The 72089-nt window shown below is 40.6% G+C and overlaps 2 protein-coding genes across 2 annotated transcripts; one reads left to right on the plus strand and one right to left on the minus strand.

Moving 5' to 3' along the window:
• The first annotated feature begins 3899 nt into the window (after positions 1-3899).
• LOC119796951 (collagen alpha-1(I) chain-like) lies at positions 3900-4702 on the plus strand. The gene is made up of 2 exons (XM_038305738.1): positions 3900-4030; positions 4222-4702. The coding sequence occupies exons 1-2, from the start codon at positions 3900-3902 to the stop codon at positions 4700-4702; spliced, it is 612 nt and encodes a 203-aa protein (XP_038161666.1).
• Positions 4703-19204: 14502 nt separating this feature from the next.
• On the minus strand, positions 19205-49737 carry LOC119796962 (ethanolamine kinase 1-like). The gene is made up of 7 exons (XM_038305756.1): positions 49357-49737; positions 38720-38982; positions 33775-33927; positions 22621-22769; positions 22272-22355; positions 19839-19999; positions 19205-19533 (listed from the first exon to the last, which is right to left on the minus strand). Exons 1-7 carry the CDS (start codon positions 49495-49497, stop codon positions 19471-19473), a joined length of 1014 nt encoding a protein of 337 aa, XP_038161684.1. The 5' UTR covers positions 49498-49737; the 3' UTR covers positions 19205-19470.
• Between the last annotated feature and the right edge of the window lie 22352 nt (positions 49738-72089).

Here is a 72089-nt window from a genome sequence, read left to right on the forward strand (position 1 = left end):
TATGCCATGCTTGTTAAAAAAAAATTTAGGAGGTGGGTAGGAAAAAAGTTTAAAAACATTTATGAGGTACCTTTCGGGGAGGGGAACATAGGTTGGGAAAGTATTGGCTGCCTTTCAAAGTTTGCCTTTTCCCCTGCAGTTACTGTTGCTCCTCTGAGTTTCTTTTCAAATTTTAAAACCCCCCCCGGGTTTGAAAAAAAGGGTAACCCCAACCTTCTGCAGCATTTTAAAAAAACAAACTTAAAGCCGGTTTGGCTTAAAGTAACAGACGGTTTATGAAAGGGCCCTATAGAAAGGGGCGGGGTCGACAGTTTTAAAAACAATAGGGGCCCCTTTTGGCCCCCAGATCCCTCTGGACCCTTTTTTTCCCTTTCCCGGGGCCCCACATCGAAATATGTTGGGGGGGGCCCTTTTGCTGTCCGGGGGGGCAGAGAAAGGGCCACACATGGGGGGTGGGGTGCCGTGTGTAAATTTGTAAATTAGGATCCCCCTCACAAATGTTGTTGGTGTGGGGCCCCAAAGGGAAAAAGGGGAGACGTTATTTTTGGGGAAAAAAGGGTAGGGGGGAAGGAAGAAATTGTGCCTCTTGAACTTTACTGTTGCTTGCCGGTGATGAGGAAGGGTCCCCCTGGGGGTCTTTTTAAGAAAAAATGGGCCCAAATTTGCATGCTGTTGAAAAATTTAAAAAAAAAAGGAAATTAGGTTTGGCCCATCCTTTTAAAGTTTTTAATGATAGCTTTGGTTTTTCACCCCTTTTTGATGTGGGGCGCAACAGTGAGGAGAAGCAGAATTTTCCCCCAAAGAAAAACATTTTGTCTGCTGAGAGGGGGCGACAAAGAAAAGGGGATGCGGAAATCTTTCTGCACTTACAAAGACAGACAAAGGGGTTTAAGGGGGGGGGGGGAAGGGGGGGGAAGATCCTTCTAATTTAAAATAATTAAACAAGGGGATATCATTCACCCCCCCCCCAGTTGAAACCCCCCCCCCACTAAACCCACTGGTTTTAACCCCCCAAAAGGGAAAAAGGGAACCCCCCCTCCCCCCGGGAAAACCCTTCCCTTCCCCCAAAGGCCCCCTTTCCCAGGTTAAGAAAATTTGCAATGTGAAAAAACCCCTTTTTTGAAGAAAAAAAGGTTTTAAAATTTAGGATTAATTGGGAAGGGAAAAAGGAACAAGGGGTTTTGGCCTTCCCAGAAAACCCCAAAAGGAATTTGGGGAATGCCTGGTGGAAGGGGGGGGGGAAATAAATCGGCCCTGAAAAAAAACGAATATTTTCATTTAATTTGTCAATTTTGGAAAAAAGTCATCATTTATTGGTGTTTCTTTCCATTCAAAAAAAAAAAAAAATATCTGTTTTTTTTTTAAAGCCCCTTTAAGGCCACTGTCCCCCCAAATTTCCAGATTTTACTTCAAAGTAGGTTTCTTTAAAAAGTGATCTTTCTTTAATTTTGTTTTTTTTCTGTGGGGAAAGGGAAACGATCTAAAAATCGGGTTAGCATTTGGTGTAAAAACAATAAACCCAAAGGGGTAAATTGATTTTTAAAAAGGTAAATTTAAAAAAATCCCATAAGAACGGAACATTTTCCCCGGGGGGGTTTGCAAACACACAAAACTAAGATCATTTGTAGCCTTAGTTTTATAAATTTCCTAAAGGGTTTTGTGTAAAACCAAATTTCCCCCCAAATGTGAGACTTTTTAAAAAAGGGGTTTCGGTCGTTTTTTTTTTTTTTTTTTAAAAGCTCATTTTCCATCCTACAAACAGCTTTTTGGGGAAAAGTCATTTATGACTTTTTCCGGGCCCCTCAATAACTAATTTGAATTGGTCCCTTTGCCCCTGTTTGTTTTTAGTGTGGCTTTTGTTTACGTTGTTTGCATAGGAAAAGAAGCCCTTTTTTTATTTGGGGGGGCCCAAAAACCAAATGGGTTGGGTTTTTAAAAATTTATTTGTTGGCGGGTTTTTCGTTGGGTTCTTTAAGTGACCAAAAGGGTTTTTTCTGGGGGAAGGTACCCACGGGACCCAGTGCAAATTTTTCCCTTTTAATTTTAACTGCCCAAAGGGGCGGGAAATTTTTGAAATTCTTTATATCAGGAAGTCCACAAACTTTTTGGATAAATCCCTTTCGGAGTGCCCAAAAAGGCTGCAGCAAAGATTTTCCGGGGAATTGAAAAATTAAAAAACGAGGATCATATCTACCTATCCGGGGGCTTTCTTAAATTGGTTTCCCTGTTAAATAAAGGTTTAGTTTTTAAAATTTCCCCTTCCCTTTTCTCACTTTTTAAAACCCTTTTTAAAAGGGCCCCAAGGGCCCCAAATTTTATATTAGAGATATGAATTTCCTTATTTTCCCTTTAACAGGCACTTTGTTTCTCAATAGGGCAGGTTTAGGGGTTTTCCTAAAAATTTCTAAAAGTAAAATTTGGGAAAGGAAAGGATCTTTTAGTTTAACGGGTTTCCTTCCGGGGGAAAACGAAACTCCCAAGTTTTAGCCCCGTAGGAGGCGAACCCTGTCTTTTTTTTAAGGGTGGGGTTTTTAAAAAACTTTCCTTTATGTTTAAAGTTTATCCCCGGTATTTAGATTGGCTGGGGTTTATTCCTCACTTTATATATATGTTAGGGTTCTTAGGGCTCAAAACTGCGGGTGGGGAACTTTAAAAGAGCCCTTTTCTTTAAATTTTCCTGAAAGTACTTTGTTAGTTTTTCAATCTCTAATTTTTTTCTCTCTCTGCTTTTTCTCACCCGGTTTTGTTTTTCCCCTTCTGGTCTGTTCTTGTCTGGTTTCAGACATTTATCCCCGGAGAGAGATGCTTTGCTGCTGCAATCAACCCCTTTTTGTTTATAGTTTGTTGGAGCTTGGCTTGTTTTTTAGTTTTATTTCCATCTGCCTGTCCCTCTCTTTTCCCCTTTCCCTTACAGGGGAGCTGGTTTTGGGAGCTCTTTTCTCCCCAGCTTTGTTTTTCCCCTGGACAGGGTCCCCTGTGGAGCGGGGTTGCAGTTCCCCTTTTGTATCCCCTTGGAATCTTTTTGTATCTTGTTTGTCTCCTTAAACCCCTAGTCAGCCTCGGAGATGGTGGTCACACTGAGATTTGGTTCGGGGGAAAGGGGGTTTTTTTTCCTTTTTTAAAAGGGGTTTTCCTTTTCCATTTATCGCTAAAAGCTGCTTGGGGTGGGGATTGCTTTCAGGCCCCAATGAGCGTTTGCAATCAGCTTTTTTTTGGGAACCAATTTTGATTTTAGATCGGGTTTTAAATTGTCTCTGTAAAGTGCCTTGGGGATGAATGGTTGTGAATTTATCAGGTTTCCCTTTCCACCCTCCCCGACCCGGTTCAAAGGGCCCGGGGGGGGGGGGGGCCGGGTTCTCCTTTCGAGGGGGCCCCTCTCCCCTTTTTAAATTTTTTTGGGGGGGGCGCGGCTCCCGGTGGGCCCCTGTCTCCCCGTGCTGCCCGCCCCCGGCGTCCCGGGGCGGGGTTAGGTGTCTTTCTCGGGGGGAGGGGGGCCCAGTCCTAGGGGGGGAAAGCGCCGGGGTGGCCGGGGGGAGGACAAAGGGGCGCGGGGGGCCCGGGGCCCTCCGGGACGGCCTCCCCCGTCGCCGGGGGGGGGGGAAACCCCCGGTGGGCCTTTTTCCCCGGGGCTGCCGTGAGCCTCCGTGGGAGTGCCCCCCCCTACGGGCCAGCACATGGGGGGGGCCCCGGCGGGGCGTGGCGACCTCCGCAAGGGGGCCGGGGCCGGCGACGGACCCCCCGCCCATTCGACTGCGACCCCCGATCAGACGAGAAACCCGTGAATTTGAATTTACTAAGCGGGGGGGAAAAGAAACTAACCGGGGGTTTCCCCCTCGTAGCGGCGAGGGAAAGGGGGAAGACCCCAGGCCGAATCCCCGTCCAAACGGCGGGCGTGGGAAATGTGGCGTACAGGACCGCTTTGCCCGGTGTCGCTGGGGGGCCCTGAGCCCCTTGACCCGGGTCAGCCCGTGGACGGTGTGGGGGCCCGGGGGGTAACGGCCCCCTTCGCCCCGGGGCTCGGTCTTCTCGGGTGGGGGTTTTTTGGGAAATTTCACCCCAAAGGGGGGGTGGTAAAACCCCATCTAAGGCTAAATACCGGAAACGAAAACCGATAGTCGAAAAGTACCGAAAGGGGAAGTTGAAAAAAAATTTGAAGAGAGATTTTCCAAGAGGGGGGGGGAAAAACTTTAAAAGAGGAAAACCCGGGGTTGGGGTGCGCAGTCTCCCGGGGGGGGAATTAAACCCCGGCGGGCCAGGGTCGGCCGCACGGTGCGGGAGGACCCCCTCGGGGGGGACCTCTCCCCGGGCGCGCCGGGCCCCCGCCGGGGCTTTTTTTCCCCCCGAGGCGGTGGGGACGGGCGACCGGCTTGGATCGACCGGGAAGGGCTTGGGGGGAAGGTGGCTGGCGGCCCCCGGCCCCCGGGGCCCTTTTACAGGACCCATCGTGGAAAACCCCCCGTCGTTTTCCCGGGGGCCGTGGAACAATGTGCTCACTGCCCCCTTTCCTCCCCCGGGGGAGGGACGGGGCCCCCTCGCCCCCGGGCCGGGGCTGTCGGGGGGAGAAACGGGGCCCCCTTGTGCGCCCCGACCGCGCGGCCCCCAGGGGGGGGGACCGGACACCCTCCACGGCGAAAAGGGCAGCGGCGTTTGTCGGCTACCCCCCCGGACCCGCCCTTTAAAACCGGGGGACCAAGGAGTCTAACACGCACGCGAGTCAGAGGGCTGAACTAAACCGTGGCGAAATTGAAAGTGAGGGCCGGGGGCCCCCGGTGGGGGTGGGATCCGGGGGGCCCCCCCTTGGGCCCCGGGGGAAACCCCCGGGCCCCCTCTCGCCCGCTCCGTCGGGGAGGGTGGAGCATGAGCGTGTGTGATGGGAAACCGAAAGAGGGTGAACTATCCCTTGGGCAGCGCAAAAAGCCGGGGGAAATTTCCTGGGGGAAAACCCCAAAAGTTTTGGTTGCCTTTGCAAATCGGTGGGGTCCGACCCTTTGGGGGTTTAGGGGCAAAAGGAAAAATTTTCGAACCATCTGTAGCTGGTTTAAGCCCGAAGTTTCCCTCAGGATAGCTGGGGCTGTTTTCTCCCCAGTTTTATCTGGAAAAGCGAATGATTTGGAGGTTTTTGGGGGGCCAAAAACGATTAAAAACCTATTCCCCAAAACTTTAAATGGGTAAGAACCCCGGGTTGTTTGGGTTGGACCCGGGCGGTGGAGGGCGGGGCCGGGGCCCGGGTGGGATTTTTGGTAAGCAGAACGGCCCGCTGGCGGGATAAAACCGAACCCCGGGTTAAAGGGCCCGCCCGTTTGCCAAAGGGCTCATCGGGACCCCGAAAATTTTGTTGGTTGATATAGACGCAGGACGGGGGGCCGATGGAAGTGGGGAATCCTAAGGAGTGTGTAACAACTAAACCTGCCGAATCAACTACCCCTTAAATAAATTTGGGATGGCCCCTGGAGCGTCGGGCCCATACCCGGCCCCGGGCCGCCGGAACAAGACCCGCGGGGGCCCAGGCCGCGGTGAGTAGGACTGACACTGGGGTGGCACGGAAGCCCGGGGGCCCCGGGCCCGGGTGGAGCCGCCGCGGGTGCAGATTTGGTGGTAGTGGGCAAATATTCAAACGAGAATTTTGAAGGCCAAAGTGGAAAAGGGGTTTCCCAATGGGGAAACACCCCGTTGAACAGGGGTAAAGTCGGGCCCTAAGGGAGGGGGTGGCGGAAACCCCGGGTTGGGAAGGGGCGGGGCGGGGGGCCTACGTCCCCCCCGGGCCGTTTCAAAAGGGGGGGTTTGGGGTTCGGGATCCCCGAAACCTGGAGTGGGGGGAGATCGGCGCCCCCGGGAGGCCCCAAAAGTGCGGGGGTAACGCAAAAAAAACCTGGAGAAGCTGGCGGGAACCCGGGGGGATTTCCTTTTTTCTTTTTTTGAAAGGCGGGGGCCCCCGGGAAATGGGTTCGCCCGAGAGGGGGGGCCCGCCCCCGGGAAAGCGTCGGGGTTTTGGCGGCTTTTAGGTTGACCCTTCTCGGGGCCCCTTTGAAAACCCGGGGGAAAAGGTTTTGTAAATCTCGGCCGGGGTTTTCCCCCATATCCGCCAGGTTTTCCAAGGTGAAAGCCTCTGGCATGTTGGGAAAAAAGGGGGTTAAGGGGGGTCGGCAAAGTCAGTTCTGTAACTTGGGTAAAGTTTGGGGCTCTAAGGGCGGGTCGGTCGGGCTGGGGTGCGAAGCGGGGCTGGGCCGGGGGACGGGGGGGGGGGGGAGCGGGCGCCCCGTTCCCCTCTCTCTCCGCCCCCGGAACCCCGGTGGGGGGGGCCCAGCCTGGCGGGGGGTTTTTGTGCCGCTGCGCCCCCGGGGTGGGGGGGGGGCCCCGGGTTTTCGGGGGGCGGTGTCCGCCCCCCGGGTGGGAAGGCGGGCCGGTGGGGGGGTTTGCGGTGGGCGGTAGGCGGCGGGGGGCCCTCTGGACGCGGGGGGGCCCCCCCTTTTTCCGCGGATCTCCCAGCTCCGGTGCTCTCCGGGACCCGTTCGGCGCCGGGGGCCCCGGGCGGGTGGCCTCGGTGGCGCCTAGCAGCTGACTTGGAACGGGTTTCGGCCGGGGGAATGGGACTGTTTAATTAAAACAAAGATGGGAAAAAGGGCCCGGGGGGGTTTGTTGACGGGATGTGATTTTCCCCCGTGCTTGAATGTCAAAGTGAAAAAAATTCAATGAAGCGGGGGGTAAACGGCGGGAGTAACTATGCGGGAGGGGGCCCTTTGGCAAAAGATCCCGCCCCCGAGGGAGGGGGGAAAAGGGCAAGGAAAACCGAACTTTGGGGGGCCCGGGGCGAGGGCCCCCGGTTTCATAAAACAGGGGTAGACGGGGTGGGGGTGGGTCTCCCCCCAAAAAAAACCCCCGGGGAGCATTTGTTGAATGCAGCCCTCCAAGTGGTCCCGCTGGTAAGGGAAAAGTCCCCGGGCAAAGCCTGCTTCCCCAAAGGGGGGCCCCATTTTGGGACCGGCTATGCCCCGGACCCAGGTAAAAAATTTCCCAATTTTGATATTTTTTATGCGAATGTAAGGGGCCGGGGAAAACCCCTTTTGGGCTTTATCAAAAGGGGTTCCGGTGTCTAGAAAAAGGGGGTTGTTACTGGGGAGAGCGAATTGTTCTCCAGCGTGTTTGGGGTTGGCCCACTTTTGTAAAAAAAAAAATCCCAAACCCAAACCTCCCTATTGGGCGGTGGGTTCACCCCCACTGGGGTGAAAGGCTGGGATCCCAAAAACGCCGGTGGCGACGGCACGAGCCCTAATACGAGATTCTTTTTCAAAAACGAAAGTCCCTATCGTTGGAAAGCAAGTCCAGGAGGATGATGGTTTTAGCCGGAAAAGCCCGGGGGATCTCACCTAGTCAGTCTACTGGAAAGGGCCCCCAGTGGAGCTGAATTAAAGACTGTCTCTGACTCTTTAGGGAAAGGGGAGAGCCAGAGGGGAGTTGTGCTAGCGCCACAGCCCGAAGAGGTCGTCATAGCCCCGAACAATCTCCAAGGGTTTTTGTTGTTTTTGGCCCCTCCCCGGGAAACCCCCCTGGGGAACATTAAAGCCTCCAAATCCCACAGGGAAATAAGGATCCCCTTGCCCAGGGCCTGGCGCAGACTGCCCGTTGGTGGTGTGCTGGGGGGGTGGGGTGGTCGCGCTTGGTAAAACCCCCTTTTTTTCGAGGGCCCGGGGATTTTGGGGGGGTCAATTTCTATGTTCGTGTGGCCCTAAGGGGTGGGAGAAGCACACCAGCAAAACACTCCCTCTCATTTTCTTTTCCCTTTTTGGGGTGGGGGCATGGCGGGGGTGGGGGGGATAGGGCTCGGGAGTTCCCGGGTGATGGTTTTCCCAAGGGCCCCATTCCCCAAAGCCTGGGTTGGTTCCCCCCCAAAAAAGCGACATGCCCATGCAGCGGGGTGGAATGAGGTCAGGCGGGCAAGAGAAAAAGGGGCCCAAAGGGAGGAGAGATCAAGGCGACGAAAACTCTGGAGTGTTGACGAGGTGGGGGAGCTCATCCGTCTATCCAAGAAACACCCGGGGATTTTGGTTTACCAACCCTACCCAATTATAGCGGGGGAAATTGGGGGAAAGGTAAAAAGGACCCCGGGCCGAAACAGGTGAGGAGCAAAAAGAGGTCTTGGCGAAACCGAAAAAGTATGGCCCCCAAATAGGACCAAAAAGGAAATGATGATCAAGGGTAAACTGAGCCGGGAAACCGTTGGCTGCCCCGTCTTTGGGATATTCACCCCAAACCCTGGGGAGCTGCCAGGATCCGGGAAAACGTTGGGCCCGGGGGGGTGAAAGGGGAAATGGCAAGGGGGTGAGGGCCCTCCCTGCTTTGGTTAGGGGGCGTTGATAGGGAAACCTTTTACTGACCCAGACCCCTGCCGTTGGAAAAAAATTCTCCAAGTTGAGGGAAAGGGAAAATTGAAAAGGGCCCAGTGACCGCGTGGGGAAGGGGGGTCAACCCCCGGAATGGGTGGGTTTAAGGCGGCTTGCCAGCGGGAAAAGGGGATTAACCGAGGGGCCCCAATACTGGGGACTCGAAAGGGAAACAAGCTGCCCCGCGGGCCCCCATCCCCCCGATGGTCCCCAAAAGGGCAGGGAATGTACCCTGCCGGTTTAGACCCAAGGTTACGAAAAAGGGTTTTGGGGGAAATGGGAGGGGCGGTAGGGGAGTTCCCCGGGCTTTGGGGGGTTCCCTACTGGTTTTAGCCCCCGATTAATTTGGAGTTTATAATCCTTTTACTGGCGGGAGGGGGATGGGGAAAAAACCCAACCCAAAAAAGGATAATGGGGAAGGCCCCCCGGCCCCGATTGGATCGCAAGAAGGCACTGCTGGACTGGGACCCTGGGGTTGTGGCCCAAATAGGCCGGGGTGTACACGAGGGGGTTGATCCCGTGGGAGTCATTTTTTCCCCCGGGGGCCCTTTAAGGAGTGTCGAACGCCCTTTTTGCCCAAAGGGGCTACCGATGCGTCGCAGGACGTTTAACGACTGGCGCCCTGTCCTAAACGGATTCCCCGGTTTTGCGGCTGTTCGCTGAGGTTTATGGCCGATGAAGGGGTAAACCCAGCCTGTCCCTTGAATCCCCCGGGAACGCGGGTTTTTTGGCCGGTTCGAGGGGGTTTCGCGGGAGAACCTTTTTTGATCTTATCCCAGTTTCATCGGCACTCGAGGGGGGCCGGGCACCCCCCTGGCAGTTTTGGGTTTATTGACTTTGCGAAAAGGGTTTTTACCCTAGGCCATGAGCAAAATCCTGTGTGCTCTGGGTTTAAAAAGGGAGTAGACCAAACACGTTATTTACTTTTCAAAGGAAAAATCATATGTGGATGCGGGCAATAGGGTGAGGTGCGTAAGCGGCCTTTTCGTCCAATTCACATGAATGTTGGAGGGTTTAAGGGGAAAGGGGACCCAATGTCCCCCCTGCTCTTTTAAAATTTTTTATGGATCCCCTTATCCAAACTCTTTGAAACGGCCAGGTCCTTGGGGGTACGGGTGGGGGGATGGACGATCGCCCCGTGGCCTTTTTCTGGGTGAAATTTTGGGTTTTTTGGGGGTGAGTTTGACGGAGGGAATTTGGGGGGGTAACCCGGGAAAACCCTGGAGAGATTCTGCCCAGTGAATGGGCTTAGGGTTCAGCCCAAAGGGAAATGCCACGGGTTCTTAAAATGGAGAAGGGCCCTGGGGGAAAGGCCCGTGAAGAAAGGGGTTTGGGGTGGGGAACCCCGATCCCCATGATTACCCCCCCGGTGAATCAGTTCGTTTTTTTGGGGAGGGCCAGGAGGCCCTTGGGACCGGGAAATTTTAACTCCCGGAATTTAAATTCCCACGGTCCAGACTGGTTGAAAGAATTTCGAAGGCCCATTTGAAGCCCTCACAAAGGTTGAGGATTTTTAAATATTTTTCCATTCCGGGGCGCATTTACCAGGCCGATCTAGGTGGAGTGCAAGCAACCCGGGCTAGCCCAGCTTGATGGGGGTGATTGGAAAGCGGGGGGAAGCAATTTGGGTGAATTTGCCACCAAACCACAAGCAATGGGCCCCATTGAAATTACGGAGCCCCACGGGCGGACTGGGGGTGTTCAGGCTTTAAAAAAATCATTCCCTCGATCAGGGTTTCGGCGAAATTTCCGGAAAGTCCAAATCGCCCGGGCTATTTGGGCCCCGTAAACCCCCAACAAATTCGCCCCTGTTTTCCAAACAGTCGGATGGAAGGGGGTTTTGGGGCAAAGGGCCCGGGGGGGAGATCCCGGGCAGGGTGCCCCTAATGGGCACTGGGAACCCGTCCGGGGGGATGCAGGAAGTCCCCCAGTTTTTCCCCGTGGGGGGCGCGGTTGGGAGAGCTTGGCCGCGGGGCGGGCGTGCGGGGGCCAGGGGTTTTGGGTTTCAGACCAGTTCAGAGGTGACATGTTTTAGTAATCTCTGGCTTGTGGGCCCCCCGGGCTGTCGGGTTTAGGGAGAGACACTGGAAATTTCGGGATGGGCCCCCAAGAGGGCGGGGGGGTTTTTACCCCACCAGGGAGTTCCTGGCTGGGGAAAGGACAAAAGGGGGGGGGCAGCCTTTCAGCCCCTGCCAGGCCCGGGGTTTGGAAACGTGGGGTTTGCATATTTGGGACAGTGCGGCCTTTCGTAAAACGGAGCAAAGGGTTAAAGGGGGCATAACAAAGGTGTGTGATTTTTAACCAAAAGAGGAAAAGCGTTTCTGGGCTGGGCGGAGTAGGGAGTTTTCCCAAATGGAAGACGCTAGGGGCTCCTCCGAAATCCCCCCTGTCTGCAAAAAGGGGGAAAAATGGTTCTGGTTCTAGATGTGACTATTGTTATGAGGTTTGGGTGGCGGGCAGTTTAAATCGGGGGCTGCATCGGAAAAGTGGTCATACCCAAACCCGTGGCAGACAGATTGCACAGAAAGGGCGGGGGGGGGGTTGTGTGAAGGTCATGGGTTTTCCCCATTTGGGGTTTGGGGAAAGTGGGCCCCCACATTTCAACAACGCAATTTGTTGACAGAAAGGGGGGGAATACCCGGGGGGGGAGAAGGGGTTTGCTCGTTGGTGAGCCGGAGAGCCTGTTGTACTTTACTCGATGTGCCGGGACTTTTGGTAAGCCACACAGTAGGGTTGCGTGCATCCCCCCGGGGTGCGGTGGACCTGGAATTGCCCCGGGTCAGTGGGTTTTTTCGTGAAAGATTACAAACAAATATGCTAGCCTTCCCCATGGCCACTTTGGGACATATAATAAGGGGAAACGGGTCTTGAACCCGCCCCGTTTGCCAAAAAGCCCCGTTAAATTTTAAATTTGTGCCCCGCACCTGAAAAGGATGAAAAGAGATTTCCACTGTCCTAAACCCCCCTCCCGCGAAACACAAACCAAGGGAAGGGCTTGGGAGAAAAAATTTAGGGGGAAAAAAAGACCCTGTTGAGCTTGGGCTTTGTCTGGGGACCCGTGAAAAGACTGAGGGTGGTTTTGAAAAAAAATGGGGAGGCCCTCGGCCCGGGAAAATTTCCCCTTTCTCTTATGTTTTTTTTACTTACCGGGGTTTAGGGGGGGAAAGGGGGAGCCCCAGCGGGCTTCGGTTCTGGCGTCAAGCGCCCCCCGCCCGGGAAAGGGGGCGACCCCCTCCGGGGACAGTGGAGGGGGGGGGAGTTTGCTGGGGGGGGTTTAAACCCGTTTTCCCCGGTTTCGCGGGTTTAAGGGGAGGGTCAGGGAGGAAAAGAAACCTCCCGTGGAGCAGAAGGGGGGAAAAAGCTCGCTTGATCTTGTTTTTTCAGTATGAATACAGGGCCGTGAAAGCGGGGGGGGGCCCCACATCCCTTTTGACTTTTTGGGTTTTAAGCAGGAGGTTTCAGAAAAATTTCCACAGGGGGTAAATGGCTTGTGGCGGCCAAGCGTTTCATAGCGGGGCCCTCGCTTTTTTATCCTTTGATGTCGGTCTTTTCCCATTTATTGTTGAAGCCCGAAATTTTACCCAAACGTTTTTTATTGTTCACCCCTAATAGGGAACGGGGAGCTGGGTTTTTGGCCGTCGTGAGACAGGTTTTTGTTTTAACCCCACTGTAATGTGTTGTTGCAAAAAGTAATCCTGCTCAGGGACGGGAGGAACCGGAGGTTTAGAATTTTGGGGTATGTGCCTTTTGGGTGGGAGCCAATGGGGCGAAACTCCACCCTTTGGGGGATTATGATGAAAGGGCCCCTAAATCGAATCCCCCCTTTGAAGTTTTGTTTTCCGCCCCGCGCATCGCTTCGGTTTGGGCTCTGAAAATCCCGGCCCCCGGGCCCGGGGAGGGGGAGCGCTCGTCCCGGGGTGGGGGGCGTTTTGGGCCCGGGCGGGTGGTCACCCCTCCCCCATCTGCATCGATGTTTTTGGAGAACGTGGTGCTAAATTTACCCTTTCAGACACCTGGGGTTTCTGGGTTTGGGTTTCGTAAAGAGGAGCCGCCTTTAAACGCTTGGCCCATCGTATTGAAAGTCAAACCCTCGATCCCAAGGGTTTTTTTCGGCCCCAACCCACGGGGCCTCCCTCCCTTTCCCCGCTGGGGGGGGCCCTTTTCCCCTACCGGGGTTTCCCGAACTCTGGAATTTGACAAAAATCCAGAGCTCCCGGCCGGGGGGGGGGCCTGGGGCGTTCGGTCAGGCCGGGCCGGGCCTTTTCCCCGGGGCCCGGGCCGGGGGGGTTCTGTGGGCCCCCGAGGCCCCTGGAGCCGTTCCAGCCATATTTTTTTTTTTTTAAGTCCCCCGCTGTACAAAGGGGGCCCCCCAAAATCTTTTTAAAAAAATGACAAAGTTCCCGAGTCCAGGGGAGAGGGGGCCTTTGGGGCCCTTCGGTTAAAGGGGGCCAGGGCCCCTCCCCGGGGCCCGGGCCCTGGGCGGTTCTGTGGGCCCCGAGGCCCATGGAGCCGTCCAGCACATATTTTTTTTTTTCTAAGTCCCACCGCTGTACCAGGGGTCCAAAACTCTTAAAAAAATGACAAAGTCCAGAGCTCCAGGCCGAGAGGGGGCCTGGGGCTGTCGGTCAGGCCGGCCAGAGCCTCTCCCGGGCCGGCCAGGGGCGGTTCTGTGGGCTCCAAGGCCCATGGAGCTGCCCAGCACTGAAATTTTTCTAAGTCCCACTGCTGCACCAGGGGTCCATCACTGAAATTTTTCTAAGTCCCACCGCTGTACCAGAGGTCCATCACTAAAAATTTTCTAAGTCCACAGTTGTACCAGGGGTCCAAAACTCTTAAAAAATGACAAAGTCCAGAGCTCCAGGCCGAGAGGGGGCCTGGGGCTGTCGGTCAGGCCGGCCAGAGCCTCTCCCGGGCCGGCCAGGGGCGGTTCTGTGGGCTCCAAGGCCCATGGAGCTGCCCAGCACTGAAATTTTTCTAAGTCCCACTGCTGCACCAGGGGTCCATCACTGAAATTTTTCTAAGTCCACAGTTGTACCAGGGGTCCATCACTGAAATTTTTCTAAGTCCCACCGCTATACCAGAGGTCCATCACTAAAAATTTTCTAAGTCCACAGCCTCACCAGGGGTCCATCACTGAAATTTTTCTAAGTCCACAGTTGTACCAGGGGTCCATCACTGAAATTTTTCTAAGTCCCACCGCTATACCAGAGGTCCATCACTAAAAATTTTCTAAGTCCACAGCCTCACCAGGGGTCCATCACAGAAAATTTTCTAAGTCCACAGTTGGTGACACAGGCTGTCTTCTTTTAAGGGTAGGCTTTGAACTTTCCTTTATGATAAAGCTTATACCGGTACTTAGATTGGCTCAGGTTATCCTCACTTATATATATAGTTATGGTTCTATAGGCTCAGACTGCTGGAGGACATACAGAGCCCTTTTCATCATTCTGCAGTACTTTGTTAGTTCAATCTCTAATATTTTCTCTCTCTGCTTTTTCTCATCATAGTAGCTTCATCTGGTCTGTTCTTGTCTGGCTCAGACATTATCCTGGAGAGAGATAGCTTTGCTGCTGCAATCAACACCTTTGTTTATAGATGTTGGAGCTTGGCTTGTTTTTTAGTGTAGTCCATCTGCCTGTGCTCTCTTTCATCCTCTTACATGGGAGCTGGCTTGGAGCTCGTCTGCCCAGCTTTGTGTTTCCTGGACAGGGTCACCTGTGGAGCTGGTTGACAGTTGCCTTTTGTATCTCTGAATCTTTTTGTATCTCTGCTTCTGTCTCCTTGAACCCTAGTCAGCCTCGGCAGATGGCTGGTCACACTGAGACTGGTTCTGCTGGAAGTTTTTTCCTGTTAAAAGGAGTTTTCCTCTCCACTATCGCTACAAGCATGCTTGGGGTGAGGGATTGCTTTCAGGTCAATGAGTCGATGCAATCAGCTTTCTTTTGAACCAATCTGACTGTAGATCTGGTTGAATTGTCTCTGTAAAGTGCCTTGAGATGACATGGTTGTGAATTGCCGCTATATAAATACACTGAATTGAAAAGGTTTTTGAGCTATTATATTTGGACCGACCAAACAAACATTTTTTACTGATGAAGGAAGTGGAAAAAGGCCTTATATTCCTTTGAAGACATATCATACCAACTTTCTTATTTTCTCACCACCTTGACAGGCTCATCCAGTGCTCCAGTACTGGAGTTGAGGGGGGATGGCATCCCCCTTCTCAAAAAAATCTTAAAAATCATCCCCCTCCTTATATGACCATCCCCCCATACCATCCCCTGTGACATTTTATTACTGAATGTATACAATTTCTACTATATATTAACAGTAATAGCAATGATATTGCTCTTTCAACATTTGGTTGAAAGAGCAAAAAAAAAGTAGATGCTTTGGCTACATCTACAAGTAGCCTAAGCAAAATAAATCAAATCAAAGAAGTGGTCTACCATGGCTTTGAAGCTGATCCCAGTGGGAAATTTGTCCTCTGCATTTGTCCCTTACCCAGTCTAGAGAGTGATGGCAGTTATACTGAGAGGTGCCTTGGTCAATGACCGGCGTTCTTTGTTTTTTACAACTAGACTACAGCTTAAACCTATTTAAATTTTTTATTTTATTTTTTACCTTAGTTACCTTAAAATGGGGAAAATAATCTCTGCTTTTAATTTTTAACAACACCTGTCCAAATCCTGACTAAACCTTTTTTTTTAAAATGTACTTTTCATATTTTATGAGTTCCAATTTCATTTCTTTAAATTTCATTTTATGAAAAAGTGTTATTTTACAGATTTTATATAATAATTTATTCTTTTATTATTATTATTTTAGCAAATTTCAGATTTTTTATGTCTTTTTTCACACTCTTTCTTTTACAGATGGAGTTTTACAAATTGCATTCTTTTGAAATAGATCCTTTCAGTTCACCTTGTTATCATTCCTTTCTATTGGTCAGCTTGGATGTTAGACACAACCTTTTTAAATGAGCGCTTCCGGAGTAAGTGTTTGTATTGTGCATAAATTGAAGAAACAACAGGGACGCTGCTGGTGGCTCTTTTTCGACGTTCCAGAGAAAAAAAAAAAAGCCCTGCATCTGGCTTAGTAAAATCCAGGTCTGCCACGTTGAGGTGAAAGCAACAACCAGCAGACTTGATGCTTTTTACCTCTCATGCGAATTGCTGTCGCAGGCAAGCTTTTTGGCAAAATGTCAAGCGAGGGTTTTATGCTTGATTTGAAACATTATGTATTTTAATGAAGAGGATATTTTGTGCCTTTTTATGAAACCTTCTACATCCACAGCATATATATATATATATATATATATATATATATATATATATATATATATATATATATATATATATATATGTATATATATATATATATATATATATATATATATATATATATATATATATATATATATGTATATATATATATATATTTATATATATATTGGACTTTATTAATCTCATGGAGAATTTGACCTCTGCATTTAACCCATCCCCTTGGGGAGCAGTGGACTGCCAATGTGCGGTGCCCAGAGAGCAGTGGTCTTGCTCAGGGACCCATAGTGCAAGCTGTGGGGATCAAACCGGCTACTTGCAACCTTCTCAGATCACAAGTGTGATGCGTTAACCACAAGGCCATCACATATTTTAACTCTGTCAATCTGGTAAATGAATGTGGAGATACTAAATTTACTTTAAGGAACTACAGTAAAGGGTGTGTGAATGTTTGGTTTAATTTTTCTCATGCCAGCGTGCAAGACTGTAAAAACACACTTTGTGACTTCCAGTTGTCGGGTTGAACTGCTTCCAAAACTGCTGTCGCTGCATGCAGGCTGCACGCCGCTCACTCAGAATGAAAAACCTCTGTATTGAATGGTTCCCTCCTTAATGACCTTGCACACTTAGGCTTGCGGACTTCCATGCCTCCATAAATTTCTGTTGTTCTCCACCCTTATTGTAAATCTTCATGGCAAGGCCACTAATAGCATATCCTAATAAGATCCAGACAGGCCTCTGTTCTGTGGCCCAGTGATATAATCACATTTTTATTTGATAATCAAATAAAGGGTGGAATGAAATACTTGTGGAGCATTGTGTGGTTTCCCTTGGCTTTCCCCGCCAAACCTGGCAGATCTTCGTCTCTTATCTCCATCCTTAGTTGGGAAAAAGACTGAGCGCTTCCTCTATGATTAGTAACTGCTCTTCATTAGGAGGAGCATTAATCTAAGGCTGAGCAGAGATTGTCGGTGGTGGGGAGGCAATGGGGAGGGGGCAAGAGAAAGACATGCGGAAAAAGCGACATCACATAGCCATGAGCTTTAGCTGCGGCGACGCGGGGGATCCCTGTGGAGGAAGAGAACCATCTGCAAGGAGCCCACTGCGTCTTGGCAGCATTCAGGTGGAGCTGAAGATGGGAAAGAGACAGTTCAGTGTTTTTTACGCGGCTGGCAAACGGCCACACAGCTTCTCTCACCAAATCATCAAAATCATCCTTTGCTAATGAGTGAATACAGATTCCTCTTCTTATTCCAAGCAATGATTTAAGTAATTATTCATACTTATTAGTTTTCAGTCCTGTTATAAACAGAGTAGAAAAAAACAAAACAAAAGTTCAGATTAAATAATTTGAAGATATTTACCAGATTTTTCAAATATTGGCTGCATGCAGTAACTAATAAAAGTTTTGACACCCCTAAACCTGCAAAATATAAAGATAAGGGTACATCAATCAACCAATTTTATTTCCCAAACATTTGAGCCCATAGATACCAATGCAGCAGACTAGTGGCCCCCTGAAAATGCAACTAATCACTTTACTCCACATTGATACTAATATAAAGTGACATGATTTCATAAATTGTTTGATACATATTTTTTTAAAAGGGAATTAAAAAGTGTATTTCTCATTCCAAATGTATCTACAGTAACTATATTTTTGGAGAATTTACAATTTAATGCCTTATCTGAAGAATAGTACTAATTTTTAAATTACCGGTACACATTTTGTGAAAACTATCTCATGACCCCTCCAGGGGTTCTTGGTCCCAATTTTAGGAGCCCCATGCTTAAAAGGCTCAAAATGGTGCATAGTCTATGATTTATTTTTAAGAATTAAAATTTTGATAGGGTTTCCTAGTTTATATTTTCAGGTTATCAGAGCAAAACTGTAAAATCCCTACTTCCTCTACTTGGTCTTGATCTTTTTCATAAAATCCATTTAGCTCTTTGCTTGTAATGCGATAAAATGAGATTAAAAATTTCTGCGAGGAATGAGTACTTTTTAAAAATTATTTTTTATAGAATTTTTATAGCATTTACTCTGTCCTTTTTTTTTTTTTTTTACAAGTTAAGATTACAAGATTTATTTTATTATTATTTTTTTTTCACAGCACTCTACAGCAGGGGTTCCCAAAGTGAGGGTCAAGACCCCCAGTGGGGTCACAAGACACCAAGTAGGGGGTCAAGATAGTTGTGGAGGAAGTGTGTAATGAAATATGTAAACATGAATGTCACTTAAAACAAGTAGATATTTCAATGTTTATTTATTTATTTATCCATCTATGTCCTGCAATTAAAATATTAGATATATAATTATACTGGTAAATAAACCATTAAATAATAAAAAAATACAGTTCAAATTGATAAAATAATACAATGTCATTTTTAGAAGGATAAATATATTTAAAAAAGAGAATAAGTTCACTTTGTAATTATTAATAAATATAGAATGAACTCTTCATAATGTAAACCTTGGTTTGATTTTCTGTGTGTGGTACAGCATCCATTTTTAGCCCTTAACAATTCACCAAACTGGTGCGTTTTTGTTTTTCTTTTTCTAACTATGATAAGAAAATGATAAGAGAGAATTACAACCTCTTTTAAGAACCTGGGAGACTCATCTTTAGCACCTAAAAGGGTGTATTTATAACCTGTATGTGCAACATTTAAAGTACAATGTTTGCTTCATAGATGTGCTATACATGCATGATTACAATCCTGGCTTTAAATAGAAAAAAAGAACATATGAATATCGTGATAAAAAATATTTAATTAGTTAATTTACCATTTCAATAATATGAAATCTGCACAAATATTTTCAAATAGTATAAAAAAATATCAGAGCTTGGTTAATTTTTATTGTTATATGCACCTAAACCTTAAATTATTTTAAATCAAGATTAAAAACAATATTTGTTTAGAGCGACATGCTATCTAAACATTGTTAGTTATAAGTGTCCTGTCCAGCTTTGAATCCATTTTTAAAATTTATTCAAATTTCTCACACATAATCTCATATATATATATATATATATATATATATATTCAAAATACAGACTAGGCAATTTTAAATGACTGACTTAGAAAAATCTTTAAACAAAACAATCTAGCATGGTTGAAATTTGTTACCAAAAAGTCTTCATAATTCAAATAATAGATGAAGAAAAGTAAAAAATAACACTAGATGTAATGTTTTCTGTCTCTTTACATCCAATAACAAATATCAACCAAACACAACATGAAACATACTTTTTGGGGTTATGTTAATACGGCATGCTCCGCATCGTTGATTTTAACACACAGGGCGTCAAAATGAGAGAAGCTGGAAACTTGGCTACTTATGTGTCAGCCAACGATTTCTCTCACATCTCCAGAGTCACAAAAAAAAAAAAACAACAACTCCTCAGTCTGTTACAGAAAATCTGAATTCAATCAACAAGATGTTATCACTTCTCCCACTCCATTCCAGGACATATTTCACCCCTCTCGCCCCATCCAACTCCCCCCTTCTTCTAATTTCTCCCTCTCTGTTTTTTTGGCCAAAGCATGGGTTATTTTAAAAAGTAATATGCTTCCATATCACTTCTGGGCTATTTCAAGGGACGTTCACACCAACCTGCCCTCTCCCTAAATTGCAAGGACAATTCTGCATATTGTGATGGAGCGGTAGAGGCCCGTTCAGACGGGTACCTCGGCACCACTTGAGCCACCAAAGAATGAAAATTGTGGTTATAAGAAAAATAATTCTGGTTGCCGTCTTTCATTTTTTCCCTGCGGTAGCTTCTAATCAACTCGGATGGAGTCCATCAAACTTTGAGCGGCGGTTGCTTAAACAGGATGGTTTGGTTTTCTTCTGTGTGTGTATTCATCTGGAAATATAAATGATCAGAATGCGGTGGTAAGGTGATGCCACTCTGTCATCTCTGAGGTTTGCACACATCTGGATGTTACTGAAATGAAAGCTCTAATCTTATAATGTGTGTTTTTTCATCGTTTTGTGAATGTGCCCAACCCTGACGGCTAAATGGAAGGAAAGGGAAAGAAAACTTTTGGCCAAATGAAGATGATTTTCGAGAACTGTCACTTCTCTGAAAGTGCTTTGAATGAGTTAAGAATCTACTTAACTGCGATGAAAAAAAAAAGAAAAACATGGTGAATGTGAGCAGGCACTTACGAGTGAAAATTTGCAGACTTGAATGTAGAGCCGCGTGACTTCTGCGTCTGTAACTGTGACCTTGCTGCCCGTGCTGTGCTTGTAGCTCTGCAGATAGGCCGTCAGCCAGTCTCTCTGCAGCTCCTGGCTGGGATACAGGCTGTAGTCCACATCAGTCACACCTTCAGTCCGACACACACATGTTCACACACAGTAGGTTACTGTCAATGAATATTTTTTATTTCGTAAGAGGATTTACAAACTAATTGCTACTTCTGTGATTTAATATGAATCTTGGTTTAAATCTAACTTAATAACTCAGCATAAAGGAAATGATCTATCCAGAAGGTTTCAAAGAAGTTGCCAAATTCAAGCAATCTCTTCAAAGATTCAGTAAAAAATGCTACCATCCATTTCACACATTTTTTGAGCTCCAGTTTGACAACTGTGAGAGAAACAGAGACAAAGATTTCATGGCTTAAATATGAAAAAAATGAGCTAAAAAAAAAAAAAAAAAAAAAAATAGCAGGATCTCATCGAAAGTCAAAAATGTTGGAGGTGATTGTTGTAAGAAAAGAACATGATTTGTAAATGGGAATTTGAACAAAAATTGCATTTAAACTTTGAAGAATTTCTAAATCAATGAAATGGTCTCTGTTTTCTACAGTTTTTTAATATATATATTTTTATTTTGTTTTGTTTTTTCAAATTATTTTTTTGTATTTTGGATTTACATTTTCTCTGTTTGTTTTTTTTTATTTTATTTGCTTTTCAGATTAAGTTTAACCGATTGCATTCTTTTACAATAGAGTTCTTCAGATGAGATTCTCTTCACTTAAGGCCAACACCGCAAACACTCGCTATTGACCAGTACAAGTGTTGTTTCTAACGTCCAGCAGACCAATAGAAACACAGCTTTTCTCCTCCCTCCAGGGGAAAGGAAGGATTTCATTAAACTCAATCTGAAAAGGAGAACTTTGATCAAATTATCATTAGAAAAAATAAAATATGAAAAGATTTCATAAAGTAAATATGACTAAATAGTTTCTAGAGTTTCTTTCAAAACCCTTCTTTCAATTAATACATTTTTCAAAGTCGCATTACTAGATGTAATCTTTTTCAAATTTCAATTTAAAAAAATGTGCTCTTTGCCAAAATTTTGGAACGAAATTCACTCCATATAATCTTTCCATCCACTGCTAGTAAAAAACATAATTACAGCATTTCGAATCCCTATTCCTTATTATTTTTATTTCAGTACATAGTAAATGCCTACAAAATTAGTTCATTATTGTTCAAAGTGCAGAAATTCATCTCTCTTTTAGCGTTTTTGTACAGGAACAAGAATTAAAAGCTGATTTGAGTTGAGTTTTTTTTAGTCTGCAGTCTTAAGGTAAATGGAAGAAGCTATCTTAGTTCCTGTGTCTGTTTGTTTTTTTTACGATCAGATATATATTAAAATACAGATGAAGTTTGGTGTTTTATAATAGTAGCAGCCTGCTTTTACTCAGCTGGCCGACAGTGATCAGCAGTGGAAATGAGCTGCATTCATCTGTGCCCTCAGAGAAAAGTGATAACTATGACACTTCCTCTGACATCACATTAAAGGGACTTTAACTTTTTATTTTTCCTTAAATTTAATCCTTCCCCTGACAGATTTAGATTTTAAAAAGTCCTTCAACCAACAATGTATTAGAAAAGAAATAAGAAAGGTATCTTTTAACACATAAAAAAATAAAATACAATAATCCTTTTTATACATTCTTATGAAAATGGAAATGTCAAAAACTATTTCTACATCTCTTATTTTTTGATGAAAAAGTCTTCAGTGGCATTCCACGGAAAGCCCAGGTCAGATTTTTGGATTATTCCCACTGGTATTTTGATGGTTTTTCTGCCGTGATGAGCTTCAAGTCTTCAGAGTTGGAAGGTCTCTCTGCCATCACCCTAACATTCTCCATAGGATTCAGATGAAACCACAGGAAAACTTTAACAAAACCATGAAATGGAGCATGTTGGTAAATTTAAGAATTTCTTTTCTTCTAAATATGATAGGGGTATGAAAAACTTTGTGATTAAATCTACCTTTATACAATTATTATGCTGTATATTTTAATTAAGTTTATTAACTTCTTATTAGCAAATCAGCAAACACTGCTGTTATTTCAATGATTTTTAAATCTTGTTGACTCTAAATGATTATAAAGAGGATCATAGATTGCATCAGTATTTTTCCTTTTAGCTTTACTTTCTACTCCTGCTGCTATTAGTTTTTCTTTCAATATTCTGTATGTTAATTTTGCCACAACCTGAAAGCCAATGTTTTTTAACATTTTTGGACAGTTTTATCTCCAAAGATGGCAGCATCATAAAAAAAAAAAAAACAATGAGGAAAGTGGTTTCACTCATCGCATGAGTCTGATGACCTGGATGGAAAAAACTGCTCTGACTTACCAGCAAATTCATTGAAGTGATTCCCGATATCAAAAGCCTGGTAGTTGTAATCAGCATACTCGTAATCGATGAATTTCACTGTGCCTGATGGGGGGAGGAAAGGGACGGCAGCCGTTACCAGGACAACCTGAGGAACAGCTTCACTGTATGGACAAACACCTCACAACTTATGTGTTTTATTTAAAGTAAACAATCAAAGTAGCAGAAAGTGTCCTGGGATCAGAAAACATGATCTTTCATCTAGATCAGTGCTTTGTAATGCCAGAAAATGTTCTCTAATATTTTGGAGTAGTAAAATTAAGCAGTTTTTCACCCCATCTTATCTCAAACCAGCATCTAATCTTCTCACCTTCTTGGCTGTTGTATATAATGTTCTTTGTGAGAAGATCGTTGTGGCAGAGGACAATCGGTGAATCCAATGGAGAGAGGTGTATCTTCAGCAACTCCATCTCCATCATCAATGTCTCATAGCTGGGCAATTTGCAGAGAGCCACGGAGCTGAAGGAAGTACGACCAGTTAAAAGCCTGCTATACAAACATAAACCTCCACAACAAAAAAAAAAAAATCCAATGTTTATTTTAAACACTCTTATTCAGGGACATCGAAAACTAAGAGAAAATTATTCTTTTTTAACAAAATCAACAGTTTCTATAAAATAAACCACAGTAAAAGATTTCTTTTTAAACTGTGCTTCATTTTTTTTTTTTTTTTTTTTTAATGAAACTGAATAATAAATAGTTGCTATTTGGTAATATTTTACTTACAGACCTTGTATACATTAAACCTGCATTTAAGTAAGGTGGCCGAGGGGTGCAAACACACTGCAATTATATAAATGTGCAGCAATTACATAAAGTAGTGCGAAGAGAAAAACGGGGCTTGGCAGAACATAAATGAGACTACCATACAATGTTACAAAAAAACACATGCAAAGAAAATCACAAAAAGTGGAGTGATGCAAGGTGCAAACTTGCTTTAAGCACTAAAATACATAAATGACGCAAACACAGACGCAAATACAAAGAAAAAACTGGTGCAACTGGCAAAAAAAACTGCAATTGAAGAAAAGCTGCAATCTTACTCCACATAATGAAAGTGCTCCAAACCACTAGGGGGAGACAATTATCAACACATATGGGACCAGGAAACATAAACAGGATGCTGACCAGGGCAAATTTGGAGGGAAGAAAGCAGTGGCGGCCAGTGGAGTTTTCTCCAGGGGGCTATGAATTAAAAATAGACTTATACTAAGTTATTACACCAGTATATTTATATGAATGCCAACAACAAAAAAACATTATGAAAAAACACTTTATAAAACAAAACATAATTTAAAGTACGGGTTTACTTTCTGTACATAAATCTTGCCCATCTGAGGCTTTTTCAAGGCAAAGCTGTGTTTTGCATGGTCCTATATTGTATCACAATCCTAAAAAAAAAATAATGTACCAGTTTAATTATGACGAAGCTATGAGTCAGCATTATATTTTTAATACATAAAAACTATTTATTTTCTGAGAATGGGTTTAGTTAAAAGCAACTATGCAAATTAACAAACATCTAGAAAAGTACACTATATTATATTATTTTCCATGTTGGGGCGCACTAGCGCCCTCTATTAGCCAGCCGCCACTGGAAGAAAAGGACAACTTTATTAAATTAAACCCTTAATCTCTTAGCATCCTGATGATCATTACTAAAGGTTCGAGCCCCTCTGTTACCCATGATTAGCTAGCAGCTTTACTTAACTTTTAGTTGTTTGTTTTTAGTACTTGCTACATTTTTACTTTCCATGTGTTTTTTTGTGTGTTTGTGTGCGTTAGCATCATTTATTTGTTTGCAGCACACTTTGTATTTGGGTTTCATTTTGTTGCTCTCAATTTTCTGTGACTGCAGAATTTTTTCCTTGGTATGTGTTTTGTGTGGTTGTTTAAGTCTATTTTTGTGTTTGAAAACTTTTTCTATTTGATGCACATTTATGCATTTGCGGTGTGTTTGCACCTCTGGGCCACCATACAGAACTGAGTCGGTCATCAAAAGGCAGGAAATGACCAGAAATGGATTCTGTCTTGGTTCTTTTAATATCTAAAGTCAGAATATCTACAGTCAAGCAGGCAAGAAGAAGGCTTCACACATCTGTACTTCATTCAGGACCCAGGAGAGAATTTCAGGAGACAACATGACGGTGAAAAACGTTAGGTGTTTTAGTTTCGTGGATGGATGGACCGACAGAAGGATGCTCTGTGTCTCTAACATTAAGTTGTTTTTAAAGTTGTATTTTCTTTTATCTTGGTTCAAAGGGGAAGATTGGCAAAAATTAACAGGCTGGATTTTTTAAAGAAATCTCAAGCATGGGTGGTTCTAGGCAGGGGCCATTGTTGGCCCCTGCATTTAACACATGATACTTGCTACACTTCTGATAACCTAATACCGATATTCACTGGTACAGAAATCAAAGGTGATTCTGATAGTTGTTTTTTTCATCTTTACAGTTTTATTCTGATGATGATTTAAAAATTAACTCGTTACATTTTTAGCTTCATGCACATTGAGATATGATCACAGTTTGCTTTATCTGAGGATTCCAGAGCAGTAAATGTCTCTTTGGTTCACTTAATATTCTAAACAAGAAACTATTGTCCTGTTTTTTGTATCATTAATTTATAATAAGTGAACCAAAAACTATTTAGTCAACAACTGTTATCAGTCCAGGGTGCAGCAATTTCAGACAACATCCCAGCTGCTATAAGTGAGACTACTGCATTCAATTCATTTACAACAAACTGTAAAAGAAGGCTCAAAGCGAACCAGATCTGTGACCACTAATGTCAGATATCATTATCCTGTGCAGTGTAATCTTCCACTGTCTTTAATTCTATTGTCCACTGTTTTTATTCTATTAGTTTTTTTCTTTTCTTTCTTTCTTTATTTACTGATTGATATATTCTCTCTTGTGTCTGTTTGTTAATTTCTTGCTTTTTCTTATTGACTTACCAGATACAGATGTAAAGTAGCCATCAGACTATGCAATATTTACATGGAAATTTTCTTGAATATGCATCGTCACTGGTAAATAAATAAATAAATATATTGAAACATTTTATTTAGTGAAAAACAAAACAAAAAACTGGCCCCACACTGGTAAATTTGTTGTAGAACTTGCCACTGAGCTAGAGGTTGGAATATTGTAGCAGAGTCTCTAATTGTGTCATTTATGGTTCTAGGAACCATTTATCTAATGTAAAAACCCCTTAAATAAAGAAAAAAAATCCTAAATTAAGCTTCCCAGTGGAAAGTTACTAAATGGTGACCAATTTGTTCAGAAAAAAAACCTCAAACACCAGCCCAGATGTCTTAAACTCTCCACAGGAAGAAACTGTTTGTAAACCAGCGAGCTGCAGTGAGAGATCACATATTTAGTTTTTCCTTCTGTTAATCACTATAGCCTCCAAAGTTGGTGCTAAATCCACCTGGAAGAATTGGGACGCAAACATCCACCTAGCTTATTCATCTTTTATTTGCAGACCCTCTGTCTGCCCCGGTAAGACAGTGCTTCCAACAGTGTTATTTAAACAGCACCTATTTATCTGAAGGGGAACAAACAGACACTGAGGTATTATACACACTTATGGGCCTGATTTAGTGAGGCCTGCATGGAACGCAATAAAAGAGGCTTGTTTTGTTTATGATGGTGACACTGAGGCTCTGCTTTTCTACACAAGTCCACCTACACATGCATAACAAGTCCAGTATTCTCTCCCTGAAGTCCTGTTAGGCTTTCTGTCTTCAGATTGCCAGTAAATCAAGGATAGGTTGACAGTCTGTACTTGATGTCTTTGCTCCCCTTTTAATCCATCTATTGATTTTAATGCTTTTAAACAAATTTAGGAGATACTTTTATTCACTTTTTGATCTTTCATAATCATCCTTTTCTTCTGCACTACATTTTTATTAGCTTCAAGTTCAAAATCAAACATCTTATCACATTAAACTTGCCCATGACATTTCAGTCACTGAGAACCGAACCCCTTCTAACACTTTAGATTCATCTGTATCGTCTCTAATATGAAGCGAAGCCGTCGTTTGAATGGTGAATCACCCTGATTCCTTTTCAGCTCATCCATTTCTCCAAACTAACCAAGTGACTTTTGTCACAGGGAGGCTGCGAATAGTCGGAGTGAAAAGCCAAATGAAAGACTTGCATTGCCTTTAAAAAGGAAACCTGACGTCTTGCCATCAGATCTTTTCCTCTCCTTTCTGTCCTTTTCATGAGATGGAGCGCGTCAAGTGCGTTCGCCTCCTGCTCCCTGTCAAGTCTCTGTAAAGTAATTAGTGGAATTTCCTCCTCTGGCGCTTCATTATCAGAGCGCCTTATTTACATATGATTTCAAACAGAAACTATGAACTGGGGATTTTTGTTCCTTTTTTTTGTGGTTTCAGGCAAAGTGTGGGAGGAAAAATGGGTGACCCAGCAGGGGGCCTTTGGGAAAAAAAGAGGTTGCACTCATGCTCTCCATTGCTTTTCTTTCTTTCCTTTCCCATCTCTGACTTCCAGTACGCTCCCTCTCTCTCCCTCTGAACCAGGCAGCTGCTGCAGCCTCCTTCACTCTCCTGCATCCCCCTCCTCCTCTTCCTCCGTCTGTCTCCCCCTTTCCACACAGCGGGTGGCTTGAGAGCTGAAGACCTCCTCTGCAGGTGCAGCTCCTTCCTGTGCTCCCTTTGCCTTTTCCTTTTACTGACTCCTCTGAAGACCACATTCATATCTGCATTTGGATACACTCTCGAGTACCAAAAGTTCCTCTAATGCAAATTAAAGAACCTTTTTTTCCTGCTATCTTTCAGCCTCTGTCTCATATCTCTCTGCCTGAAGAGGCCAGTGATTGCCCAAACAGACACACACTCCAGTTTTAAATGCAAATGATCCTATAAAAAATATCTACTTTCCTTGCATGTTCACCTTTAATGCCGTCTCCACTTATAGTAATTTTTCAACACTCTTTGGGTTTACATCCTAATTATTTCACGTTTTCCAGATCATTTGGAATTACTCTGAATGTCTCTGCTGGTGAGCAGCACTGAAGCTGTGTAAAGTCATGCAAATGTGTCACAATACAGCACCATCTATTGGGCCTCGTCATGTGGTGCAGTTTACTCTGACATGACCATACAACCATACTGCTATATGTTAAAGCTCAAGACACTATTTTAAAAATATAAAAAAAAAAAAGAGTTATTGAGAGTTGCTAGTTTGATATAAAGTGTTCAAACTTCTTAAACTTACTCACATTTTGCCAAATCTCAACCTTAATGCAAAGTTAAAACCTGGAATAAAAAAGGGTTCTTAAACCAGCAAAAAAGAATAATAAAAACTATATTTTACTGTGGTTTCTACTGGGCCTTGTGTGCAGATTTGAGCCTTGGTGGAGGGGGTTCTTATTTACTGTTAACTATGACGACTTCCCCTCTGGAGTGGCTCCCTTCCTGCCACTTTCTATATAAAAGCCAGACTAATGCACTGCTCTACTAAGATCCCTACCAGAGTATGGAGTGAATTTTGTTTCATTATTGTGGCAAGCAATGAACAGGTTTTGTAAATGGAAAACTTTTTCATATTTTATTATATATATTTATTTTACTAAAAGGGGGAGCGTTGGCCTAGTGGTTAGAGCAGTTGGCTTGTGCTCTGAGAAGGTTGCAAGTACCTGGTTCGATTCCCACAAACTGCCACTCAGACCGTCACTCAAAACCCTTAACTGCACACTGCTCCCTGGGTGCCACACATTGGCAGCCCACTGCTCCCCAAGGGGATGGGTTAAATGCAGAGAGTCAATTTTCCCATTTTGGGACAAAAAAGGGATTTACTTAATTTTTTTATTTTTTTTTATTTAAAAAAAACCCAAACGTGGCATTGATATTTGAACATTTGACTATTGTGAACAGGGCTAAGATTGAAGCCACCTGGTGCCACACTATAATCAGAGATTTAACTCAAAACACCTACAAAGATCTTTAAGTGTCTCAAAGTCTAGTCTTGTAGGCTACACAATGATGAATGAAGACTGACCAGTGACTCCCTGCACAAGTAGGGCAAAACACAAAAGGTCATTACTAAAGAGGCTTGCAGTTCACAGAACTCTGTGTCTAAGTAGATGAATAGAGGAGGGAAAGAAAAGATTTGGCAGAAGAAAAAGGTGTACAAGCAACAGGAATAACCATCCCTGGAGAGGATGGTGAAACAAGACCCATTCAAAAATGCGGGCGAAATTCTCAAAGAGTCAGTGGTTTAGGGACCACCACCCACAGAATTATGAGAGATATGAGTTTCAGCTGTCAGATTCCTTATGTCATGCCAATCTTGAACAAGAGCGTCAGCAACATCTCACTGGGACTAAAGGTAAAAGGATCATCCTGCTGTTGTGTGTTCCAAAGCAATATTCTGAGATAAAAGTAAACTTTGCATTTTCTTTGGGAACAAGGTCCCAGAGTCTGGAGGAAGAGAGGAGAGATGCACACTGAAAAAACTATCTACACATAAGTCAACATTTCTTAAATTAAGTGTATTTACCCTTAATTTGAATAGGTAAATGAGATAGTCTGCCAATGGAATGAGTCTTTTTACTCTTAAAACAAGATAATTAGATAATATGCACTTGAAATTAGACAATGTAATTGTGTTTTCTTATTTTAATTGTAAATTGTCTTGTTTCATTGGCAAGATGTCTCTTTAACCTCCTTTATCCAAGAACAATGCACTTATTTTAAGAAAAAATGAATTAGATTTAAAAAAATTTCCAGAGCAGAATCCACGTTGTTTGAGGTACAACATAGACTTTCAGCAGTCAGTAATGGTTTGGTGTGCCATTTCATCTACTCGCTTTGCCCAATGTGTTTTCCGAGGTCAAAGGCCATTCATCAGGAAGTTCTAGAGAACTTCATACTCCCTTCTGAGCAACTTTATGGAGATGCAGATTTCCTTTTCCAAATGGAACACCCCCTATAATCTGGTCCCCTGTTCTTATTTGAACAGTAAACTCACCCAACCTGATTCCTGTATAAGATCTTCGTTTTGTGAAGAGGAAGATTGAGTAAATTAAATATTCTGAAAAACTGAGTTTGAATTTGGTTTCAGATCAGATGTCAGTTATAACCATCAGCATCAAAATAATTAGATAGTTGAAAGATATCAGTCTGTGTGTATTGTGTAAGAAAGTAAAGTTTCACGCTTTTAATGGAAAAACTAAACTAAAAAAAATGTTTTAATGTTATTATAATCTTATAATCTTATGATCAGCACATATAAAATCCTTGTGAAATACATAAGATTTTAGCAATGGAAAAATTTCAATGGCTAATTTGTATTTTCAGTTGTACCATTAATGTATCACACCTTTCACTCCCATATAAACCACCTTTCTGAAACAACAAGCACTCCCAATGTTAGTTTGCATGGACTTCTGGCTCCCCGGCTGTGAACACAAACAAGGCTGAACGTTTGACCGATACGTTTGACCGAGCTCAGCAGGAGGCTCATGGCCGAGCGGATGTTTCTTTGTAGTGTCTGGAGGGCCTCTCTCACCCAGCACCTCCTGACCTCTGTCAGAGATAATGCGAAGCCACTGCTGTTAAGGACGCTCCCCCACCTCAGCTGTTTGATCAATGGCAGCTCAGCATTATGTAAAAAATGGAGAGCAAAAACGGGAAAACAAAAGTTGATTGGAAACTTGTTAGCAGGTTTGAATAATGTGAGAACTTGTGAGGCTATTCGTAAAGGATAAAATTGGTGACTGGTTTCTGTCCAAAGAGAAACCAGCTGCAGCCATTAAGGAGGCCAAACGTCTCCAACTCTATAGGCTGGTGTCTAAAACATTCCTTCTTTAGTAAGGCTAATGAGTTAAAGCTTGTTTTTAACTGTTAAAAATGTGCTTTTATGCTTTTTTTACATCAGAAACACAAAATCAATTACACTATGTCACTTTTTATTAAGTAGAGATAGACATTTAAACAAAAAACTGTGTATAAAGTGTATGAAGTTGATTCAGAAGTGCACAAAAACACCTTTAAGAGCCAAAATAAAAAAAAATCTGTTATTTTCTCTTTGAATGTCTCTTATATTGAAGGAATTTTAGTTGCGCTCTGTATAATATAGCTCATATTTAATTAGGAATTATGCTGGTGAACATTCTGAGTCATCCAGGTTATAGTAATTCCAAAAAAGTAAAAAAACAAAACCCAAAGCACTGGACTTTGTTTTTCCAAGTTTGAAGATGTTTCGCTTCCCATCCAAGAAGCTTTTTCAATTCAAAATGTCAGACTTAGCGTTGAGTTCCAAGCCTTATAGAGTAGCACAACAAAGCCTTTTCTTAGCTTAGAAAACATGCAAATTGAACCAGTTGAAGTTCAGATCTATAAAGCTTGGAGCTCAACGCTAATTCAGACATTTTGAATTGAAAAAAAGGGAAACTTCTTCAAACTTAGAAAACAATTCCAGTTTTCTTTGGGGTTTTTTTTCAATTGAACAACCTTTTCAAAGTCAGACCACAGCTTTTTAATTTTAAGGACACTGTGTGACATTTATTATGAGCAAAAACCAAGTATTGCTTTAATAAATGCATCCTCAAAGTCTAAAAACATCACATCAGCAATGAAAGTGTTATAAAAGTTTAAAATGAGTATTTTATGAAAATGTATGTGAAAGTGCATGCAATGGCAGACATCATGTTGGGTCATCATTTGGTAGCTGAAAGAGGATAAACCTGCCAGTTTTACACATTTTACCTGCAAAACCTGAAAACATGTCAGTTCAATTTCAATTCAATTCAGTTTCTTTATATAGCGCCAATTCACAACACAAGTCATCTCAAGGCACTTTACAAATTCAACCAGATCATACAGTCAGTGGAGCAGAAGTTTAGAACAAGCAAACAGACTGTAGACCGTTTTTTCCTTCTACTTTCTGTTATAATGGAGAAACATCCATACTCTATGTCCAGTGAGAGGCAAGGGAAACAAGCCGAAAAAAGACAAAAGAGTTAAGGAATTAAGGCTTTTATCAGGTGGAAAACACTTGATAAAATGAACACGGAGGTTTTGGGTGAATTCGTTATTTTGCCGTTCTGTTAGAAACAGGGCACCATAGTCCCACAGCTAGTCTGTCGCTATTAGAGACAGCTGGCTTTTATGTTAGCCGACACAGGATGAGCTCTGATGCAACAGTTATCAGCTGCTGCTGTTCTTTACTGAAGTGAGACCAGCTAACTTATGTAGGATTCTTTCAGTCATGTTTTTATAGAAATGCTTCATGTGTCCCATTTAAATATGAGAGTGTGATGAGGGCTAATGTGTTCCTCTCCATTCAAAAAGGTCTCAGACGGCGGACGGGAGACACCAGTCTGTTGTTTGTAATTCATATACAGCACCACTAGATGGGGATAAATCCGACACACTGTCCCTTTAATCTGTTTTACATGATTTTAATAGGCTGGGCAAGAAAAACTCTAAAGGAAATGGTGTATTTTTTGTTTTTTTTTAAAGAAATCCCTTCCCAGGTCACTCGGGTTGCGTCTGACTTTTTTTTTCTCTTGTCACATTGATTGCAGTCTGTAGAGAGGGGCCTATGTTATGCATAGTGATGCAGATCACGATCTGTGCAGATTTTTAATTCTTTATTCCACTTCTGTCTCTGTGCTTTCCCAATAGAATTATTATTATTAATAGATTATTAAAATAGATTATTGCTTGTTAGCTTTGCTGCTAACAAGCAAAGCCCCATTTTATGACCAGCATGCTCTAAAACCACAAAAGATAAAGGATTTTGATATATACAAAATATACAGTAATAGTAACTATGGGTTAAAGGATTATATAGTGTAGTGGATGAAGCAGTAAAGGGGATTCTCAGAGAGCGATCTTTGAAGAAAGGGGAGAGTGATAAGCTGCTCGTGTCCTTTGTTTTGTGTTTTTCGAGGCTCAGATAGGATCACTGTTTTATTTTATGCTTTTTTTGTCTTCCTGAACTCCTACAGTATGATGGGAGGAATATTTTCTGATAGAGATGTTTAAGTGATTGCTTATACCAGAGTCTGTCCAAATGGGGCAAACTTTTCTGTTTATTCTTGTGATTGAAAGATTTTATTTTATATTTCCCCTAAAGTGGAAGTTACTTTGAAACCGAATTTCTCTCCCTGTCAGACCAATCAAGCTGACCTTGTAACTCTGCAAAGTTCCACTAACATAGACCTAGGATCTATCTATCTGCAAACCCCCATTGAAAATCATGTCAGGTGTTTTTTATCCACATGGACTCCCAATGAGCGCTAAACGCCAAGTCCTCGTATGACACAAATTTCTCTGAGATCAGATGCAAAATGGTGTTCAGTGTGTTTAGGGCTTAATAGTTTGGTGTTTAAAAAGGTCTTTATGGTTAATTCAGTCAATAAAACGTATCCAGGTATTCTAGTGACCAGATTTGTTCTGCATTTGTTTTTATTTTTAGGTATCTCAAGCTAACATCTACACCTTAGTGTCATCCAGCTAAATGACTTTGTTCCAGAAAGCAAATATGCTCATTGAAGGCCTCATCCAAAACAAGCAGTTCATGTTAAGTCATCTTACATCCATATTGTCATAAAGATGAACATTTACCCTTTAGAGGGGAGGTCTTCAACAGGGGGTCCGCAAAACCCCTAGGAGATCCACAGAGCTACTGCATGGCGGTCGTGAAGGATTTGCTTGATTAGACTTCTTTTTTATATTCCCCTTGCAATTCTTCTACTAATTGAAATGTCTTTAAAACCACATTAACATGAATTTAACACACGGTAGTAAACAGATAAATGGAGGCAGATGTCTTTCAGGAGCTCTTCCAAGCTGGGCACCGTTTCTTTCACAACATCTGTCCCATCAACGAGGAATTAGAATCAGAAACACTTTAATAATCCCAGGGCTGTAAATCCAGCTGTAATAGATTGACTATAGGACCAGTTTGATATATCACAATTTTATACAATATATAGGGGGTCCCCGCTCCATCTCGCCATCAGTTTTGGGGTCCTTGGCATGGAAAACGTTGAAGACCCTTGCTCTAGAGTTTTAGATTGATTTGACCTTCGCAGTGAGGGGAATATCTAGCCCCTATGGCTTATAATAACTTGGAAATTATCTGTTAATCTTTTCATCTACTCTCTCCATCTACAGACCTTTGGTAAAAGCATCTCTGGTAGGAGGATGGGAGGTGGGATACACCCTGGACATGTTGCCAGTTTAATAAAAAAACAGAAAGTTTTAAATGTTTCCTGAAATGTAAAGCATTTCAATAGAAAAAACTTTTTTTTTTAATCTCTGCATGTCTAAGTTCCCCATGAAGACTATACATTTGGTCATGCTAGCCTCTACAGCCACTCCCAGCTGACTGTGGGGGGTAACATGTAAATCAGTCTTCATCATGTATTTTTTATTTCTATTTTTTACCACTCAAGGTAATTTTTCATGTGGTTCCTTCTTTACCTTTTTGTGCATGTCTGCTCAGTTGGGGTCCTGGGGATGCTGCTCTTCACCAGAGAAAGAAAATGAGACATCTTGGTCCAGAGCAAAGCCTCCGTAGGCCGGCCCCGTTTTGGCTGAATCGAGTGGATTTTTCCCATCTCGGCTGCGATCAATCTGCCGAGAGAAAAAAAAAACATTTTCTCCAATGACCCTGGGCGGTACTGTTATTGCACAAACAAGCATTATCAGAGCAGAAACACAACTCCCTTTCCATTTAGCTTTCTTATCTTGTTCTTCTTTTTAAAATAATGGCCCTCCTTGTCTATGTGACCTTTCAGCTGCTTGATTTTTTTTTTTTTTTTGTTCTTAAGCCATCTTAGCCGTGACATGGAGTTTCCTGGGAACCCGCCAGAGATGGTACTGTGCAGAGTGAGATGATTGATCTGTTTCGTGGCCCTGGCTTTTTAGCCTTGGCTGGCTACAATCCTGTGAGTGATGGAGTTGGCCTGTTATGCAGGACGGGAATGAAATGAACCATGAAAGAAAAAACGTGAAAGGTGATTAAAGTGATATTCAAAGCAAATATCATCAGTAAAAAAAATAAAAATTAAAAAACTAAAGTAACAAATTAACTAAATGCTTCTTTAAATGACAGTAAACTATTTTCTTACAGTTAACAGAATAGTTTCAAATGACATGTTCAAAGCGTAGGGTAACATTAATGCTTTCTATCTAATAAATGATGTAGAATCTTTCCATTAAAAGTACTTACATTTTGTTAACAGAATTTATTACCTTAAAACTTTTACTGAGGGTTTGAAAATGTTTATTTGTTACTATTATTTCAGTATTTCTTTTTTCAGTTGAGCTTCTATCTACTTAGTTCTAGTAACAACTTAGTCTTTTCATACTTTATCTGAATTCCATGTGCAGGATTCAAAAATTGAAGTTTGTTATCCCTGAACTTCTGTAATAGGGCTGGGTGATTAATCCATTTTATCATTTAATCAAATTTTCTGTTTATAAAGATTTAAGTTTTAGAAAACCTATATATTTTTTCCAGCAATACACCTCTGGCATCCATAGGGTTCAATAGTTCATAACTTTTTGTTCTTAAATGTTTACCCATAACTGACTACAGTTCTGGGCTGCTCAGTTGGGCAGTTGATAGCACTGCTGCCTTGCAGGTAGAAGGTTGCAGGTTTGATTTCCAGCCCGGGGTCTTTCTGCATGGTGTTTGCATGTACTCCATGTGCATGCATGGGTTCTCTCCAGGTACTCCTGCTTCCTCCCAAAGTCTAAAAACACCACTGTAAGTTTAACTGGCCTCTCTAAATATTCCTTAGGTGTGAATGTGTGCGTGGTTTGTGCTGTTTGTCTCTGTGTTCCCCTGCGATGGACTGGTGACCTGTCCAGGGTGTACCCCGTCTCTCGCCCTTAGACAGCTAGAGATAGGCACCAGCACCCCTTGCGACCCCACCTGGGATAAAGCGTGTCAGAAAATGGATGGACGATTCAGTTGTAGTTATTCTTTAGGTTTTTCTCCTTTTAGTTAGTTTTATTCATTTTAGTCTTCCAAAATGCTTTCACAATATGAGATTTTAAGTTAAATCTTCTTATGCAGGTGGAAGCAGACTTCTAGCAGTTACTCTGTGTACCCTCTGTGTTGTTAATCATGCAGTTTTTTTTGTTGTTGTTTTTTTTCTGTTTTCTCTCCTTTCTATCTATCTCCCTTTCTCAACTCTGTGTTCATTGCGTATGATTTTTAATCCCTAAATCATTTTGAGGAAAGTCTCATGTAAAAGTATCAATGGCAAAAACCATAATGGTCTACTTGTGAAAGCATATCTTTTATCTAGCACTTGGAGATAAATCCCCAGTACTATATTGTCAAAACAGACACAAAAATAAATAAATAAATCTCGCTTTTCCACTTGGAGGTAATAGTATGTTTTTGATGTTTACACATTCAGACACAAGTTTGACTTATTGACTCAGTGAGACTCAATCTGAAGAATTTGTGGAAAAGTTCAGATATATTCCACTTCCTTTTTTATTTTTTTCACTTTATTGTGTTGATATTGTGGTTATACACTGTATACTGGGAGGATGAGACAATTACAAGAAAAGCAAGGTCAAAATCTTGTCACAGGGTTGATGTAGTTGTTGTATTTTTTTGTCCTTGAAAAATACAGTTAAGCTCTAAAATCATTCCTGAGTCTGATAGATTTAGATTCAAATATTCTTTCATTCAACCCACAAGATTTTTTTCTGACAAGAAATGAGACAGACGTCTTTCAGAAAAGAAAATGTAAAAAGAGTACATTTTGAAAAGTAAAATCTACCTCTTTATTTACTTTTTAGGAAATTTGTGTCATTTAGGTTTTAATTAATGATTCCACTAATAAACAATGTAAATGATTGGTTATACAGAAATACAACTCTTTTTACTGTATAAGAAGTGCCGTCATCCAATCAGCGATGTCTCATGTTTACCACTGATACCTACCTTTTCCGGTAGGTTAATGTAATTGTGTTTTCCTTAATGTAGTTGTGCTTTGCTTTATGTAGTTTTGTTTTGCTTAATGTAGTTGCGCTTTGCTTTATGTAGTTGCGATTTCCTTAATGTAGTTGCGCTTTTAGATTTGTAGTTGCAGTTTGCACTTCAGGGCCACCGTAAACAATAGTCTGATCAGGGCTTACAGACACAGGAAAAAAATTACAGGAGTTGAGATTTGTCACACTGCTAAGCAGAATCATCACTGGAAATCGTGTGGCACAGTAGGGAAGCTAATAATTTTATGAAAGTCTGAAATTTTAATGATTATAGAGGCTGACTGTAAGGAGATGATACAGTCTGCTCATGTTCTCATTGTTATCTGAGAACTGAGCCAGAACTGAAGCGTACTGAGCCCTACTGATGAACTAGTACCAGTTTAGCGCAGTTGGTTGTGTCTGGCACGGTCCGGTGTGTAGGTCGTGCCATTTACACTGAAGAGTTATCTTGGTTACCGTACTCGTACCGATCTCAGCACAGTTTCAAAAGGATAGTGTAAATCAGGCTATAGAGCACCATAAAAGAGTTATGTTTAGGAGCGAAACAGGACTAAACACTGAAAAACCAATATAATGAACATTTTATTAACCACTAGGTCAGATGAAATTACTAAGACAAGAAAAAACCAGGAGAAAAAATGTAGATTTTCCCCTGTATTTGTTTTTTTAAAGCTAATATGAACTCAATGTATACTCCTCAAGACAAACTTTGCTTCTTAAACACAAGAATGCACACTAAACTGTGATATTATTGCCTCATTGGTTATGTTCTTTGAACATGATAGGCTGTGGCAAAAACAGGGTTTGGAGTTAATACTAGACCCTAAAAAGTCAAAAGAGTCAAGCCTTTCCGGTGATGTCAAAATTGTGGAAATTGAAAAAGGATTAAAGAAGATATGATAATTTGAATGTTAACACTGTTCACAGCATTTAAACTAAAAAACTAAAACTAAAATCAGAGTTTTCTTATGCCCCATTTTTAATAGCCGATCCGTGCCAAGTTTGGACAGAACTTGGATCAGTTAACGGGGCTGAGCTTGGTTCTTACCACCATTTACACGTCACCCTAGCACGGTTCCTCACCTCCTATCAGCCGTCGACCATATTACAGCTCTCAATGCGGGGAATTACGCAACAAAAATGGCGGCGCCTATAACATACAGGAACTTATGTGCCTGGATAGGATCCTCCACTCAAATTTCAATGAGAATCTCAGTCTCTGTGTCATCCCAAGTCCCACCACACTCTTTTGATGCCATTCATTGTTAGGAAGCTGAGAAGAAGTTGGTGTTGTCAGCAAGTGAAAACTTCTTTGAATTGCAAAGCCTCAAAATGAGTCAGCTGACTCTAAATAGGAGATGAGATGGTCTGCTCATGAGCTCTTTGTTATCAGAGAACCGAGCCTCAACTGAACTGCGCCGAGCTCTACTGTTGAACTGCTCAGCTGCGTTCCATTTACACTCAATAGTTATCTTAGTCACTGTTTCAAAAGGGTAATGTAAATAGGGCTTTAAATTCGCTCTGCGCCCACCCGAGTGGTAACAATAGCTGTTAATTCAAACACTTTAGCATAGTTTATTTGTACCCTGTAGTACCTGTCAAGGCTACATGTCAACAAACTGTACCATTTTTCTACAAATTTACAGTACTTTGACAGTAACACTCAACCCCAAAAAATTAAGTGAAAACTTAAAATCTTGATATTTGTAAGACAATTAAATGTCAACTGGTTAAGTTGTTCTATCTCTGAATATTTTTTGTCTTATCAAGTTGCAGTTGTGATGCATGAAAAAAGAAAGAACATGTTGATTCAATTGTTGGAATTTTTTTCAGCTATCAGTCATTGAGTAGGAGGGAGAATATGAGAGAAGACAGAGGAGGTGATCTACAAGACGATGGTCAGACTTTATCTATACCCATCAATTGTTACGTATAGAGGGCTTTATTCAAACAGCTTCATTCTAACACATATAGTATAAATCCTACAGTAGATATGCAGTCCACTCTACAATGTTGCATTTAACTCATTATACTTTATTTGTTTATCAGGATTTGTTCATTCTTTAATGTTATAACAAATTCCCTCATGTATTCATCTCTCTTTTTTTTTTTTGTTACTCGTCCTACTTCTTCCCAGATTAATATTTTTTTTTTTTTTTTTTTACCTTTATTTAACCAGGAAAGTCCCATTGAGTTAAAGTAACTCTTCTTCCAGGGAGTCCTGGCCAAGAAGGCGGCTTAAAAGGTTACATTAACATAAAACCACAGGAGACAAGACAACCACAGCTACATATCATCTAGGCAAAATTAAAAACAACACAACAAGATTGGGCATACACATACAACCAAAAAGCAAACAGCAAATAAGGCAATATAAATGAGGTAAGTGAAGCTTTGTGCCAGCAGAGACCTGTAGATGGATGGCTGTTGCAGTAGCTTATCTTCCAACACATTTCCGGGGACAAACTCGTAACAGATGCCATTCTGGAAGCTGCAGTAGATCTCGGGGCCGCAGCCATGGGCGTGGAACACCTGGAACATCTCTACCTCTCGATCGCGATTCACATAGAGTTCTGTCATTCTGCCGTAAAGACGGACAAGAACACAACCAGAGTCCTGGAGGTTGCCAACGTAGCAGCCAATCAGCTGGTTAGTGATGCCTTCTGTGAATGTCTGTGGGGAAATAAAGTTCACCATATCAGAATAGAAGTTCCCAAGGAAAATTTAAGATACCAAGTATTACAATAAGTAAGATAGGGTGTCATTTAGAAAATTATTGAAATTAAATTGCTGTACTACACCCACACCAGCTGCTATATATGTTATATGTAAATGTTTTCTAAAGGCAGTGGAACCAGATTAAAGTACAAAAAAAATGCAAAAATTTGTTTTATTTCTTTAATAAAACAACCAAAAATAAGTACCTGTCAAAATGTGCAGAGGAGCCCTATATATGCCTGTTAGTCAGGCTTTATTTCTAGCTCCAAAATGTCAAAATGGACTTCCTGAATGGAATCTACTGTGGCTCAGTAAATAATCAAACTGTGTCAGCCACTATGACCTTTGCTCAATCACAAATGAGTGAGAAAATTTGTCTAAATTGCACACAGTTATATTGGCTCCACATTTTGTCCCTATAGACATGCATCACACTTCAGGGGCCTATTATATAGAACAATGACAATCCAATCTAAAGCCTATCATTTCACTCATATGTTAGTCATTTATATATTACTGAACCAGAGTTTAATAAACATCTTTGTAATTTCTATTAAACAATGTCAGTCCACTACACAATTTTTTACTAGTTCGTCAACTAATATGTGTTTTGTTAAAGATTAAGATCAAATATCTATCATATTATTCTGGATACACAATGTTGCTGCAGTCTTACTTGGGAACATTAGAAGAATTACATTTTACAACAAATCCTTTAACATAACTGTCTATAGAGTAAAAATCCAATATGAAAAAACAAAACGCAACATAATTTGTAACAAAAAATATAACCTGAAATTTGTCGCCAAAACCAGAGAATCAGAGACATTAAATATATATATTTTTTGCTCTTCATCTACTTTTCCTTGGCTGAAAAAGGAGGATGGTGTTTATTTTAAATGATACGCAGATGATAGCCAATTAGAACGCTATGCTGTTATAATTGCCCTTAATTTCTTAAAATGTAATAAGATAAATGCTACATTCATACCGCATGTGACTGGAGCAGCAAAAGCAGCTGGTCTACATGCAAAGTCAATGGTTGAAGCGCATCAAGGCTCGTGTTCTGAGCAGCAGGAGCAGCGCATCTTGACGCATCTGAGCAGCTGAAGAAGCGCCTCATGAGCTGCTGAACATCTGATGCGCGTGACGCGCTTCACAAGCAGCAGCTGCTTGAGTTGGAAAAATGTATCTTTTGCTACTTGACATGCCATATTAACCAATCAGAGAAGCTGATCTGGGAGCTGGCAGGGAAACAGACACATTACTGCTGATGCAGATCGCCATGATCATGCCTCTGAAACGCCTAAATTGGCTTAAAATGACAAAACATACTGACAAAATATGTACGCATTTATTAATTTGGTGACTGCAGTTTGGATTACGTACATGAAAACCGCTAACATCTCCTTCCAGCCACCATGAACAGTAGTGGAAAACCCCAAGAGGCGATGGGGCCAGAGGCAGCTGTTGCTAGTATTTCCAGTGACAGAGCAGCGCCGGTGTACGGGGGTTTTGTGCTGGTCCGACAGTGAAATAATATCTGAAAGCAGGGTCATGATCTTGAACTGACTGCACAGATGATATTTTGAGTTGGACTTTTTTCCTTAAAAACACATATAAAATACTTTTTACCCACTTATTACCAAATATAGCAAGGCCACTCTCTGCCATTGAACACAGGACCAGCAGAAGCATCACCTGAAGCAGCAGGTGCTTTTTTGCTGCTCAAATCACGTTAGGTGTGAACGTAGTATACTGTAAGACTTAATTTAGTGAATTTTAGGATTAAAGTTACATAACCCTTTACAGGAAGTCAGTTACTACTAACCTTGGTGTCAGAATGGATGCTGACCCAAAAATTCGACATCCTGGTTAAAGCTAGTGTTGCACCGATACCGATACCAGCACCGGCCAGGCCCCAATCCAGCACTAAAATGCCGGTATCGGCGATTGCCAGCAAATGAGGCTCTGATACCATTTTGAGAGCCAAAAGTTTATTCAACTATTGTCAGCCATTCCAGGTTGGAAATAAAAAGTTTTGCTTGATACAGTTTCTATTAGTCTTTTTTCCAGCTTCACAAAGGTAGGCAGCAGCTTGACAAAGCCATGATGGCAATTATTTTACCTCCAAATAGTATGAAGTTCTTCATATATACACACATACATCAATTTCAAACAGCCAGCTATCGTTATGGTAACGGTGCCAAAAAAGTTTCTTTCATTTAAGTTAATTAGCCAAAAATAGAACCCCTTTTCACTAGAGAAAATTCAGAGACACTAATCCATGCCTTTGTTATACCCAGCTGGAATACTTCAATGAACTTTATGTAGGGGTTAGTTTCACAAACATTGCTCAACTCCAAAGAGTGCATAATGCTACAGCACATCTTTTATCTGGCACTAGTAAGCATGAACACATTACCCCCATTTTAGCCTCCTTACAGTGGCTACCTGAACATTTTAGGATCCACTTTTAGGTCTCTTAAAGGAATAGTGCACCCAAAACATGATTAGCCTTCATTTTCTACTCACCCCCATGCTGAACAACACTCTGGAGTACTTTTTTGATATCTCAAATGCATCTGGAGATCTGGGAGGCTTCTTGCTGTCTGCTGACATTCAAATAATGGAGGTCTATGGTGACCGAGACAGAAAGGTCCATAAAAGTCCACAAAAAACGTGTCAATATTCCTCCATACTGGTCGTCCAATGTATTCCAAGTGTCCTGAGTGGGTAGCATCCAGAATTTACTCGAAACGAAGTCATTTAGAATGTTTTTAGAGCATAAACAGTAGTGTATAGGATTTCCTGAAAGCGCGCACATGCTCGCTCACGACGCTACGGAAGCCGGTCTGGATGCTACCCACTCAGGACACTTGGAATACATTGGACGAGCAGTATGGAGGAATATTGACACGTTTTTTGTGGACTTTTATGGACCTTTCTGTCTCGGTTACCATAGACCTCCATTATTTGAATGTCAGCAGACAGCAAGACGCCTCCCAGATCTCCAGATGCATTTGAGATATCAAAAAAGTACTCCAGAGTGTTGTTCAGCATGGGGGTGAGTAGAAAATGAAGGCTAATCATGTTTTGGGTGTACTATTCCTTTAATGGTCCAAATTCTTATCTTTCTGAGCTGTTGCACATCCATGCACCCTCTCATTCATTCAAGTTAGCTGATTAGCTGATTCTCCGGGTGTCTAAAAAATCAAAAGGAAACTTACCGGGGATTGCATTTTTTTTAATGGAAGCTCCAAAAATGTGGAACTACCTTCCTTTGCGTATTAAACAGTCTACCCCTCTGTCTGATTTTAAAGCACTCCTTAGGACTTATGTATTTGCCCTGGCTTGTTTATCTAAACCTGTGCTGTGAAGCATAGATAAAAGTTTGATTTCAGAAGTGGGACGGATGCAAGCATTTTTTAATATAACTAACTTCAGTGTTTTGACCATCCAACCACAGACCTGATTCAGATGTTTGTAAAGTGAGTGTTGGGATCTGGAGATGTACCACCTTTCTCCAGCAGAGTGCGCTGTGGGTCTCCTGGGCTGGAGCCCTCCAGCACACCTGACGCTCATCAACCCATCAGGAGACCTTCCTACATAAGCAGCAACCAGACCTTCCTTCGACGCCGCAGTGTTGACCAAGTTTGGTTAGCGAACCTGAGCCTCTGTTACCTGAAAGAATCTTAGTTGTCTCTTGAGAGAAACCTGATTCTAATCTGCCTCTGTCTTTTGCTCACAGGAAACCCGTCTGAAGCTCTGGATGAGCTTTAACCTGCCTGCCAGCCCTAGTGAGTAGTGATGGGCAAGTGAAGCCTCGTGAAGCAATGAAGCTTTCCAACGCAAAGTGTTGAAAAAAGTTCATTACTCGATGCTTCATTCATCACTCACTAGTGACATCTGCTGGTGAAACTGTAAGAGCCTTGTTACTCAGTTGGATCATACTTCCAAATATTAGGAAATGCAATATTGTCACAAAGTTTTCATCAAACTCATGTTTAGTAAGAGGAGAATCCTATTCAATTGTCATGTTTTAATGATTAAAATGATTTTTAGCCAATCTAATCCTTGACCATCAGTGGTGGTGTTAGGTTTTCTTTTATGACATGGACTTATTAGACAATGAAGATATGTGTTACTTTAATGTATTGAGAACTGAGTGACTGTTGCTGCAGACTCTGTGTACTTTGAGCTTGAAACTTGCTTCCTTAAAGACAGAATTTGTTTAAAATCATCTCTTCCTAGGAGTTCTAGTTCTGATTCTTAATATCAAGTTACACATAGAGTTTGCCTCTTCTAATGGCTTTTAGTCTGGTTTTGATGTGTGATTCTGATGCATCTCCTGATTAAACAAAAGAAAATATAGAAATTTCTGGATTTTAGGTTTAATTGTTTTTATTTAGGAATATGACTTTTTTCACTGTTTCAGGTTGTGATTGTGATCTGTCATCTCATAATACTCCCACATATGAGAGGTTTTTCTCTTTTTTGACGGCTCCATTACAACCACTGCTGATGAAAACTGTTCTGCTGAGACCAAACCACCTACTACAACCCACAAAGCAACAGGATTCATCGCGCTTTTATTTTGAAAACCGACACGCAAAATGAAGCAGTCACGTGACCAATGCAATGCGAGGCCTCGTTTGTTGCCAGTCACGTGGTTTTCAACAAGACAACACAGGCCTCGAAGCGGGGCTTCATTGACACGCCCCCTTATTACTCGGTACAAGCCTCGAAGCCTGGCTTCAGATAGCCCATCACTACTAGTGAGCCAAACCTGAAGATTTCAATCTGGATTCCTCCTGCTGCTCTCAGGGAAGAGCTGGAATCTCTAATCAAGGTCTGCCATTCATTAGTCAGAAGTTAGACGCTGCTGCTGCTGCTAAGCACTCTGCTGCACCAACAGTCTCTGGACCCAACCGGTTCCCTCTCTCACAAGGAAGCTTTGGACCTCTTCAAGGTAGACTCTGAAATATCTAAGACTCAACAAATTATCTGACTGCCTGGCTAATCAAACTGTCCGTCTGTGCAGACAACAGTGAACCCAGCCCGGACCAGTACCTGAACCAGTTCATGTCTTTGTGTGAAAACCTGTTCAATAAACTCTGTTAAACTTTTACTCAGCCTCCGTTTGTGTTCTGCATGTGGGTTTAGCCTCTTAGACGGTGGGCCACTCAGGAGCTTGTGGACAGTCTAAACTCAGGGAACAGGCTTCAACTTGAGCTACGGTTTTCCCCTAGTCTTAGTGCTCAACAAATTTCTGTGTACTGTAGCGTAACATTGTATTTGGACAGTAAAAACTGCAGGGGACCAGAATGGATGTTTGAAAAAGTGGAGGGGACATGTCCCCCTGGTCCCCCCCGAAAATTGCGTCCATGCTGTCCATGCTTTTTTTATGACAGACATTTTTTATTTTATTTATTTTTTTTACTTTGTTTTTATCTAATTTAAGTCCTCTGAGTCTGTGTATCAGTTTGCTGTTGGTCACTTTACAGCAGTTTAGCCCTTAGGATATTTTAAAGTGCTTTATAAATAAAATTGTTTGGATTTTGAGTTTAAAATGCATTTCAGCTGATTTAGAAATGGGAAAGCTTATTGCAAAGAAAAAAAATCAACAGATATAAAAGAAATCATTTATGAAGGAAAGCAGAGCAAAATGCACAGGTGTGCGCTTCGCAGCACAGCAGTGTTCCAGGACAGTCTGTACTGCCTGTTTGTGTACACAAAGACACCACATTGGCCACTGTTTGCCTCCAAAGCCTGCTTGGTGTCATTCAGGGGTTTCCAATTCTGCACTGCAGTCCCTGAAGTATTTTCTGAGCCTCCACAGGGACATGAACACAACACAGTTTCTCATCTAGGTAGATTGAAGAAACATCGCCATTTTGACATCTGATCTATCATTCATAGAGGGTGGAAGGCTGGTTTTGACATTTGCAATTAAGTTCTTTTTTGCCCGACTTGTATCTGTGGTGTTCTTTTTGATCTCATTTGTTTTAAATGATAAATTATTTCAAATTAATATGAAAATAAAGACTGAGTCTTAGCACACACATTTCATTGTCATCTTTATAATTAATTCTGTTACTTATCATCAAAAGGAGGGTTGTGAAAAAAGGTTTTAGGTTTTTGAACCTCAGGATCAAATTCTTATGTTTTTGTAGATGATGTGGTTTTATTGCTGCATTTAAGCTGTGATATTTAGCCTGTAATAGAGCAATCCACAATCAAGCATAAATCACTGCAATAATCTCTATGTGTCAAATATAGTGACATCTCATTTGATTATTCAAAGCAAGAAATATATACAAGCAAACATATATTTCATTGTCTTATAACTCTTTACCCTCGAGCCACTAGTTAGCAGTGCACCACCTGAGAGCCAATTATTCAGCTGCTCTGCACCAGCCAATTTATAAAAATCACAAAGTACTTTGTTATTATCTTCTAGATATAACATCATAAATCGTATCATTATACACGTATCCTGATGTGTATCTATTGCCAAAGTCTTATCAGTTCACTATTCATTGTACCACCCAAAAGGAGTAGTTTACAAAGGCTTAAAAAAGCTTAACAAGCTAATTAAGAAGGGCAGCTCTGTTCTAGGAACTCCTCTAGAACCTCTGGAGATTATTTCACAAAGAAGAATTCTTCATTAAGTGAAGCCCATTCTTTACAAAGTGAGCATCATCTGAAGAAGATTTTGAAACAACAACAGAGTGTCTTCCATAAGAGGCTTCTCCAGATCAGGTGCAAGACAGACCGCTGCAGAAGATCCTTCCTGCACACTGCTATTAACACTTGCTTAAAAATCAACCTGTGAGTTACCTCAACATCTAATTTCCCTTTGGGATTATTAAAGTATTTTTGGATTGAATTAAATTGAATTGAACTGGGATCTTTGATAGTAAACAATTGTGGTATATTAATTTTTCACTGTGTTTTTGCTTAAGCCTCTGCCTCAAGTTAATAGACAAGTTCAATGGGTATTTCCAGTTAATTTCCACCTCCAAGCAAGTACTTTGTTAAGTGCATTGCAGTAGAAGGGAATGCTGGGATAATTTGAAAAGCTTATTGTTGCTTATATGGCAACAAAGTTGGCAGGGTGTTAATGCACACAATTTGGTGAACATGGAGGCAGATGTTCAACCAAGCTAGTGTCTAAATGATTCCTAATGCTGTGGTGGTAAAAGAGTCATGCAGCGCAGCAGCTGCTGTCCTATCGCCACAGAGTTTTTCCCGCTACCCCGATGCAATTTTGAACAAAATATATATATTAATGCCAATGTTCATTCATAATGCTCTTTTTTCCATTATTCTTATAGACTCAAGCTCAAAATCATAAAGAGAAGAAGGCATTCATACCAGAGGCTCACTCGTCCATTCAGACCACTCTTTGTTACATGATTTAGAAACATCAACCAATAAGGCTCATTACAGGGATGTATTGCATATATATATATATATATATATATATATATATATATATATATATATATATATATATATATATATATATATATATATATATATATATATATATATATATATATATATAAAACTATATATATAAATCTAAATATTCATCTATATAAATACCCATGTAAACGTCCTTTGCAAAACCCGATATAATGATCCTACTATAAAAAAAAAGAAAAAAGCTTTCATATGTGGTCACATTGTATATACGTATATATTCCATTCACCTTTTTCTTCCTTTGGCACATTGTTCTTCTTCTTTGACTATTTGAACTGATGTGAAAAGTAACTTTCTTCACTGTGAGATCAATAAAGTCAATCAATCAATCAATCAATCAATCAATCAATCAAGCGGCTCTTATAGGTGGAGACAAAGTGGCTCTTTTATGACTTTATTGAACCCAATGCAGAGTAGCCATCCTTAGTCACAACTTAGACCACAAACCATTAGATCTTCAAGTCTCCCTTCAGTAAATGGTAAATGGTAAAATGGTAAATGGCATGTACTTATATAGCGCCTTTATTCAAGTTAGGAGACTTGACCAAAGCGCTTTACACTACATTCATTCACCCATTCACACACACACTCACACACTATTGGTGGTACGCAAATGAGCACTCTTCAAGAAGCTCCCAGAAGTTCTGCAGACCCCTGTAGTTCTGTTTATGTTGACTAACATGTCTGTAAAGAAGCCAGATGAAACTTCTGGTCTTCGCTATGATCAGTGTATTTGAACTCATGGTTTTTGGTTATCTTTCTTCAATAATGGTCATTATTTTGCTCCTGTCTTGTTTAGAGCTGTTAATTTTTCTGAACATGTCTTTCAGTCTTGTACTGAATGTTGCACTATTCAGAGTTTTAAGGTGTTTTTCTTCTCACTGATAATTTTATATGTTATTCGGGAATGATGCTCCGAGTTTAACCTTTGTTTTCTATTTTACAAACTAAACACCTTTCAGTAATGTTATAGTGTAAAAATATACTATGCGAGGCACTAAATGAGGGCTTGTCTGGTTTCCTCTTTCTGAACTTCTCCCCCCCTACATTCTAAGTTCAGTGAAATGATTGAGAATGTATTTGCCTTCTTTCAAATGTGTCCTTTTTGATTATTTTTGATGTTTTCTTCTAAATGTCCTTCAAAAGAAAGTGTGAAATATTAAATCTCAAATGAATGGATATAGGGTTTACAGCCAAGTTATTATGTTCAAATTGATCTTTCCATTTCTTACGGTAAATCAATGAAAAGGAACATGGTGACTAAAGAGGAAACTAATTGAAAAAGCACTTCTAACAGACTGAACACAGTCCATGCCAAAGCACAGGTGTGACAGCAGGAACTGTCTGACCTTACTCTGACGAACACAATACATCATTAAAATGATTTGTGTGATCTGAGCTCTAAAGGGAAACATCTACTCCTCTGTGTACTTTCCAGGACCTGGTATAGATTGAGAGGTCACACGGCCGATGCGAAGTCACCTAACAAACATAAACCCTATTTCTCTGAAAGATTGGACCTTGTGTTTGCACATGGGACCAGAATGGTCTTCCCCCTGTCTTCAATGGATGCTTTGAAAGTACACAAATAAAAACTCTTTCTAAATTCTTACTTTGTTGTACAGCTACCTTGGATTTTTCTTAAAGATTTTTTCATGGAAGATGATTTTTGAAATAAATATCTAGTTCTTAATGTTGGATCGGGCTTAAAATCAAGGTTTGAATTGCATCAAAATTAATTTGGAAATTTCAAACAAAAGAGAAAAATACTTTATGGAATGGTGGAAACTTACAAGGAATCTAGATATTAATATAAACTGTATAAAAGACACTTTACCTTTGTTCTCGCTGACATTAAATTCACTAAAACATTTCTTGTTTTAGGTCAGCTGGGTATTATTTTCTATTGAACATAAAACATATTTATACATAAAACTATGTCCTATTCTAAGCTAATCTAAATTGGTTTATTTAAGGCATACCCTGTGGCTTTGCAAAGCATCATGAAATGATGTGCCAAAATATTAGGGATTTGTAATCTGGTTCACCCTGGGGTATAATTACCAGACAACTGAAGCAGCGGCGGTTGGCCAATAGAGGGCGCCCTACTAACCCATTGACCTTGATTAAAGGGCCGAGCTGTGAAGGTGAACACCAAATGAGTAATTAGCGGTAAAGGTTTGAATTCCATAAAAGTTTTAAGAAATCTTTTGAAAGATTAACATTTATGGTTTTCCGAACGTAGGAAGAGGTTTATTGAAGTTAATCTCTGACTGTGGCGAAAAAATACTTTTACTATAGGTATGTTTCCTTCAGCAATCTGCAAAAAAGGTTTTATGCTGAGGTTACTGTTCTACTTTACTGGAGGGGTTCTGCTATACCATCAAGTGAAAAGCAAAAACACTGATCCTGCAAATGACATCCTGTAGCGGCTGATTGCTGATTACATCATGTTCTGGTTAAAAATTTGGGATTTTGTTCCTTCCTCACTCAGTAGGTTGGTTTAAACATTTTGGCCTTTCAGTCTTTCATCTTGAAGGTCATTTTATTCAGCATGGCTCATTTACTTTGGTTTCAAGTAGCTTTTTAAAGAGCATTGAGGGTTTATACTGGCTTCCTATTTAAAATAAAACCCTGCCCTATAAACAGATTGAGTGAAAAACATCACTCTCAGCATGATTAGCTTGGTTAAATGATCTTTGACTTGTTAGTCTGCAATTTTATTTAAATAACAGCATATTCTGTGGCATGGTTTAAAGTTTTTAAGAAAAAATCATAAAAAAATGAACTCAACGATCCTTCATAAAACCAGTGGTAATAGGATTATGTTTCCGTACCTTCATCTGGATGTGCTGTGCCTTCCAGTCTGGACGGAGTTTCCTCACAAGGTTTAAGATTCCCTCCCTGGGTTCTTGCTCATCAATAGTAATGTCTACATGGAGAAGTTGATCCCGAGAACATCCAAGTTCTTGATCCATGTTAAATAGAGTAAACAATACCCTCAGAAACTGCTTCAGAACTTTGCGGAAAGGTGTTGAGACTCAACACCTGCTTAAAGGTTTATTTGAGGCCAGATTGGAGATAATCTTTTCTTCCAGTAGAGATTAAATAAACCCAGCATTGACCTCCTCTGTACGGTTAAGAGGCCGATTTGCTGCACCTAGAAGTCAGTGAAATTGTTCATTTGTATGACTCAGCAGCTGGGGCCAATGTTCCTGTGGTCATCTTCAGCCCCTCTACTGGAGTTTACTTATTAACTACCTGTGGATCAAGTTTGGCAGCAGGGGAAGAGCTGGATAGGACCAGAATTTAAAAGACAAAAAAGTTACTTTTAAAAACTTGGAATGTAGTCAGACGCCTTAAACATTTTCGCATTTTCTCTTCCATCTTCTACTTATTTTTGCTGTTATTATTAGTTTATTGGTGATTTTTTTATTTTTTTGACTAACATAGAACTTGACTGTGAATAGGAAAGAAGTCGACTTATAGTTTTCATACATTTATTAAATATATAAATTACCTTAAGGCTGCAATCAAATATAGCTTTGCATGAAATGTTCACTGAAACATTTCAAACTTGATAATGTATGTAAATCTGATCTGCTAACCGGCCACAGCAAGAACTGTTTCTGTTTACAGAGCAAAATTGGAGGCACATCAATGTAATGTATTTGCCTTCATAAAACATGCAGAAAGTATGTTGATCATCAGAATGTGCAAACTGCAGGGAGGAGGCTATGCAACTGTGATCACTTACCATCCACAATGCCTTTTTTCAAACTTCAAATAAATTATGGGGCCTTTTTCTGTGTCAATATTATACAAAAAAGTTTGAAGCCATTGTGACAAAATGAGGCACAGGTGCAACTGCAGACTAAATAGAAAAACTTCTGTGTTCATAACATCCTTTTCTGGATTCTCAAAGATTCAAATAGTTTAAATATTGTTATTTTTATTTACCAACTCTTATTTACCACACCTAGAGACAATGAAATATCTCGTATTCAATTAATTTTCAACTCAGGTTATTTTTAAAGTGTCGATTGACAACACCTGTCATCCCAAGGGAGTTTAGAGAAACAAATCAGATCGAAAGTTGGCTACCGGTATCTAAAAACAAACAAACATTAAGATTACATCCAGGGATTTATATAAATCTGATTAATGGCAGTGAGGAGAAATCTAAAACATGCAGGGCAGTAGAACTTGAAGACCAACATTAAAAACCACTGATCTACATCAATCTTTCATACTACATGCTGCAACAGGGGAGAGGAAAAATGCCCTTTTAACTGGAAAGAACCTTCAGCTGAACCAGAGCCAGGCTCAGTCTGAGTGGTCTTCTGCTGAGGCCAGTTGGAAGTTTCAGAAGACAGGAGCAGATAGAAAACAGGAAAATACAAGCACTGATCCATAAATAATTTTCTGTTAAAAAGTTAGCGGTAAACTACGTACAGTAGCTCCTCAGGTTGCTCTGTCTGGGAAAATTATTTTTTATCTGGAAAAAGTCTTGGCAAAACTGCATTTTCGTTTCTTGCATATGTATTTAAATTCTATATTTTGGAGGATGAATATTAGGAGAGAATGAGATCACATTTTACCTTGTTTGTCATTGTGCAGTTGTTACCTGCAGAAGTTGCTCTTTTAGAGGACTTCTGCAGGTAAACCAACCATGCTCCCTATGTATTACTTTATAATCATAACCCAGTATTATCATCATCATTTAAGATTAGGGGAAAATGTTAACAAAAATCATTTTTTACTTAGATACTCTGAAATGTAATGTGGGGGCTGTATTTAAAACAATGATCTTTGCCAGTTTTGACAGATTGGATGATCCAACTTCTTTCAAGACTAGATTTATTAATGCCAAATTTTCTCCAAAAGCCACATTTGTAAAATACTATAGTTCTTATTTAACAAAATATAAAACAGAATGCATAATTGTGAATGTCCCGTTGAAATAAACAAAGGTTCCATGAAATGAGCAGATAAAAGATGTATCTATTTACTTTAATGCATGATTCATATATATGTATATGTATACATATATATATATATATATATATATATATATATATATATATATATATATATATATATATATATATATATATATATATATATATATATGTAAATACAAATGTAAATATAAATGTCTCTATAAATAAACATACATTTAAAAACAGAATTATATATATAATATATAAATTATATATATAATATATAATTGCTTTACTTTAAATATATAAATAAGTATAGAGTAGAGTAATTATACTATGTATTTTAAGGGTCACCGGTGTGTTGCATTGTTACTTTTGGGGTGAAGCTGAAAAATTTGGGATCCCCTGATGTAGAGCGTAAAGAAAATAGCTCTCTAATTAAAAGAAAGAAAAAAAAAATCGAATATATCATTTAAACCCAGCCATGTCATTTTCTTTGTCTTTTAATTGAGAGATCATTTAAAGTTTGTAGAACTTAATGTTTAATTTAATTCATAAAGGCAAATTAAATTGTATTAAAAAGCAGTACAAGGGATGTTTTTTTTTTGTGTAAATGTACTCCCAGCTTCACCAACAATAAGAAATGTTTTATGTTCAATGCCATATAAGCAATGTTTTTTATGTTCAATAAGAAGAGGTTTGCTCTCTAAATGACTGCAGATGAATTTTGCCTCATCTGTCCCAGTGAAGTTTTCAAAGAGGAATCTGAGCCGCAAATTCAAGAATCCTGCAGTTTAATCATTCAAACATGAATTCTCCTTTTTGTTCAACACCATGGAAAGTCTTAACACAATCCGTCTGTAAACATTAAAACGGATTTGGTAAACATTAGAGCAGTATGTTTTCAGCCTGTTAAATAATTTACATGCTGGCCCAGTGTTTACTACTTTGCATCATTACAGTAATTGCCTAGAAGTCACGAATGCGCTGATCATCTTGAAACAAATGTTTTGCAAACGCTGAGACCCTAATAAAATTCACTTGGTATCAAAGGGAGTCTCATCATCAAAGATTTTCTGTAGCAAAAAAGACGGATGAGCATGTTGATTATAAATGTAAGGGTCAGAGTGGAGCTGGTGTTGCTGCCTGTGTCTCAAACTCAGTAGAATAAAGAGGTTTGTCAGAAAGCTGATGATCGTTACAGTAACTCGTAATGAGGATTATTATTTTAAAGTAAACAATTTAAATGTTTGATCAAGTACCCTCATCCCATCCTTGTAGAGGCACAAATTATGATTAACCTTTTTTTTTTTTAATGAAAGCTAATTTAATGAAGGCTAATTTCATTTTCACCCAGAACTACCAGACCTGAATAATTGAGGTGTAAAAAGGTCTTTGATGACATTGCAAATATACAAATCAAAATAAGTCATTTTTCTTAAAATTTGTGCATTTTTTTCTTGATTTGAGGAGGGAAGTGAGACTCTTTGCCAATGGAACAAGACAGTTTACATTCAAAATAATAATAATAAAAATATATAGTATTATTTCAATTGCATATTATTTGATTATCTTATTCTAAGAGTAATTAACTAATTCCACAGGCAAATCACATTATTTACCTGTTAAAATTAAGAGTAAATACACTTAATTTAAGTCAATTTTACTCATTTCTAGATAATTTTTTGGAATGTAAAGACATCCTTGAATAGATGGGAAACAAATGCCTTTTTCCTGCGGAACACCCCTGGAATTAAAGCCTCCGGTAATGGGAATCCTGGGTGCTTTCCCATTAAACAGTCAGCCTGAGAGAAACTGCAATACACCTTCAATCCAGCTGGTGGCGGTAATGAGAACATACAACTGATTTTCCCTTTATGTCCAGGGCCAGCTAGAAGTAAATCCCAAAGATTAAAGTTTCTTTTACATTTGATTTTTTTCAACCTGCATTTGGTCAGAGTTGCTTTTAATAATAATAATCTAATTTACAGAGTTATGTTCTTTTATTTTAATAATCGGGTAAATCTCATGAATTTATGACACCAACAGAAAACGCAACTTAACGAGACGTAAGCCCGGTTGGTAAACGCTGCCTTCTGCAGCTCTAAGCAACTTCTCTGATCTGAGTAAGATTACAGTTTCTGTCCAAATCTGGTGTCATGTTTCCTGGCTATTTCATATATATACATTATGAAGTTTTATTTAAAGAGCTTGTCCCGAATGATCTCTTCTCAGAAAATGAATATAAAATGAATATAAAATGAATTAAATATTGAAAAACAAGAATGAGAAAGAAAGAAGTGTGTGTAAATACGTGAAAAGGACACTGTACGTGTACATTTGAAAATGAGATGAAGGATTCGAAGATTGCTAGCCTTGTGTTATTTTTCCAAAGCATTACGGAATGCAGCACTACCGCTTGCAGCAGAGCATGCTTCTGCCCCCTTTGTGCTTTACAGTGTCTTAATTTTTATTTTATTTTCTTATCCTCGTGGCCAAATAGATTGCCCCTACTTGCCCTCAACTGCTTTGCTTAAACAACTATTCAGCTTCCTCTGAGTGTTTAAATATTTATTTATTTCTCTTAATCTGGATTGTTTTTGATCACCAGAGTTGTTTATTGCATCATCTTCTAAGTGAGAAAAGTGTATGTTTTAAAGTATACAGATTTAATCAATAAGTCGTGTTCATATGGTTTACACAAATTCAATAACATTCTACTGTGAAGTAGCTAAAAAGTGCTCTAAATACTTTGCAGGCTGCCTTTGAAATGTAATAGAACCTGTCCTTCACACTAAAATGTTTCTGAAATGAAACATCTACCTTTTTCCTTGGTAGTTTTCCTTTCTTTAAGGAGTTCTTGAAAAAAGAAAAATATACTAAAATTCCCTTTCACTGCATCGCAAACAGTTGTTGATGTCCTTTATCAAACAGCTATTTTAGGAGGAGAAGAGAGAGACAGTGCTTTGAAGACATTTAACCTTTTTATATAGTCTTACAATTTGGGCTCTCAAGGCCTTTCATTTGTGAAGTTCCTGTGGAAAATTCAGGGAGCTTCGACTCATTTTACTACCAGTACAGTATATTTATATTTCAGCTCCAATCAAATCTAGCCAATATGCCTTCCCTATGTATTTTTCCCTGTGAGCCATGCCACCCCACTATAATTTGCACCGACATTTTGTGTGCAAATGCAGTAATAGACACATTTATCACATCAAAAGAGATTCAATTTTCTTTTCAATCATCCACTGGTATGAATAGCGCCACATCCTCACTGGCTAACAATGAGAGGCCATTACCGTGAGCAAAAGGATGGCTTCGCTTTCTCCTTTTATTCAAGGGGAAAACTGTGTCAAACAGTTTTTTTTTTTTTTTTTTCCAAAGCCAACATTTGTTCTAGGCAAATAGAGATGGCTTTCAGACAGGTTAGTATCCAATTTTATCGTCAGACAAATGTCATTTTTGTTTGGGTGGGCAGTAATCATTGGGCTCAGACACCAGTGAGCCCCCGGAGGCAAAGCCAGCAGTTAGTACATTTAATACTCTAACTCTCATGTCTGTCGCAGACCGCTGAGAACAGACGTGACACCCGCTGTCTCTTCATCACATAAGGAGGGCGACATGTAGGACTCTGGCCTCTGGCTTAAGATCCCTGTGATTTATGATAGCCAAGGAAATACCAGGCATATGCAGTTAATTCTTCATTCATGAGGAGATTACTCGTGTGTATTTAGTATGATAAGTACTGAGCTTCTTTTCTCGTAAAATTTGTGTAAAACTTATGTTCAATAAATAAATCAGAGCATCCCAATAGATAGTCGCCTTTTTATGATTTATGTGGGCACAGAAACATGCGCGCATATTGATTTTTAAATCTGTGGTTCTCAAACTGGCTGGCAGGTTTTAGGTATTTCTCTGCCTAATCTCACCTGATTAAAAAAAAAAAAAAAAAAAAAAAGAAAAAAAGAAAGGGCTATTTTCCGGACTCTAGATCACACTTGTAAAGATCATATTTCCACTACATGGCAAATTTTCAAATCCCTTTAAATAGAACTCAGCTCAAGGTTTCTACTGCATTTCACCGCATATTCTTCTGATCAGTGGCGGCTGGCCAATAGAGGGAGCTATAGTGCCGCTCAACCAGCCCAATGACCTTGATTAAGACATTAAAAAAAATTTAATTATAAAATAAAAATACCTAGAATTATATAGATATATTGCTTTTAGAAGTTCTAGTTAAATATTTAATGTTTAATGAAGCGTAAAGCATTTTTCGGCTGACTTCTTTGCACCTTAAAGCGCAAAAATGTTTGCCCATTGACTCTGCAATACAGATGTATAGGAGAGGTCTGGGAGTACCAAAGCTTGGTGAAACTATCTGGATAGCCCAACATCAACATCAAAATTAATCAGCAGTCCAAAGACAGATGGAGACGATTCACTCGGTCTTTTTCCAGGACTTGGTTTAGCTACAAGGCTTGGCTAACTGCATGCAGTCAGGCTAATGCTTTATTCTGCGTCACTGTCTCCTTTTTCAAATGTTAGGAATCTGTCCCAACATGGATAAAGACAGGTAGGACTGATGTAAAGCACTTTTTAGAAAATACAAAGAGGAATGAAATATCTGGGATTCAAATCGACACTAATATAATATAGTGTACTTTTTATAGATGTTTGTTATTTACATATTTGCTCTGAAATAAAGACATTCTCATTAAATAAATAGTCCACACACACACACACACACACACACACACACACACACACACACACACACACACACACACACACACACACACATATATATATAATTATATATAATTATATATCTTTATATAAAAAATATATATAAAGCTGACTAATAGTTTTTCCACAATTAAATTGGTGCATTATTTTTGTTTATGTTTGTGACACAATATAAGACCATGCAAAAAACACAGATTTGCCTTCACAAAGCCTCAGAAGGGCAAAATGTATGTACAAAAAGTAAACCTGTACATAAAATCATGTTTTGTTTTTATAAAGCGTTTTTAAAATGTTTTTTGTTGTTGGCATTCATATAACCATATATACTGGTGTGATAACTTAGTATACGTTTGATTGTTTTTTTTTTGGTATACGTCTATTTTGAATTTAAAGACCCCCCTGGAGAAAACTCCACCAGCCGCCACTGTTTCTGATCCGTGCTGCACTTTATAAATGGATATGTTCATTTCTGTGCCAAAAGCTGCTCTTTCACTGTTGAAAAGCTGTATGCATCGAAACTTTGTTTAGTATAAACTCTGTGTACACAAAATGACAATAAGCCCTTTGAGAATTTGTGTCTTTTCTGTGGATTTTTTCTCACCGGCAAAGGGGTTGCAGCTGGGAAATCAAAGTTGGAAATCAAAGAAGAAGAAAGCTCTAATTTTCATATAGCACATGCAAGCAGTAGGCATGAGGGAGAATTTTTTGTTTAAACTCATATCAATTCATCATGGAAACCACACAAGGACGTTTTCGGGGGTGCTGGTACCTATCTCCAGCTGTCAATGGGCGAGAGGCAGGATACACCCTGGATAGGTCGCCAGTCCATCAAACAGCACAAACAACCATTCACACTCACACCTAAGGAGAATCTAAAGAAGCCAATTAAACTAACAGTCATGTTTTTGGACTGTTGGAGGAAGCTGGAGTACCCAGAGAGAACCCTTGCATGCTCAGGGAGAACTTGCAAACTCCATGCAGAAAGACTCCAGACTCCTTGTTCAGTGCTACCCACTGCGAAACTGTTCACCTATTTGATGTTATTTCTGCATTAAAATCTACTTCCAGTTGTGTGAAATTGATACTTCCTGTTGCCTATCGTTATGGTGACATTTATATTTTACGGTATTTTTATACTTTAGCTTAAACAACTTTAATTGACATTTTGTATGCACAGAGTGTATACAAAACAACATTTGGTTTTGTATATACCTTTTCGAGTAAATGAGTTAATAAGCCGCAGCAGTGAAATGAGAGAATCCTGCTTCACAGCAGTAGGTTGAGCCAAACATACTCAAAGTGTGCAGGGTCACCTTTGAGCACACCATTTGAATTTTCTTTCACTAGTTCACCGCAGTTCTTCTAGCAGTCCACACTTTCCCTGCATTCTTTTTAGAAGAATCATGCGCTGTAGTTCGTTAGCAACAGATGGTGGCACGACTGGCCGATCATTGCGATTACGATGCTCTCCCTGTTGGCATTCTTGCTCTGATTTGCAGCTGCTCCTGTCTTACCAATAGAAAGCCATCTCAACTCACATTAAACTCTAAATGCTGCGATGATCCAGCCATAGCTCCATGACTCCCTGAACTGGCTGTCAGGATCTTGGCGCTGATATCTGGTCTGATTACACATTTCACTCACCTGTCTATCTCTGACCGACTCTCATTAAGCTCATGTGATCCACCTGCTTCAGCTTCTACTTAACCAGCCTTCAGACCAGTCATCAGGGCCAGATTATTTGAGTCTGTGGTGAGAGTTCTCTAGCATACCTGTGTTTTCTGATTGCTTGATCCTGACCCATTCTGTCTCTGCATCTAAGAGCCTGCCTGTCCTCGTTCTGATCTTTTGCCTGACCTGTCTACGGACTCCTGCTAGATTTTATGCCTGTGTACTGAACCTGGAGCTGTTTCCCGACTCCGTTCTGGATTTCCTCTCTATACCTCTTCAGACTTCTGACCTCCTGGCTCTGACTACTGAGCAGTTTCTAATAAATGTTTTGAGGAACCTAACTGTTTGTCTGCCTTAATTATTGGATTATATTACTCTGAGCCTGACAGAGGCAACATCTCTGGGAGATCTGCTGGAGGCTAACAGCTTTTTCTGGCTTTCCAAAGTGAACAAAGCACAACAACTTGCAATGTATAATCCAGGCCTGCTATGTTGAGGGGAAACCGACAACCAGTATATTGGATGACATATTGGTGCCTTTTGCTCCAATTAGCCTAACGCACTGTTGCCTGCCAAGCGAAATTCTGGTGGAAGTCAGGAAAAAGAAAAAGCACGTGAAAATGGTGATTTTTTTGTTTGTTTCAAGTTTGGTATGTATGCACTATTACTCTTTTGAGCCTGTTTCAAATTTTAAATATATTTACAATGATGTCAGTTTACCTCATGAAAATCGTGTGCTTTTTTTAAGGCAACTTGCATGCATCTCAGAAAGGACGGTGGCCTTCTGCGAAGCTGAAATAATATCAACAAAGAATAAGCAAACAATAAACATCTCAAATAAAAAGCTGGCCATCTCATCCATATGTTATGGTGAGTTTCAGCTGTACTGTGGGCACAGAAACTGGTTTATACCTTTTCTATGGATTTAATGCAACCTGAAATAATCATTCTAGTGAATAGAAAATGACAAAGATTGCATTGAAACGGCCTTTGCAAGTGATTTATTTAACCATGCATGCTTACTGTGGATTATATTTAAGACACAGTGTAGGCCACATGATCACATTCTGTCTTTGTGCATTAAATATGTATAAAAGGAGGCTGGGACCTTGACCTTGGCTTTAGAGAAAGACGCACATCACTTTATCTTGGAATAAAAAGCGAGACTGCCAGCAATTATGGCATGTTAATTACACATTCACTTTCATCTGCTGAAAACCACACAGCTCTACCCTCAGTGCTGCTGTTGGGTCTCTTTTGATGGAGGTGGAGGGGTGTTGTACTGTGTTTGAAAAAGCATCTGTCAAGTGCCCTGTCTTGTTAACATTCACCTTACCCTACCTGTCCATTGGGCTTTGTTTGACAAACCAGCAAGAAATTATCAAGAAGAAAAAATGGCAAAGTTATAAAAAAGGAAGTAAAAGAATAATGATAGTGAATCTTGTTTTAGCACTACAACATAGAACTGTATTAGAAAAGACACATTCAAGCATTCACAGTACAGCAAGCTTGTGTAATTCCCAGTTGGGCAGTTAGAGAGGGTACAGAAATCCACCCCCACTCTCTCTCTCTGTCAGAGAGCAATTTGAGCGGAGCTGGTAATATCTCTGCGCTTACAGGGAGCAGACCCGAGTCCTGGTTTTTGCCAGGCAGCCAACAGAGAGGGTAACATTTCTTTCTCCTACTAAACAAAATAAAATCTATTTAATATATTTGACATGTTGAAGGAGAAGAAAACAAACAACAACAAAAAAACTCATAAATGGATAATTGAAGCAAAATAGAGAAGATGCCAAGTACCAGGTGGAGATATTAACTGATATGGGAAATGTTGGACTTGTTGGTGTGAAATATAGAAAATACAGTGGGGCAAAAAAGTATTTAGTCAGCCACCAATAGTGCAAGTTCTCCCACTTAAAAAGATGAGAGAGGACGGTAATTTTAATCATAGATATACCTCAACTATGAGAGACAAAATGAGAAAAAAAATCCAGAAAATCACAGTCTGATTTTTAAAGAATTTATTTGCAAAATATGGTGGAAAATAAGTATTTGGTCAGTTACAAACAAGCAAGATTTCTGGCTCTCACAGACCTGTAACTTCTTCTGTAAGAGGCTCCTCTGTCCTCCACTCGTTACCTTCATTAATGGCACCTGTTTGAACCCGTTATCAGTATAAATGACACCTGTCCACAACCTCAAACAGTCACTCTAAACTCCACCATGGCCAAAACTAGAGAGCTGTCAAAGGACACCCGAAACAAAATTATAGACCTGCACCAGGCTGGGAAGTCTGAATCTGCAATAGGTAAACAGCTTGGTGTGAAGAAATCAACTGTGGGATCAATTATTAGAAAATGGAAAACATACAAGACCACTGATAATCTTCCTCTATCTGGGGCTCCACGCAAGATCTCACCCCGTGGGGTCAAAATGATCACCAGAACCACACGGGGGGACCTAGTGAAGGACCTGCAGAGAGCTGGGACCAAAGTAACAAAGGCTACCATCAGTAACACACTATGCCGCCAGGGGCTCAAATCCTGCAGTGCCAGACGTGTCCCCCTGCTCAAGCCAGTACATGTCAAGGCCCGTCTCAAGTTTGCTAGAGAGCATTTGGATGATCCAGACGATGACTGGAGGAATATCATATGGTCAGATGAAACCAAAATAGAACTTTTTGGTAAAAACTCTACTCGTCGTGTTTGGAGGAGAGAGAATGCTGAGTTGCATCCAAAGAACACCATACCTACAGTGAAGCATGGGGGTGGAAACATCATGCTTTGGGGCTGTTTTTCTGCTAAGGGACCAGGACGACTGATCCGTGTGAAGGAAAGAATGAATGAGGCCATGTATCGTCAAATTTTTAGTGAAAACCTCCTTCCATCAGGAAGGGCATTGAAGATGAAATGTGGCTGGGTGTTTCAGCATGACAATGATCCCAAACACACCGCCCGGGTAACGAAGGAGTGGCTTCATAAGAAGCATTTCAAGGTCCTGGAGTGGCCTAGCCAGTCTCCAGATCTCAACCCCATAGAAAATCTTTGGAGGGAGTTGAAAGTCTGTGTTACCCAGCGACAGCCCCAGAACATCACTGCTCTAGAGGAGATCTGCATGGAGGAATGGGCCAAAATACCAGCAACAACGTGTGAAAACCCTGTGAAGACTTACAGAAAACGTTTGATCTCTGTCATTGCCAACAAAGGGTATATAACAAAGTATTGAGATGAACTTTTGTTATTGACCAAATACTTATTTTCCACCATATTTTGCAAATAAATTCTTTAAAAATCAGACAATGTGATTTTCTGGATTTTTTTTCTCATTTTGTCTCTCATAGTTGAGGTATATCTATGATGAAAATTACCGGCCTCTCTCATCTTTTTAAGTGGGAGAACTTGCACTATTGGTGGGAGATTTTAACATCCATGCTGACATTGAAGGCGATAGCTTAAGAGCATCCTTTAATGCTATCTTAGACACTATTGGCTTTGTTCAAAATGTGAATAGTCCCACGCATTCTCATCTTCATACTTTGGATCTTGTGCTGACATACGGCATAGAATGTGAAGAAATAACAGTATTTCCTCACAACCCTGTCCTCTCTGACCACTTTCTAATAACCTTCAGGATTACTTTAACAGAGTTCTCCTCCCCCAAAAGAAGGTTCAATTTTAGTAGATCTTTATCAGATAGTGCAGTTATAAATTTTAAAGAATCTGCTTCACTTTCTCTCTGCTCTGTGTCACTGAGCAGTGCTGCAGAGTGCAAAAGCTTAGCTTATTCCCCTTCACAGGTTGATGATTTTGTTGATGGGGTTGCTAGTTCTCTGCGTATTGCCTTAGACAACGCAGCTCCTTTGAAAATGAAAACCGTTAAAAATAGAAAGCTTGCTCCTTGGTTTAATGCAGAGCTGCGTACTTTGAAGCAAAATGCTAGGAAACTGGAGAGAAAATATCGCTCCACAGGCCTGCGAGAGTCCTTCCTAGTCTGGAAAAATGGTTTACTGCTGTATAAGAGGACCCTTTGTAAAGCAAGAGCAGCATACTTCTCCTCATTAATAGAGGAGAATAAGAATAATCCTAGATTTCTTTTTAATACAGTTGCCAAACTCACCCAGAGCCATAGCTCTGTTGAACCGTCCATTCCACCTGCTCTTAGCAGCAATGATTTTATGGGATTCTTTATAAATAAGATTGATCTTATTAAAAATAAGATCATAAGCACTCCTCTATCCGCGATTGTACCTGAGGTAGTCATGGAATCTGAACCGGGTTTAGACTGCTTTGATCCAGTTGAACTCTCTGAATTAGCAAAATTATTGTCTTCATCTAAGCCTTCAACTTGTATGTTAGATCCAGTTCCAACCAGGTTATTTAAGGAGGTATTCCCTTTGATCTCCTCCTCCATTTTAGATGTGATTAATCTATCTCTGTTACAGGCATACACTGCAAAAAATATAAATCTCAATAAGTTATTTTTTCTTAAAATAAGTGTGTTTTTCCTTGATTTGAGGAGGTAAGTAAGACACTTTGCCAATGGAACAAGACAATTTCCTTTTAAAATAAGAAAAAACTATTTTATCGTCTTATTTCAAGTAAATATTATTCAATTCAATTCAATTCAGTTTATTTATATAGCGCCAAATTCACAACACATGTCATCTCAAGGCACTTTACAGTTCAACCAGATCAAATTGATACAAAGTTTTCTATCTAAGGAAAACCAGTTGATTGCATTGACTCATTGACTCAAATACAATCCCCCACACTAAGCATGCTTGTAGCGACAGTGGAGAGGAAAAACTCCCTTTTAACAGGAAGAAACCTCCAGCAGAACCAGGCTCAGTGTGAGCGGCCATCTGCCGAGGCCGACTGGGGTTCAAGGAGACAGAAGCAGAGATACAAAAAGCAGCTGTAAAAGGCGGCCCCGTCCAGGAAACACACAGCCAGGCAGACGAGCTCCAAGGCAGCTCCCATGCCAGAGGACGAAGAAAGCACATCCACTCAGTCACGGTCAGAGAAACAGGACCACACTGGAAAACAGGCCGATCTCCAACATCTATAAACAAGGGTGTTGATAGAAGCAGCACAGCTGATGTTTCTTTCCAGGATGACGTCACAGCCAAACAGGAACAGACGAGGCAAAGCTACTCTGAGGAAAAGCAGAGAGAGCAGAAGGTTAGAGATTGAACTAACAGATTCTGCAGAATAGGAGAACAGAGAGAGAATGAAGCAGAATGATGAAATGGGGGTCCCTATGTCCTCCAAAAGTCTAAGCCTATAGCAGCATAACTATAGAGATAGCTCAGGATAACCTGAGCCACTCTAACTATAAGCTTTATCAAAAAGGAAAGTTTTAAGCCTAGCCTTAAAAGTAGACAGGGTGTCTGCCTCACGGACTAAAACTGGTAGTTGGTTCCACAGGAGAGGAGCCTGATAACTAAAAGATCTGCCTCCCATTCTACTTTTAGAAATTCTAGGAACCACTAGTAAACCTGCAGATTGAGAGCGAAGTGCTCTGTTAGGAACATAAGGAACAATCAGATCTCTGATATAAGATGGAGCTTGGCCATTTAAGGCTTTATATGTGAGAAGGAGGATTTTAAATTCTATTCTTGATTTAACAGGAAGCCAATGAAGAGAAGCCAGGATAGGCGAGATATGATCTCTCTTTTTAATTTTCATTAGAACTCTGGCTGCAGCATTTTGGATCAGCTGAAGGCTTTTAACTACAGTTTGTGGACTTCCTGATAGTAAAGAATTACAATAGTCCAGCCTTGAAGTAACAAATGCATGGACTAGTTTCTCAGCATCACCCCTGGACAGGATATTTCTAATTTTTGCAATGTTCCTCAGATGAAAGAAGGAAATTCTAGAAACCTCCTTGATATGGGACCTAAATGACAGGTCCTGATCAAAAACAACACCAAGATTTTTTACTTTATTATCTGAAATCAGTTTAATCCCATCCAAATGAAGTGACTGGCTAATCAGTTTCTTTTTCAGAGACTCTGGTCCAAAGACTATAACTTCTGTTTTGTCTGCATTCAGAAGCAGAAAGTTAAGAGTCATCCAGGTTTTTATGTCTTCAAGACATGCCTGTAATCTATGTAATGGGTTAGCTTCATCTGGATTTATAGATAGATATATCTAACTATCTTATTTTAAGAGTGAAAATACTCATTCCATTGGCAAATCATCTTATTTACCTGCTCAAATTAAGGCTAAATATACTTAATTTAAGCCATTTTTTACTTATTTCTGGATTGTTTTTGCAGTGTATGTACCTAAAGCTTTTAAGATTGCTGTAATTAAACCTCTGCTTAAGAAACCGTCTCTTGACCCAGATGACTTGGTCAATTATAGACCTATATCCAATCTTCCTTTCTTATCCAAAATTCTTGAGAAAGTAGTTGCCAAACAAGTTTGCGATCACTTCCACCATAATGAACTTTTTGAAGAGTTTCAGTCTGGCTTTAGAGCTCATCATAGCACTGAAACAGCTCTGGTGAAAGTCACTAATGATATTCTCATGGCCTCAGATAATGGACTTGTATCTGTGCTCGTCCTGTTGGATCTTAGTGCTGCATTTGATACAGTTGACCATAATATTCTTTTAGAAAGACTTGAATATTTTGTTGGAATTAAAGGAACAGCACTAGACTGGTTTAAATCTTATCTATCTGATCGAATTCAGTTTGTTCATGTTAATGATAGATCTTCAACACGCTCAAAGGTTACCTGTGGAGTACCACAGGGATCAGTGCTAGGACCAATTCTCTTTACTTTATACATGCTCCCAATTGGTAGAATTATTAGACAGCATGGGATTAATTTCCACTGTTATGCTGATGATACCCAGCTATATCTGTCTATAAATCCAGATGAAGCTAACCCATTACATAGATTACAGGCATGTCTTGAAGACATAAAAACCTGGATGACTCTTAACTTTCTGCTTCTGAATGCAGACAAAACAGAAGTTATAGTCTTTGGACCAGAGTCTCTGAAAAAGAAACTGATTAGCCAGTCACTTCATTTGGATGGGATTAAACTGATTTCAGATAATAAAGTAAAAAATCTTGGTGTTATTTTTGATCAGGACCTGTCATTTAAATCCCATATCAAAGAGGTTTCTAGAATTTCCTTCTTTCATCTGAGGAACATTGCAAAAATTAGAAATCTCCTGTCCAGGGGTGATGCTGAGAAACTAGTCCATGCATTTGTTACTTCAAGGCTGGACTATTGTAATTCTTTACTATCAGGAAGTCCACAAACTGTAGTTAAAAGCCTTCAGCTGATCCAAAATGCTGCAGCCAGAGTTCTAATGAAAATGAAAAAGAGAGATCATATCTCTCCTATCCTGGCTTCTCTTCATTGGCTTCCTGTTAAATCAAGAATAGAATTTAAAATCCTCCTTCTCACATATAAAGCCTTAAATGGCCAAGCTCCATCTTATATCAGAGATCTGATTGTTCCTTATGTTCCTAACAGAGCACTTCGCTCTCAATCTGCAGGTTTACTAGTGGTTCCTAGAATTTCTAAAAGTAGAATGGGAGGCAGATCTTTTAGTTATCAGGCTCCTCTCCTGTGGAACCAACTACCAGTTTTAGTCCGTGAGGCAGACACCCTGTCTACTTTTAAGGCTAGGCTAAAAACTTTCATTTTTGATAAAGCTTATAGTTAGGGTGGCTCAGGTTATCCTGAGCTATCTCTATAGTTATGCTGCTATAGGCTTAGAATTTTGGAGGACATAGGGACCCCCATTTCATCATTCTGCTTCATTCTTTCTCTGTTCTCCTATTCTGCAGAATCTGTTAGTTCAATCTCTAACCTTCTGCTCTCTCTGCTTTTCCTCAGAGTAGCTTTGCCTCGTCTGTTCCTGTTTGGCTGTGACGTCATCCTGGAAAAAACATCAGCTGTGCTGCTTCTATCAACACCCTTGTTAATAGATGTTGGAGATCGGCCTGTTTTCCAGTGTGGTCCTGTTTCTCCGACCGTGACTGAGTGGATGTGCTCTCTTCGTCCTCTGGCATGGGAGCTGCCTTGGAGCTCGTCTGCCTGGCTGTGTGTTTCCTGGACGGGGCCGCCTTTTACAGCTGCTTTTTGTATCTCTGCTTCTGTCTCCTTGAACCCCAGTCGGCCTCGGCAGATGGCCGCTCACACTGAGCCTGGTTCTGCTGGAGGTTTCTTCCTGTTAAAAGGGAGTTTTTCCTCTCCACTGTCGCTACAAGCATGCTTAGTGTGGGGGATTGTATTTGAGTCAATGAGTCAATGCAATCAACTGGTTTTCCTTAGATAGAAAACTTTGTATCAATTTGACTGTATGATCTGGTTGAACTGTAAAGTGCCTTGAGATGACATGTGTTGTGAATTTGGCGCTATATAAATAAACTGAATTGAATTGAATTGACTAAGTACTTTTTTGCCCCACTGTAAATAGGGATGCAGTGTTGTTTAAGAAAGTTTTATCTTATTTTATTTTATTTCAAGATTCAAGAACCTGACAAAAAAGGAACCTACAACGGGAAAATTGGCTTAAAAAAGTCACAGTGATATGTAATGTAGCTTTACAAAATACAGTAAAAGTGTCAAAAGAAAAAGAACTCCATTGTGAGATAAAAAAAATTATTGAATAAATAAAAAAATCTGGAAGGAAATCAACCTACATTTGAGGTCCATAGGTTGCACCAGATGGAATTTATGTCTTCCTTGAATGAAATTATAAATAATACCAGATCTGACTACTTCCGCCAGCTGATCACCCTGAATAGGAAAAAACCTCAAGTATTGTTTGATACCATACAACTCTATTGTATGTCCTTCTGCTTCCTTACAGCTGTTTTTGTAAAGCTGAGAGCAATGATTTTCTAAAGGTTTTTTATTGATAAAATCCAGCAAATTAAAGATCAACTTCCAATGCTCTCATTGTGCACCCCTGGTGCTGTTGAGCATACACCACGAATGGTCCTCTTTTAACCCTGTAACACAAGTCTTAGCTCTGGTACAATGCCTTCTTCCTGCACATTTGAAGTTCTGCCCTATAAGCTTGTCATTGTCGCCTGGGTTACCAATCTGACCAATCTTTCACTTTCCACTGGTGTCTTTCCCGGTTCTCTTAAACACGCCATGGTGGAACCACTTCTCAAAAAACCTAATCTGGACCTGACCTATTTAAAACTATTTCGTTCCGTTTTTGTCTATAGTTGTGGAAAAGGTGGTAAATGATCAGTTGGTAGTACCCTTTCAGGAAAATTTTCTTTTTGGAAACTTTTCACTCTTCAAGCATCACTCCACAGAAACCGCCCTGCTTAAAATGTCCAGTGATATTATGATGTCTGCAGACCCTGGAAAATGCACTGTTCTTGTATTATTAGATCACTTATCAACATTTGACACGGTAAAACACAACATTTTGTTGACCAGATTACGGTATGTGATTGAAATGTTGGTTACCAGTCTGGTCCAGCATGGTTCTCCTCTTCCTGTTTAGACTACTGTAACAGTCTATTCTCATGTCTAAACAAAAAGGAGTTGTCTCATCTTTAGCAGGTTCAGAACTATGCGGCGAAGTTACTGACTCGTACAAATGGAAGGGCTCATATTATGCCAATTCTAAAAGCTCTTCATTGGCTCCCAGTCTTTTCAGTTCCAGTTTAAATCCTGGTGCTGACCTTCAGTAACCTGACTCCGCCAGATGGATTTGCTCCGCATATCTATCTGGAAACCTTCAGTTGAAGTAATTTTGGGGAGGGGGCGAAAATACTGGTTAGCTGATTGGCCTATGTTGGTGAAAGACGGGCCAAATAAACCAATCAGATCAACAAAGCATATGATGTACTATCAGAGCGACGACGAAAACACAACCACAAGATCAAACTCTTGCCGAAACCAGTCGGGAGAAGAGCAAAAACATATTTTCCTCTGAGAAAAGCCTCCAGAGCAGTGTTTTGCTCTTCTTTCAGTGAAGAAATACTCTGTAATTCCGATAAAACTTGCTAGATAGCCACGCTGACGCTAGTTTCATCGGCTGAATCCACCATGTTCTTTAGACTGAACTGTCGCGCTTCTCGTTGCGTCACACCTCAACCCGCCTCAAAGCCAACGCTGATTGGACGTTCATTTGGTGAACGGCTCCAAATTTTCTTTAACGGAAAGTAGCCAGACTGATCTGCGAGTGAAACCTTGAAAGCTCGCGAGATCAGGATGGTCTCACGAGGCTAGACCTTCAGGGCCTTTCACGGTCAGGTTCCCGCCTACATTACAGACTTGTTGTGTCCTTATACACCCTCTGGGAGGCTGAGGTCTTAGGACCAGAACCTGCTCATGGTCCCTTGTACTCGTTACAGGACCAGGAAAGGTCGCTCTTTTCAGGCGGTTGGCCGGCGCTCTTGAACGATCTTCCGCTTTCCTTGCTCTTACTTGTTTCTGTTGAATTTTTAAAAAGTGAACTGAAAACCTATTTGTTTAAGAGAGCATTTTATTTCTAGTAGATTAAGAGTTGTTTCATGACCGTGTCTTTTGTGACTGTAAATGTATTCTTATATGTATTGTAATTTTGTGAAGCACTTTGTGACCTATTTGTCTGTGACAGGTGCTATAAAAAATAAACATTACTTACTTACTTACTAAATATATAAATCCTGAAATAAATTAAAATAAAAAAGAGAAAAATGTATTAAAATATATCAGTATTATTTCATTGTGACATTTATTTATTTGATATAATATTAATAATTCATCAATAGCAACATTTATTTTTAGTTTGAATGAAATTCCTCTCCATATAATGGTACCAGACATGTTTTTTTGTATGCATGAAACTCACTCTTGTTGCATAAAAAGTTTTTTTCTGAATGATTACAATATCCTGCTGCGGTATTAAGCCGGGCGTACACTGTACGACTTTTTCAGTCGTTGCACGTAGCTGCAGCTCACACTGTATGACGAAACTGCAGGGTTTAGATGTACAGTGTGAGTTCACCACTCACGATGCATGTTCAGCAGGACGCTCTGATCCGATCTACCTGCTCACGCTGCACGCCTAAAAACCACATTGGATTCAGCCCCAGAGAGAGATGGCACTACTGGGACTCTTCTATCCCGAAGCCAAACCAGTAGAAAAGGAATATGAGGCTCCCTAGACTGAAACGCGCTGGCTTGGCAATTTTGCAATTTTGTGGTAAAAGCCCTAAAATGAAAAGGTGGCAATGTATCGTGGCTGAGTAAACGTGGCTACTATGGTCTGTCAGTTTTACAGAAAGTACTTCATTTCACTCACCCCCGCCATGCTTTTGTGTTTTCATCTGAGGGAAGAAGAAGAGTCCTTGTTTGCGCATTCCCACTGAATGATTTGCCCACAACATTCAACAGAAAATCTCCCAACCTCATGATTCCTGATCCGGAGGTGGTCGTGAGAGGCTGATCGCCCCTCGTTACCCCTGCACACTACACGAAGTTGACTTTCAGCCTGATCAGAAAATTCTCGCACACCTGGAAAGTCGGCCCGAAAAGGGCAAAAAATCGCACAGTGTAAGCCCGGCTTTCAATGTTATTTTTTTTGTTTTAGGCATTGTCTTTCCTCAATCTATTAGTCCTTTGTGTATACTTACAATACCAACGGAGGTACACTAACCCTGAGCACAGGGGTTAAACAAGGGATCAGCTTATCCTTCCTGCTAACTAACCAGTTAGAATCGACCAGCAAAGTGGAAACAATGCAGAAAAGTCCAGGTCTAGTGTATAAAAACACAAATATATATATACATGATTCCAAGAGAATTAAGACTGGAACAGAGCTCGAAATACAGTAAGGAGGTTAGTGTTCACTGAAGCGGAAGCAAAAGCTGCCAATGTGACTGTGAGTTAATGGACAAATACAGCAATTGTCCTTCTTAATAATGTGATAATAGCAATAGCAATGCTATTCTTATTCGCTGTAGTCTTAAAGGTATAGTGGAGGATGTCAATAATTCTGGTGATATGTTTACGTAGGTGAGTGAGTCTGACATTGGAAAACTGCAAATCTTCTTTTGGAAAGTAAGCTTGTATGAGCGATGCAAAAAGCAATTTTTAAAAAGAGCGTGCAGGAGAAGAAATGGGCCCATGCATGCTCTTGCATGAGTTTAATATATATATAGATGTATATACATCTAAATATATATATATATGACAGTCATGGATAGTTGTTGATGACATTAAAATGATTTCTAAGAACACTAAAAAGCATTTTAAGTAGAGGTAATCAGTACTATATAAACCCTGTGATAGCAAGATGGCGCAGGCACCGCGCAGTTAAGAAGTAGTTACGTTACCAACGGAGGAAAAAGCAGTGATCATCTATCCGAACAGTCTGTTAACTGAGTTCACTATAAAGTCTACTATATAGTCCCCTCCCTATATAGTGATTGAGGGGTTAGGGCGGACGTTCGGACACAGTAAGCTTGTATGAGCTATGAGAAAAGTAACTCTTAAACACAGCGTGCACGAGGAGAAATGGGTTGGTGCATGATCTCACATGCATTCAATATGCGTTCCTTCTCGAGAGCGGGTACAGGGTTGTCCATGTAAATTGTTTTTTGCTTCTTTTTTTTCCTTGAAAATCATCCACAATACCTTTAACTTAATTTCTCTGAACCCAACATTTTTTTTTTTCAGAAATAATTCTTTGTTCCTCACCCCAAAGGAAAGCCCGCCTGCCCCAGAAGTGAATGTGATCAGTAAGTCACAGTTTGAAAATAATGCAATGTGCAAAATTCTATGTGAAAAACATAATAAAAAAAACAAGTCATTAAATCTGTAAATAAATGATCCTTAAGAAAAATGCTAAAAACATTTAATTTGAAAAAGAAATTATGAATGATAAATTTACAAAATAAAATATTCTGAAATATACAAAACGTTTGAAAACAGTAAAGCTACTTCTTTTGTTTATAAAAAGAAAAAAAAATTCAAAATTTCAGTGAAACAAGTGTGTTTTTTTTTATTTACATTCACAAAACATTTTCTTTTCTTCCATTTACAGCGAACCAAAATTCACTCCATATAACTAACATTTCTAAGATAAGACAATAAAATGAAGCGTGCCACAGACTCTGCATCCCACTGATAACACCAAACCAAAATACTGCATATTTGCACCATAGATATTAATGCTCTGACCTTCCATATCAACTCCCACACTGTTTAAATTTGACTGCTGCACTTAATGGAATGGAAATGTTCATTTATTGTCTGAAAAGCTGTACTAAATGAAATTTTGTTTTGTGTACACTGTGCATACAAAATGACAATAAAGTTGTCTAAGTCTAAAATATTCAAAAATTTCAGAAATTATTCAAAGGGAACCATAATTTTTCACAACATATATCTGATTTTAAAGAGAATATCAGTCAGTTTTTTTTTTTTGGAAGAGGATGGCCAGTTCTAATAGGCAAACTTTGCCACTTCTTAAGGCAACTAGTATTTGAATACAGAGAGGAAAAAAAAAAAACGAATTTAATACATGAGCAAAATATGGACAGTTGTGGCCTCCGCTTCTCCAGCACTTCAAAAGTCTGAGAAAATAAATATAAAATAAAAAATGTCACTCAAAATCTAGCCTCCCCAGAGACTAGAGGAACCTGCTGCCAGTTCAAACTATTGTCAGACATACTTAGCCTTGTCAGACATATAAAGCCCAGAGGGCAATGGGTGTTGGGTTGTAACATGTATCATGTACTCCTTCATAACTGTGGAAAGAGGCAGTTTTCACATGCAGCCCAGTGGTTTGCTACTGTCTGCAGTTACAGGCAGTGCCACAAAAATAATAAATAAAATTCTGCTGCTCCAACATCTGCAGGAGAAACAATCTATTCACAAATCCTGTGAGATGCTTGACAGTGAGAGGAAAGTGGAATATCGCTGTGTGTGTGATCATGTGTTTAGATGTATTTATTTGGATGGTAATGAAGCCAGCATGATAAAGAAAGCCAATGGGACCAGGGAGAGACAACTGTGTGCATGCGTGTGCTCTATCTACGGTACTAGTCATGTGGGAATATGAATCAATTCATATGGTGATATTGTTTACTTTTAAATTCACTTGAGAGCAGAAAAACAAGTTGTTGAAATGAAAAAAAGGTTTGAAGAACAGAATAACTCCAGAGATGTGGCTAAGATAATAGCAGAGTGATTAAACAATGATTTGTTGAAGTAAAGATGTTT

The sequence above is a fragment of the Cyprinodon tularosa genome, unplaced genomic scaffold (genome assembly GCF_016077235.1).
Source record: "Cyprinodon tularosa strain WSP-4 unplaced genomic scaffold, ASM1607723v1 ctg563, whole genome shotgun sequence".
NCBI lineage: Eukaryota > Metazoa > Chordata > Actinopteri > Cyprinodontiformes > Cyprinodontidae > Cyprinodon > Cyprinodon tularosa.

Bases quoted from the DNA above. Each gene is read 5' to 3' on its own strand.
- LOC119796951 (XM_038305738.1), top strand. From the start codon at position 3,900: ATGTGGCGTACAGGACCGCTTTGCCCGGTGTCGCTGGGGGGCCCTGAG. The intron at 4,031-4,221 runs GTGGGGGTTTTT...TGGGGTGCGCAG, and splicing joins CCGGGGCTCGGTCTTCTCGG to TCTCCCGGGGGGGGAATTAA.
- LOC119796962 (XM_038305756.1), bottom strand. From the start codon at position 49,497: ATGGATCAAGAACTTGGATGTTCTCGGGATCAACTTCTCCATGTAGAC. The intron at 22,770-33,774 runs GTAAAGAAGGAA...TACTTCCTTCAG, and splicing joins GAGCAGACATGCACAAAAAG to CTCCGTGGCTCTCTGCAAAT. The intron at 20,000-22,271 runs GTAAGTCAGAGC...GTCGGACTGAAG, and splicing joins TCACTTCAATGAATTTGCTG to GTGTGACTGATGTGGACTAC.